At 46.7% G+C, this 70,828-nt stretch overlaps 2 protein-coding genes across 3 annotated transcripts in view; both read right to left on the reverse strand.

The window, feature by feature from the left end:
* Positions 1-18,813: 18,813 nt before the first annotated feature.
* LOC121026857 (RNA-binding protein 5) lies at positions 18,814-45,086 on the reverse strand. Of its 2 annotated transcripts, XM_040469664.1 has the most exons (25): positions 44,965-45,086; positions 43,528-43,598; positions 41,716-41,881; positions 40,783-40,938; positions 36,511-36,580; positions 35,947-36,020; positions 33,397-33,480; positions 31,951-32,011; positions 31,249-31,314; positions 30,828-30,988; positions 30,134-30,231; positions 29,443-29,530; positions 29,205-29,282; positions 29,051-29,123; positions 27,658-27,743; positions 27,174-27,258; positions 26,867-26,958; positions 24,090-24,251; positions 23,477-23,626; positions 23,322-23,393; positions 22,518-22,697; positions 22,158-22,232; positions 20,603-20,700; positions 20,395-20,524; positions 18,814-19,460 (listed from the first exon to the last, which is right to left on the reverse strand). In XM_040469664.1, exons 2-25 carry the CDS (start codon positions 43,542-43,544, stop codon positions 19,335-19,337), a joined length of 2,448 nt encoding a protein of 815 aa, XP_040325598.1. In that variant the 5' UTR covers positions 43,545-43,598; positions 44,965-45,086; the 3' UTR covers positions 18,814-19,334. The 2 variants fall into 2 exon arrangements, with proteins under 2 accessions (XP_040325598.1, XP_040325599.1); XM_040469665.1 differs by lacking the exons at positions 41,716-41,881; positions 44,965-45,086.
* Positions 45,087-50,630: 5,544 nt separating this feature from the next.
* Positions 50,631-70,828, reverse strand: part of LOC121026859 (RNA-binding protein 6) — a 24,344-nt gene continuing 4,146 nt past the window's right edge. The window contains exons 3-16 of the mRNA XM_040469666.1: positions 67,477-67,537; positions 65,400-65,675; positions 64,415-64,575; positions 63,277-63,374; positions 62,561-62,603; positions 62,404-62,485; positions 62,071-62,156; positions 61,379-61,525; positions 59,978-60,073; positions 58,333-58,593; positions 56,541-56,615; positions 54,729-54,826; positions 51,619-51,748; positions 50,631-50,880 (exon numbers count right to left, since the gene is read on the reverse strand). Coding sequence (XP_040325600.1) covers positions 50,755-50,880; positions 51,619-51,748; positions 54,729-54,826; positions 56,541-56,615; positions 58,333-58,593; positions 59,978-60,073; positions 61,379-61,525; positions 62,071-62,156; positions 62,404-62,485; positions 62,561-62,603; positions 63,277-63,374; positions 64,415-64,575; positions 65,400-65,675; positions 67,477-67,537 — 1,740 coding nt within the window. The 3' untranslated portion in view covers positions 50,631-50,754. The remainder of the gene's footprint in view (positions 50,881-51,618; positions 51,749-54,728; positions 54,827-56,540; positions 56,616-58,332; positions 58,594-59,977; positions 60,074-61,378; positions 61,526-62,070; positions 62,157-62,403; positions 62,486-62,560; positions 62,604-63,276; positions 63,375-64,414; positions 64,576-65,399; positions 65,676-67,476; positions 67,538-70,828) is intronic.

Consider the following 70,828-nt stretch of genomic DNA (forward strand, 5'->3'; position numbering starts at 1 on the left):
GATCTCGCGGTCCGTGAGTTCGAGCCCCGCGTCAGGCTCTGGGCTGATGGCTCGGAGCCTGGAGCCTGTTTCCGATTCTGTGTCTCCCTCTCTCTCTGCCCCTCCCCCGTTCATGCTCTGTCTCTCTCTGTCCCCCAAAAAATAAATAAACGTTGAAAGCTGGTCCCAGGGAACCGGCAGGCTAGTCAGAAGGGGAAGCAGGGGAGCAAGGAGCTAAGGCAACCCTACACAAGGGGCTGGGGCAGGGGGCTCCTGGAGACGCCCAGCCTGTGGGGCCTTCACTGGCTCTGAGCACAGTCTATTGGCAGATTATGAGTTATCTTCCCCAAAGGGACAGGACACCTCCTCTGGAGAACATACTGCTGTCATGAGGGTTGGGGGGTTGGGAGGGCCTCGAGGCTTCCAGAAGGGCACAAGACCACAGGATGTGTCCCTCACACGCCTCTACCCTCCCCAGCATCCTGGTGTCCTCTCCACCACCGGGCTGCCATTCAAGCACACCTGCAATGGAGGCTGGGGTGAGGCCCATCTGCTTCCAAGGAGCCATGGGCTACTCCTCAGAGACCCTATCCCAGCGCCCTTGTTCACAAATGGTGAAAATGAGGCCCAGAAGAGGAGGGCCTTGCCCAGCTTCAGCCCTCTGTTGTCTCTATGGGCCTTCCTCCCAGGCCCCCATAAATAAGAATCCCAGCACAAACTGCAGGGTGGCTTAGAGGTGCCTCTGGCAGTCTTTAGCCCTGCCTTCCAGAGGCCTGAAACCTGCTCCATACTCCCTCTTTGGCTCCCCAAAGGCCCTTAGAGCTTCCCCATGTGGGGCACTGCACCTGGAGGATGCCAGCTGCCTGCTTTTCCCTGAAAGACCCTCTACCCATCCCCTTGCCTGCTTCCTGTGGGCTGAGGAAGGGTCCTGTGCTACCCACCCCCCACCCCCGCCCCCAGCCCTGCCTGGGGACTCCCTGTCTGATGGCTTGTGGCTCCTCCAAGGGCTTCTCCAGGAGGCAGATCTGCTGAACCAGGTCAGGGGAAATGGAGAGGATGGGGAGAAAAGACCAAATGGGGTTGCAGGGCAGGGGTGCTCAGAAGATGCCCAGCTTGGGTCTCTCCGGGGCGTTGTCTTTCTGGGTGTCAGGCAGGCCTCTTGGCTGCCCTGCCCCCACCAGGTGTGGGGCTTCCGGCTGCTGAGAGGCCCCTTTGTGCCTTATCTTCTCTGCCTTGGTGGTAGCTGTATCCAGATAAGCATCCTATTGGGGACTGAAATTCCAGACTGGCTGCCCACTCCCCCACCTGGGGGTCTGGGACCTGCCAGCTGCACTTTCCACAGGACACAACCAGAGTGTACAATCCACTTAGAATTCCTCCCAGCTGCACATTTTCCCCGGGACACCCCTCCCATCTGCACACTTGGACCTGCACCCCCACCACCGCGTTGGCCAAGCAGATAGGTGCCTCATGAACAGAGTGCGCGCGCGCGCGCGCGCGCGCGCGCGCACACACACACACACACACACACACACACACCCGACCCTCCCCATTTTGATGAGGGCAGGCCACTTTGAGGCCCCTCCCCTCCCCCCATTTCCACCCCACCTAGCTGGGGGTGGGGTGGTTTACAAAAAGGCCTCTGGCCTATCAGTGGGAGCCTGAAGCTGAAGAGCTGACCTCTGTGTGATCCCAAAGACCCCCCAGGCAACCCCCAGACACACACATCCCCAGGCTTCCTGGACCACCCCTCTTAGGGACTCTGTCTCCATCTCCTAGCCCGGCTCAGCCTCCTTCTTCCCCGTCTCCCCCCTCCCCCCTCATTAAGCCTCCTAAACCCGCCAGCTCCCTGAAGCAGGAAATTGCATTCTGCCAAGATTAAATGGACTTGAACGCCCTGCCTCTGCCCGCGAGGGAGGGGAGCTGAAAGGAGCCAAGTTTGCTGAGGGTGGGGGCCTGGGACACCGAATCCCAGGTTGGGGAGGAGGGAACAGAAGGGCGGGGTATTTCAGGATGGGGTGGGGGCTTCCTGAAGGGTGGAGGGGAGAGAGGACAGAGACTGTGGGGAGGCAGGGGGCAGGGGTGATGGCCTCCCCTTCTCGCTGCTGCGGTGGAAATGAGACGCAGTGAGGGAAGCCAATCTGTGGGGGTAGGGGCATTCTGATTAGGTAGGGGGGAGGGGGAAGGAATAGAAAGTGGGGAGAGGGGAGGGGAAGGGGCGGGAGGAGCGGTGATTGGGAGGTGAGAGGGGACGCCTGTCAGGTTGAGAGCCAACCTACAGGAAATGGGAAATGAACTTTGGGGGGATGCACTTACTGCTTTTTTAGAGTCCCCAGAGGAAGGGGCTGGCACACCTCATACTCCCCATTGGCTCAAGGTCTCATCACAAGGGTACAGTATGGCCATTGGGAATGCCTGTGGGCCCTTGGGTCCTTGCAGAGCCCAGGACCCACAGCCCCACCCCTGCACTATCTGGAAGTCCCCATCAGGAGACAGAGAGCACGACAGTCCCTCTGGGGAGAAAGATGCATTAAGGGTCGATACAAACCACCCCCCCACCCCCACCCTTACCCCGCCCCCAGCCCCAGCCCCAGGCAGCAGGCAAAGTGGAGGCTGAAGCCTTCTGAGGTGTGCCTGACAGGGTTCGCCCAGATCCTGTGTCCATAGCAGCCCCACACCCCACAATTGGGGGGATTATCATCTGCTGAGCTCTGCGACCCAGAGAGTCTGCTCTTTCTCCACAGGCCAGTGCCAGATGTGAGGGGGATGGGGAGTGGTCATAGCAGTTCCTCCTTTCCCCAGGTGAGCAGGGACAGGGACAGCTAGGCTGAGTGTGGACCTCAGAGGGACAGTTCCTGCCCAGGGGCCCAGCTCTGAGTCCAGGTCAATCCTCCAGGGCCTGGTAAAGCCACATGGACTGGAGGAACAGGAAGAACAGTTAGTCCAAATTGGTCAGGGATCATCCCTGGAAGCACCCACCCCAGAGTCATGACTATGGGGCAACAATGCTTCCCAAGCACCCACTATGTGTCAGCTTGTCCTTGGCCTTGGGGCAGTGGCAGGGGCTGGGAAGGACAGCCCAGCTCTACTGGCCCAGTGGCCAGGAGTGGAGGGTTATGGGAGGAGTTCTCCAGGAGGGAAGCAGAGGCCACTCCTTTGCCAGGAAGAGAAGACAGGTTGTCTGGGGAGGGTCTGGGAGAGCTCAGCCTGGCAGGATATGGGCAAGCAGTGGGCAGCCATGGGGCTGAGGAGTTGGAGGTCCATGTGGCCATGGTCAGGCAAGCTTGGGGCAATGGACAGTGGTGGGAATTCATGTGAGCTCCAGAGCTGGGCTGGGTGGGCTGCCTGCCTCCCACCACCACCCCGCAACCTGCTTCCAGCGCTGTTTGTTCAGATGTTGATGCCCATTTCAGGTGACTTGAGCTGGACAGATGGTTTCCCAGGAAGAAGGCTAGCTCTGTTTTGGAGGCTGATGAAAATCAGCTTCACCCGTCCAGATGTGGTAAACCGGACCCCTGTGTCTGTGGGAGGGGGGCAGATATATGCCTGGCTAGTGCATCAGGGGTCATCCTGGCAGGCCCTGGGGGAGGCAAACCCATCCCTGGGGAATGAGGTGCCGGCTACAATAGCTGTGCTGTGCCTCCTGGGAAGGAACACAGCTGATTCCAGACAAAGCCAAGGTTGCAAGTATCCCCACAGTGTGCTCCCCAGTGTTCCAGGCCTGAATGTTCCCTGGTCACTTCCGGGTTGGGTTATCAGTCTCCAGTCTGATCGATCAGTGGAGCTGGCTGCCAGGAGATCCGAGTTGGCCTGTCCTTCAGGTAACTGACAGGTAGTGACTTGTCCTAGCTCCATGTCTCCCAGGCTCTCCATGTGGACAAGAGGTGCTCTCTGCACTCCTTTCTGACCTCCCCTCCCATATCCCTCCCCTGAGACCTATCTGAGGGAAGGCCTGTCAAGACAGCTCCAGCCATGAAGGGTTCTGCCTGGGTCCTGACATACCTCCCGCCTTGGGCTGTAGACTGGAGAGAGACGCTGGGCCTGGCCAGCTCAGTTCAGATACTTCTCTTCCAAGAAGATACCCTAGTCCCTCTTCCTTGGCAACCCATGTCTCCTGTGGCCCTCATCACAGGCTGAACCACTCTGCTTTGTCCTCCTTACCCATGAGACTTTGAACTCTGGGAGGATGGAGACCACATTTGTCTCAGTCACACAGGGTCCCCAGTTCCTGGCAGCATTGGGTAACAGCTCAGTCAACTGACTGACTGACCACAGGGTACAGTATATTTCTAAGACTTTAAGGCAAAATCATTTACTGCCTCGGGTCACCTGGCTGGCTCAGTCAGTTATGGGTCCAACTCTTGGTTTTGGCTCAGGTCATGATCTCAGGCTGATAGCACAGAGCCTGCCTGGGATTCTCTTTCTCCCTCTCTCTCTACCCCTCCTGTGCTCTCAAAATAAATAAACTTAAAAAAAATTTTTTTAAACCATTCATTGCCTTGAATATGGAATAGCCTGTGTGCCCCTCTCTTTCTCAGCCCTAGTGGTGGGCGGACATTAGCCAGATATGGTTTCTGCCTGCCCAGAGCTCAGAATCTTCCTAAAAGAAGTCAGGCCTGGGATTAAGGAAGTAAGTGCCATGCCCCTGGGCCCCAGAGAAGCCAAGGATGGGTTGTCACAGCATCAGGAGAGGATGGTCTGTTGGGGTCAGGGGTCAAGGGTGCTTCCTGAAGGGACTCCATGGAGAGTACTGTCATCAGGTAGGTGGGTGGGAGGGCTTCTTTTTTTTTCTAAATAATTTTTTTCTTATGTTTATTTTTGTGAGAGAGAGAGAGACAGAGTGCAAACAGGTGGTGGAGCAGAGAGGGAGACACAATCTGAAGCAGGCTCCAGGCTCTGAGCTGTCAGCACAGAGCCCGATGTGGGGCTTGAACTCTCAAACCGCAAGATCATGACCTGAGTTGAAGTTGGACACTCAACCAACTGAGTCACCCAGGCGCCCCGGGCGGGAGGGCTTCTTAAGCTTCCAATCTCCAGTCTGCTTAACCAGCTGTGGGGATGAGCCTCAATGATACCCAGTGCCCCCCCGTACTCCAGGCTCTAATCTGCTCCCTGCCCTGTGGCTGAGTCGCCTACACAGCTGACAAGTCAATTTGTTTCCTCTACTCCTTAGCAACCACCCTTACACCCACCCCTACAGACCGTCAGACACCTTAGCTCCATGCAGGGGAACTGGACTCTTCATTGCCCTACCAGGAGGCCTGTTTAACCACCCTTTCCTGTTGACCAGGCCTGTCCACCCTTGTCCTGGGCTGAGAGCCCTGCTCTGGCGATCAAGTGTTCCCATCCCAGTGGCCCTGCCCCACGACGTTGTGCCCTGGGTTAGGAGGTATTGTCCCTTCCCCCACCATCTAGCTTCCAGGTCAATGCGACTCATGAGCTGTGGGACTTCAGACAAGTCTCCTGCTCTCTCTGGACCTTTGGAGTCTCCCAGCTCTAGAGCAGGATGCCTACCCTTTGGCTGGCAGGTGGCTGGCAAGAGAATGAGGGCATGCCTTCTGGGTTCGGGCTGGCATATCACACAGGCTATAAACAGTCGCTGGCATTCCCCCAACTTCTCTTTTAAATGCCCTCTGGGGAGGCAGGCTTCTGGGCCCTGATTCCTGGTCCTGGACCCCCAGGGATCCCCTCTCCACTGAGGCAGAACAACTTGGTGTTTCTTGATGTTCATGTATCAGGCTGGTCCAGGGATACCAGCAGCGCAATAGGAGGCCTGTTCACTGCATGACGTGTGCACACAGGGTGTGAGAGACAGGGTGCTGGCTCTGGACCTAGAGGAGAGAAGGTGCCAGGAGTCTCCTGGTGCCCAGAATCTAGGCTCTCAGGTGTCCCAGAATGAGGTGGTCTATGTTCCCATCCTGCTGACACTAGTCCTGCCCCTGCAGAAGGCTTGCATCAGCTTTGCATTGCCCTGCTGGTCCACCTCTATCCTGCACCCTCCTCTGACTCCAGATGGGACCCCAGTGATATACAAGCCCACCAGAGCCAGCAGACCCTCCTGGAGGGTCTACCCAGCTGGAAAGTGCCCAGATGCCAAGCCCCCATCAGTGAGGCCTGCCAGCCAGCCACCTGCTGCCCACATGAGAAACCTCTGGCAGGCCTGCTCCCCAGTAGTTCAGCCTCGGGGTCTTAAGTGTGGAGGCCCTGACAGAGCTGAAGTATGGTTCAGAGCCACAGATTGCTAGGGGGAGAGAAGAGGTCTGTCCTTCCCTGGGTTTCATAACCCTGGGAAGGGTCGTGCCAGTAGAGAAGAGGTGACTGGGAGATAAACAGGGATACTCACAGGTGCCTAGCAACTGAGCATGGGGAAGGCTCAGGGGACAGGGTGTTCCCACCTAGGACATCCCCGGTCTCACCTAGGGCTTGGTCTGGTCTCCCTCTTTCCCAGACTGGCCTGGGGCTTCCCTGGTCTGGGAGCCTAGGAGTAGTAGGGATTAAAGAAACTTTGGGCAGATGGGTGGGGGGTGGCCATAACCCCTTCCCAGAAGTCTCTGGTTTAACCTTTCCTCCCCCAGTCCTCCCACCAGCTGGCAGAACAGAAAAGAGATAACCATACCTGCCATGGAGAACTCTGTGACTTTGTCTGGGCCAATGGAGCCTACAGGGCTGGTGGGAATAATAACTCATGAAAAGTTTCAAATACAGACTTTATTATCCTGCACATGAGGGGCCACAGACCCAGGTGTTCAGTACTTGAGGACTCTGTGAACATCTTATGGGTCCTTGGTGGGAAGGGCATCAGGAGCCCCTCCCTCAAGTGGAGTGGACTCAGGCTGGGACGGCTATTTTTTTTTTTTTTTTTTTAAATAATCTCTATGTTCAACGTGGGGCTCAAACTCACAACCCTGAGAACAAGAATCACAAGCTCTACAGACTGAGCCAGCCAGGCGCCCCTGGAACTGCTATTTAATAAAGGAAATTGCTGAGTGGGGCGCCTGGGTGGCTCAGTTAAGCGTCCGACTCTTGGTTTTGATCAAGTCATGATCTCACGGTTCATGAGTTCAAGTGCCACATCGAGCTCAGTGCTGACAGCATGGGGCCTGCTTGGGATTCTCTCTTTCCCTCTCTCTTTGCCCATCCCCTGCTCGGTTGCTCTCTCTCAAAATAAATAAATAAACTTAAAAAAACTGAAAAAAAAAAAAAAAGGAGTTTGGTGAGGGCAATCCTTACCCAAACAAACCTTCTTGTCTCTGGGAGTTTCCTGCCTTGAGTGAGGGAGAAGCAGGAGTGGGCAGGGCCTCAGACAGCCTGGGCCTCAATCTGGGGGTTCTTTTTAGCCCCCTAAGGTCAGTTTGCCCATTTGTGCCCCCAGGAGGGCTGCTGCTATGGGATCTTGGCCCTTGAGCCCTAGGGACTGGGAAACCAGAAGTGACTTCCCTTCTGCCTTAGCACCAACCTGATGGCCCTGGAAGTCCCTGGCTTTGAGAACCAAGCCCCAGGCTGATGGAGTTATGGTGTCACTTTGCATCAATCCTCGGGGGGGGGGGTCTCCCCCAAACTGACTGATGGGGTGGAAGAACAGGCTTACGGAGAGAACAGGGGAGGTGGGGGTACCCCTGTTGCAGGGCTCTCCCCAACTTCTTCCTCCTTGAAAACTCTTCTTTTGGGGGGCCCACCTGTGGGAGCACAAGCCTGCTGCAGACACAAGTCAAGGTGTGAAAGAGTTACATGAAGATGAGGCAAGGTCACACAGTGCATGGGACTTGGAGCCCCATTATCCCTTAGACCCAGTCTACTCTGCTCAGTCCATCCTGGAGCCCAGTAGGGCTTCTCTTCTCCCAGCCAGTAGGCAGGTGGAGATAGGAAGCGGATGTTGGGCCTCATGGATTTACAGTGACCAGACTAATGAAGCAGGTGCCTAGAGAGAGAGGACCCTAGTAGGGAGGGGGAGAGGCAGGTACTGGACAATATCTGCATCCCCTTTGCTCCATCCTTCTCAGATGCCCTCTGCCCAAATCCGGCCCAGGGTTCCACTAAGCTAAGCTCCTTAGCACCAGGATACAGTATAAACAACATCTGCCCCTATTGTCCTGGGGTCTGGGCCCTGGTGCCTTGAGATTCTCAGATGAGCCTTAGGGACACAGGTCCAGGAGGGTCTCTGCTGACTCTCCCTGCTCCTGCATAGGCACATGGCCACACAGGCTGCATCCTCACCCAGGTTTTCCAGGTGAGCTGGCCTTTGCCCGTCCAATCATGCAAAACCCTGTTCTTCTCACCACAGACCTGGGCCTGGAGAGGGAAGGCGGAAGAGGCTGCCCTGTTCTTCGGGGCCCAGTCTGGGTGGGGTAGTCAGGGAGGAATGGGGCCTGAGTCTTCCTACCAGCCCCTCTAACCCTCCACCTCTGGCTGGTGGCTGTGTCCCCGCCCCCCCCCCGCGCCCCACACGCGCGGCCTGCAACCTTCTAAGATTCAGAGAAGAAAAAAGAAGAATGAGGTGTCTGAGGATGAGGATTGAGGGGTGGAAATTACCTCAACTGAATTTTAAAAACCCCTGGCTGGTTGCCATGGTAACAGAAAGGTGCATCCCATTGTCATGGCAACAGGCAAACACCAAGGTCTGCTGCTGGGATTGGGGATTTGGGATGTGGCCGGAGGGGGTAGGCAAAGGAGGCTGGGCCTGAGTTAGAGCAGTTGGGGGTGATATCCAGCCTGGGATCACCCCCACCCCCACCCCATTCCAGGGGCCAGAAAGCTAGTCATGGGATCAGAGAACAGATTGTTGGGAGAAATCTCCTAGCCCCCACCACCCACCCCCTATCTCACATGGCTCCAGCCTAGGAGCCCCCAGTGGGACCCTGAGACTGCTTAACTGGGCACCAAACTGGGCAGGGCCTGGGGCTTGGAGATCATCCAAGTCAGCCCCTAACCTCAGGAAATGGAAGTCTGAGAGTCACCATTATAGTTACTGGTCCTGAGAAAGAGAAGCAGACAGACAGGAATCAGCTCTGTGAGGCCTGAAGGACAACTGTGTGATACCCGGAGGACAGTTACACACACCTGGAATATGACCGCACATAGCTGGATGATGGCTCCTCAAGGTGGTAGTCCTGTCCTCCAGGAGCCTACAGCCTCTGGGCCTCTAGACTTATCACTGGGACCCTGGTTGAGTGTGAAGATCCAGGGAGGGACAGAAAGACTCCTGTTCAGTCACCACAGAGGACACTGTCAGGAGGCCCAGGAGAGCCTGGCAGCCAGAAGCCCAGTCGGTCATATGCAACAGGTCCTGGTAAAGACTCAGGACTGACTTGTGCAGCCACTGGGCCCCCTAACTGACCCTCTCACGCTCACAGGCTCCATGCAAGGGGCTGGACATTCAGGCTCACGGGCCCCATGGCCTGATATCCTACCATCAGAGTCAGTCTCTGGGGATCCCAGTGACGCCATAAGATGCATGTTAGACACACCTGGGAGCATCTCGGCTTTTCCATTAATGCATTAGTGTAGCCAAGAGATTATGTGAGCCGCCTGTGGCCTTGGAGATGTGGCTCTGTGAGCAGGTGTGTCTGTGTGTGTGTGTGTGTGTGTGTGTGCACATGTGAGGGACAGTCAGCAAAGGAGGTGGGGGGTATCTACCTTTCCAGCCTGCTAGCCTCAAGCAGGCTTGTCACAATCTAGATTTCCAGACCCTTCCTCAAGAGCATGGCCTGGGCACAAGAGTTCAGAGTCATTGGAGCACCAGGGAGGCTGTGGTGCCCCTGGGACTCCCTGGGGTGGGTGGAGAATGGAGGAGAAAGCAGCCCTCAGGCAGGTAAGAGATGCCTCCTGACTCTGGCGAAGTAGGAAAGAACCCAGGGCACTCTGAGGCCTGCTGCCCTCCCTCAAGGCTGCCTTGGCCTGCTCTTCTGGGTGGCTGCTCAGCACTGGTGAAAGGGAAGCATTCTTTCACCAGCTCTGCCAGGGCAAGGGCAAGTTAGTGCTTCAGACAGGGGCCCCAATCCAATTGCCCCTCTCACAGGTAGGAGGGCTGAGCCAGAGGGGCCTCCATGGAGCCCTGGGAGGGGAGATCCAGCCCAGGGCAGCGCCCACAGGATCCTGCCTTCCCACTAGCGCAAGTTACTCTAGGTTAACAAATTTCGAGGTATGGCAATAGCAATCCCGCTAAACACAAAAAACCATCCTGGTGAAGGCCCCGTGCACCCCAACTTGGCCAGGCTGTGGGGAGGAAGCTCATTCATCACAAGGGGCAAAGGTAGCTCTGACGCTTAGCTGGAGTGATGGCTGGGAGGGTGGGGGCACCGACCCTGATGGGGGGGGGGGTGCCCCCAGGCCACACCTCTCACTCACACACATGGGCACACACAGGGACTGATGGCACAGTGGAGCTGGCCCAGGGAGACTCAGGACCTCTGACTTCCTGGCACTTGCCCCAAAGTGGCTGAGCCCTCTTCAGAGCAGGGACCCTCAACTGCCTCCAGGCCAAGAATGCATCAGTCTCCATCCCCACCCTCACCCTGGGCCATGCGAAATAGGGCACAGTTGCCACTGCCCCAGGCATCTCAGGCCATGTGCAAGAGGCCAGTCCAGGATCTGAGGACCCCAGCCTGGGCCAGTCCACCTCAGCCTCTGCCTCACAGCAAAAGAAGCCTGGCCTTTCTCCCAGAGGGCTCGGCCCATGGCAGCTAGGCTCTCAGCATCAGTGAGCCAGAAGGACAAAGATCTAGGGCCCACTAGGCAGCACCTAGAGACTGAGAAGTGTGGGGACTGCTATCTCAGGTCCCCCACCCCTTCATCACCAGGGCTTAGCTCAGCTTGGCAGAACTGAGTGGGTGGCCTTGTGGAACTGCACCCTGTGGGCACATTTAGAATCTATGGGTGACCCCGCTCCCTGGGTCAGAGTCTCACTGGATTCACCATTACTGACGTTCCCTTATTATTATTATTATTATTATTTATTTTTTGAGAGAGAGAGAGAGAGAGAACCAGCTGAGGAGGGCCAGAGAGAGAGACGGAGGATCCAAGAACCCAATGTGGGGCTCAAACTCATGAACAGTGAGATAATGACCTGAACCAAAGTTGGATGCTTAACTGACTGAGCCACCCAGGTGCCCCTGAAGTTTCCTTTTTTTTTTTTTTTTTTTTTTAAGGGGTGCCTGGTTGGCTCAGTCGGTTGAGCATCTGACTTCAGTTCAGGTCATGATCTTAAGGTTTGTGAGTTTGAGCCCTGTGCTGACAGCTCAGAGCCTGGAGCCTGCTTGGATTCTGTGTCACCCTCCCTCTGTGCCCCTCTGCCACTCACTCTCTGTCTCTCTCTCAAAAATAAATAAACATTAAAAAAATTATTTAGAGAGAGAGTGCACACGCGAAGGAAGGGCAGAGAGGGACGAAGAGAGAATTCCAAGCAGGTTCCGCACTGTGGATGTGGGGCTCCGACCCATGAAACGTGAGATCATGACCTGAGTTGAAATCAAGAATCAGACGCCCAACCGAGCCTCCCAGGTGTCCCTGATGTTTCTTTTTTAATTTCAGGGCTGCTGAATTTCAGGCTGAGCTAAGGACTGACCCTAAATGTGGGTTCAACCCAGCCCTGGGTACAGTGCTGGACAGGGAACCATCCTGTCCACTCCAGATCAGGAATTCAATGTGTCTCAAGTATGTACCCATGCCCTCATACAAGACCTGCCAGGGCTGGGGGGACTGTCCTTGGCCAGTATGGCACCTTGGAAGAAACTTCCTCACTCACCTCTGAATTCTGAGCAAGGTCTTATCCCAGCCCCCTCACTGGTATAGAGTCTGGGAGCCTATCCTTCAGACCTGCCCCTACCCAGAACCTGGAGACCCAGCTCTGCCCCGAGAAACTCAAGTTTTGACCCTGCCTCCCCTCTCTGGTTCCCAGGACAATGGTTTGGGCTGGGACCTGGCAGATCCTGCTTATCTTGTCATAAATATTTATCAGGCTCTAGGGGCCAGAGCCTGCAGCTGGCTTGGAGGGGGAGGTGGGGGGGCAGATGCTTCAGAAGGATCTCAAAGCCCTTTCCTAATGAGGGTGCCATGAGGGGAGTGTGCCACCTGGGCCTTGGAATCCTTGGGGAGGGGAGGACAGATGGACAGCGGGACAGAGTCAGGAGGAGTCTGGGGGGACTTGGGCATGCTCCAGCAACCAGACCTCCTCATGCACCCCAGGAATGTGGGGGAGGAGTCAGAAGAGGCCAAGACCAGGGGAGACCTGGCAGCCTCCTCCCTAGACTGTAGTCTGAGTGTTCTTGAGAACTGTACTCCCCGCCCCCCACCCCGCCACATCAGCCCCCTGACTGTGCTCTTGCTCTCTGAATTCTCCCCACAATCCTCCAGATCCGTGCTTCTGAACCACATCCTTTGAAGTGATGCTCCCACCATCATCCTCCCAGATTCATGCTCCTACACATTCTCACACCTGCAGAACTGTGCTCCCTGAATACTGTCCATCCGCATGGAGCTGTGCCCCATACAGACCTCTCCCCCACCATCTCTCCTGACCCCACACTTGCCTCCTGGAACTGAGTTTTTCCGGAAGTGTGACCCCAAAAGGCTACTCCCGCCTCTCCATCCTCCAGAGCTGTGTTCTCCACACATTTGGGAGCCCCCCATGCCCCCATTATGTGCCCCTCTCCTTGCCAAGTGGGACTCTGGCCACAGGGGCTCTGGTGAGCAGAGCGGACTCCCCATCCTAGGGGTGGAGCCCGCACTCAGTCCCCGATAGCCTGATAGCCTGTGTGCTGCGCAGCCACCCCCCTGCCTCCCTCATTGGCATGCTAGTGGGACCCACAGGTGGAATCAAAGCCCTCTGCTCGGAGCTGGAGCCGAGCTGCACAGCAGGGAGCTGGGAGCCTTTGTCTCCCCAGCCCTGGGGGTGTAGGGAGCCAGGGGCAGAGAGGGCATATTTTGGGGCCCGGAGTCTTCTCCTCGCTGCTGCAGGCAGACACAGCTGCAGATAAGGGGGGGCAGACTGAACCAGTGAGCACCCCCAGTAGATAATGAGGGGCTGTGGGGGAAGGGACAGCCTCAGGCACAGCCTGGGGGGGAAGGCTGCCTCCCAAAGCCCAGAGCGCTCATTAGTGGAAGCCTGGGAGGGGAGGCAGCTAAGTGGGTCAGTCTCCCTCCCCCAGCCTGCCTGACAGGTGTGGGTGGGAGGGAGGATTGCCAGCCTATTGTCCCCCGTTGAAGCCGGTCCCACTCTGAATTGCCCCCCTTCCTGAGTCCCCACCCTTCCAATCCGCTCCCCCTTGGAGCCCCCATTCCCTCTCTGAGACCCCCTCTGTGGCCTCCTCCCCTTCCAGAAACTCCTCCTGAGCCCCTACCCCCCCCCCCCCCCAACTACCACCCCCTCCCCCAGGTGCTGGCCCCTCAGCCAGCCTCCCCAAGGCATCCTCCAGACTGAGCCACACCTGGGAGAAATTGAAATCTTAGACTCTTCCCCTACCCCCGCCAATGAAACAGACATCCCTGTCCTGGCCACGAAAGGCAGTAAAACACAGCTCCACTGGGGACGGCTGAGGGCTGTGCCAGAACAAGCATCCAGATTTGGGGGCGGGAGCCGGGCAGGGCGCGTTGTGGGCTCCAGGCCAGGGCTTCTCTGTGCCCCCAACCTCACAAGCAACCGTTCCTGGGTGCCCACTCTGAGTTCTCCAACTCCCCTTTGCCCCCCACCCCCAGTTGGGAAGATATCTAGCTCAGGACCAAGAAGCGGAGAAGGGATGGGGGGCAACAAAGAGGTGAAGTCTCCCTGCAGGGTGGGAAGGTTCAAAGAGAAGGGGTCTTGTTGCATGGGTCCAGGCTCCCAACTCAGGAAGAGAGCCAGATGAGGGCAGGATGGGCTTTGGAAATGTCAGCCGCCCACCTTCTCAGCCTCCTTGTCCCTCCAGTCTCTTTGGCTGGACCCCTCCCTGATCAAAGACGCCCGTTTCCTGTCAAGGCCACCTTCCTCGGGATCTGAGAAACCTCTGGACCTGCCCAGCTGTCCCAGGGCCAAGGGTAGAATACATAAGGTGCTCTGCCACCCTTGATGTTGTGGGGATGCATTTCTGGGAGGAACTGAGTGACTATCCCAGTTCCCCCAAGCCCCACCCCAGCCCGAGGCCAGAGGGTCACTGCAGCCTCATGCGTCTCCGTCTGGCTGCACAAGAGTTAATCTCAGGGTGCACCCCCCCCCCTCCACCACGTGTGCACAAATTCCAGGAACGCTTTCCATTAAGGACGCTTGCTCGGAGCAGATTTCATTTACATTAATAAGAACCAGAAAAATCTGGGTTGGGGGGGCGACAGCGGCGTGTGGTAGCTGCTCACGTTTTGCATCGGAGTCTGGTAGAGCCTGAGGGGCTCTAGCTGGGGGCTCCTAGATTTAGAGGAGAGGCCTCACCATGCTAGTGCTGGGGTGCCTAGTCCAAGGGGAGAAGGCAGTCTATCCAGTCCTTCGAGATCCTTGTCTGAGGGAGGAGGCAGGGCCCAGTGGATTCTGGGGACCCAAAGCCTGAAGGGGTGCTGGTGGGGAGTAGCAGAGCCAACCTGGTTCTAGGGTCTCCCTGTCTGAGAGGATAGCAGAGCCCAGTCTTCGGTGGGATAGGACACCAAATCATGGGAATGACTAGGGGCATGACTAGGGACAGGAGCCCTGGGTTTCCACGAGCTGTTAATGAACTCTATTAGCCAGGGTTTGCTGCTGCCCATCTCTGAGCCCCAGTTAACCAGTTTGTTTGAGAAGGCTGCTTCCTCCCCTTCCCACTAGGTGTGGCTGCAGGTATTAGGAGGGAAGGTTCTGAGCTTTGAGCCACCTTCATCAGCCTCTCCTTCCACTTCAGCTCTACCTCTCAACCTTAGAGCTGAGCAGTGGACTCTGCTAAGTGAACTCAAGAGCCTGTTCAGGGTGAAAACCCCCAAATCCTCCCACCTGGGGAGGAGGGAGCCAGAGTGAGTGCATTCATGCACAAGGGTGTGCCTGTGCTCTGACAGCCTGCTCCCACCTGGCTGCCACCCCAGGCATCCTTCCTTCAGGGGTAGGCAGTTTGATTTCCACCCCCTTGGACCAGAACAGGCTGTAAGGGTGTGCAGGGATGAGTTTCCCGACTGGACCTGGCCTGCCCACGTACGGGTGGTCAGGGAGAGAGGTATGTGTGAGCTTGTATGAAGGTACGCTTCATACACGTGTGTGTGGGGTGTTGGGGTCTGCAGGCATCTGAGTGTCCTACCCCACACGCATCATAGAGGCTGCTGCTGAACGCCTGCTGCTGCTGCTGGATGACTGTCTGGGCCTGTGCGAGCATGTGCATGCGCACTCTTGCTGAATGCTTGTGAGTACAGAGGCTGACTCTTGGCCCAAGGAGTCAAGCAGAAAGAAAAAGAGGAAGCCCCCCACCCTGGTGCCCCCAGGATTTGGGCCCAGCCCTGCCTTGCTCTAGGCTCCACAGATGGGCATCCTGGGGCGCTCTGCACTGAACACAACCCTTGCACAGCAGGCTGGGCTCCCACATCTGCACCACCCCCATCAGGGCCTGAGCTGAGGGATTATGGGGGGGACACTTAATTACATCCATGAATCATTCTCAAATAGCTCCTGTCCAGCCGGACTCAGGTGTGGTGCTGCCTGCTTGGAGCTGGGAGCCAGCCTGGGTGCGCCAGGCTCTTGGGGGCCTTTCAGTCTGGCAAGAAAGTGGGGGTCTGGGCCAGGCCTCCAGGCCCCTCCTCTCTGCCTGCTGTGGCCTCACCTCCCCCATGCAGCATGTAGAATTCACCACTGCTGCTCAGCTGTCTTATCTGGGCGGCTGAGACCAGGGCGTGGAGCGGAACTGACTCCCCCAGACCCAGCCACCCCTACCCCACGTTATCTTGCCCCTGCAGGCTCCTCCCGCCCTTTGCAACAGCACAGACCTTTCCTGCTCCTCTTCCCAGCATCCTCTAGGCCTCGCTTTGTCTGCAGTTGTCTTTTTTTCTCTGTGTCTCCGTCTTCTCTCTCCCCGGGGTGTTGTGGTGGTGGTGGGGGAGTCCCAAGGCCCAGCTCCTTCGATAATCCTGCCCAAACCTGAGCCTGACCCTGTGTCTGCAGCCAAGGACCCATCTTTGCTAAGTTCCTTCTGCCCTGGGGCTGGGGCACCTAGCTTGTAACCCAGGCTCAGCACTTGCCAGTTTGGTAACCTCCAGCAGCTGTTCTGCTTTGAGCCTGTTTTTTCTTTAAACCAGATGAAAGCAGTGCAGGGGACTAAGCGAGACGGGAGAGCCCTACCCTTGATTTGTGCCTCCTGCTGGAAAGCTCCCCCCTCCCATTCATCTTTGGGAGGCTGGGTGAGGGTGCGTGGGTACGATCCCTGGGCAAGCTTGCCCCAATTTCCCCTGGCTGTGGATCTGTTTTGGGCTCTGCCAAGAGAGTATTTCTGAGTCAATAATCAGGCTGATGGGTAAAGGGAGCATGAGAGGCAGAAATGCATTTTATCGACCGCAGAAATTATTTACCTGGGTTGGAAAGAATTGCTGAGACTGAAGCACTCATTGTGCATGGGACCAGCCTGGCCCATTTCCCACGTCTGGGCAACAATTCTAACTGGTGGGAACAGGGGGGTAGGGGGACCTTCAAGAACCTGCAGGGTCTGAAAACTTGTTGCCTGCCTAGCTCCACACAGTTTCAAGGCCAGAGTTCTAGTCAGGTCTTCCCTGAATCTCAAAGACCTGGAAGAGGCCCTGGATCCTCTGACACCTCAGAACTTGGGGAGAACCCCCCCCCCAAACCAGCCTGGAACGATAGATGATGGAGTGCTGCCACCTGGTGGCCGCCAGCAGCAAAGTGCCCTTCTCCAGGGCCTTCTCCCCCTCACACCCCACCTGTCCCTGAGAACTCATCCCTCGGCATCAGGTTGGTAAGTGGCTGGGCTCTGGGTGCCCTTGAGACGCCCTGGGCAGACTGTGCATGCCTGGGGAGCTTAGCTCAGGCCTGGCTGCTCATCTGGGCTTTGAAACTTGTTTGATGCATGGCCATGACAGCTGCTCCTGGATGGCCCTCAAAGCCTGAATATTGTAGCAGTTGTCCCAGCCAAGGGCAGGCTAGACTTGGGATCCCTGGAGGATCCCTCCAGTTCAGTAAGAGACCCTGCAAATTTGGAATTTGGGTTTCCCTGATTAGGATGTTTGCACTGCCCTCACAGCACCCCATCAGGAACGGGGAGGGGCAGCAACTCTGTGAGCAGGGCAGCGCAGCACAAACATCTCTTGGCTTGGGGTTGGAGCAGACCATGATGGGCTGATGCGGGTGTGTGTGTGGGGCGGGGGGGAGATACCTAGGCCCTTGGGGTTTCAGTCTCAGGTCCTTGGGGATGAGAGCCATTCAGTCCCCAGGAGCTCTCAAATTTGGCCTTGCATGAGACCAGAGCCAAAGGTATGTACGGCCTGTCAAACTTCCAGAAATGGGCTCATGGGTTCAGAAGCAAGGTGAAGGCTGTCATCACATGGATGGGTATGCTGGTGACAGGTATGCCTGTATGGCAGGCTAGAAGTGGGAGAGGGGGCCTCCACCTTCTTTGAGGGGCTGCCTCCAGCTGTTAAGGACACAGACTTCACTTTTGTGGGAAAGTCCACACAAAGCTGAAAGATGCCATGGTCCAGAGCAGTCTTTGTGGGAACCCAGAGCAGCTGAAAATGGTACCTGCACCAAGTAGTATGCAGTAGTATGGGACAGTGCCCTTCTTGATGTGCGGCAGCCAAGATGGGCTCAAGATGGCTTACCCAGGAAAGAGGCTTCCATTCAAACTTTGAGGAGTTGGTGTGTGTAATTAAGAGCTTCCCAATCTCAGGATGTGTGTGTTCACCTGGAAGAACCTTCCAGGCTGGCTGTCAGGATGTGCCTAACTAGGTTGCTTGTGACTGCTTCCCAGGTGCAAAGAGCAGCAGCAGCAGCACGTCCATGATGCATGAGGGCTCTGGAGGTGGGGCTGGTCTCCGCTCCCCAAGGCTGACCCTGGAAGGCAGGAATCTGTAGGCTGGACCCATTTTTGTAAGGTTCCCAAGCGCTACCCTGAAGCCAAGTGTGCGGCTTCTGTATTTGCCTCAATTTCTTCCAAAGCATCCCTGGGGAGGCTAGGCTGAGGGCCCATATACCTTCAAGTGCCACCTGAGCACTTTTCGTCCTTTTACAAGGGCCAGACCTGCCTGAAGAGAAAACGTGACCACCCACAAAAGCAATGGTACTCTAGCTTTGAGAAGTCCTCCCCCAACAACATGCAAAACATGGAGCCCGTGTGCTCAGTTCAGCCAGCCTGGCAGCGTGGATCCCCATCACCACATCGGGTCCTGGAGCAGCCTCTCAGACACAGGCATGCTTCCTGCCCTCATCAGGCGCGGTCTTTGCTGGGCAAGATGACAAGGATGGGATGACCCATTCAGATAATGGTAAACCCTGCAACACACTGAACACAGGTCCCCAGCACCTGACGTGAGGACAGAAGGCAAGTGGAGTGCAGTGGGGGGCGGGGGACAGGGCCTCCTCCTCAGCCCCTGTACCCCAGTAGAGCAGTAGCAGCCCAATGCTGCATGCTGGAATACAATCTGTGGCAACTGGGAAACACAAGTGCTCATACTCACTTTGGTCTTTAGAAACTGCAAGTGGAAAAGCTGACTCAGATATGACTGAGTTTCCATGAAGAATTTTAAAGCATGTTAGCAAACTCTTGAACTTAAGAATCTGAGCAAGGTTGGGGAAAGGAAAACAGCATAAAATACTACTTATAAATAACTTTTAACACACTTACCTCACCAACAGGCTTGACTGGCTTAGACACGCTCTGCACACCTGGTCACCCAAGAATAAAGAGACGCAGACACTCATTTTTCAAGGTATTTCTTTTGTAAAGGAGCCAGATTTGGCAACTAGACTGAAAATCTTCCAAAATTCTGTACAAATGTGTAATATACAAATATACACAAGGCTTTTGCCAAGAAAAGACAGCACAACAAATGACAGAGGTGGCTTTGGTGTCACATACCACCTAGGGCATCTCAACACCCCCTAGCAATGAGAGGGGCTGACGGACCACGACATGGGCTACACATGTAAAACACACTACATTACACTATGTACACTGAAGTATAAAAGACTCACTGTCCCCTTGGCCAGCTCACAAGCCCTCTGGCAGGAAGGAAGGCCATTCACCAGACAGCCCATATAAGGGGAACTCCTTTAAGTGGGAGAACCTTGTAGAATGGAGTGGTTCGCCCTAAAAACTATTAACAGCACAAGGCATGCCCTTAAAGAGACAGGCGCTAAGAGTGAATTCAGGAGATGGACCACTCCTTGTGCTCCGAGGAGCTCATCATCTTTCCTGCCCTCCCTCTCTCTCTGAACCTCACTCCATCTCCGTGAACCGAGCAAACATGGCCTTCCGGACAGCATCTTTGTAGGAATCCGCACCCGACAGTCCGTATGCACTGCCTTTGGCTCCTAGGCCAGCTCCTTTTAGCCGGACTTGAGCCTAGGGGAACAGAATTTCTGTCAGCAGAGGGCAGGTAGGGTGTGGACCGCTTCAACCCCTGCTCATCCAGCAGACTCCCAACTGAAAAGGACCACCCACCAGGGGACAGAAGAGAGGAAGTTTTGGAGACCTGGAGTAGGGTTAAGGACTGAAGGAATAAAATGTGCTAAGGAACACAGGCAGATGGAGACACATCCCCCAACCCTGTCCCCCAGTGCCTGCTCAGCAGGCTTCTGTACCTATTAAGGGCCCCAAAATACTCCACTGAAGCCTAGGAAGGTCTGGTAATCATGGGCAGATTGTAGCAGGACACCCCGATGGCAGAACTGGCTTGCACAAGATAAACATGGCTTGTAGGAGTCTGACCTAACCTGGGCTGCCAGGTTAGAGAAGGAACAGTCCCTGGTGGCGCTCTTGTCTAGAAGGCCAGTGGGTGGGGGACTCCTGACCCTGAGATTACATCTCAATCTGAGCTTTGAGCAACTAAAAAAATTTCTTATCATGGATAAAAATCCTACTAAATTGTAACTTGTTTTATACATAACCAAGATCACCTACATGGTGATTAAGAAATTAAAGCACAGTGTACCTTGAAAAAAACCTAATCTAAGTTATCTGGATGAATTAGTGTTCAGTAAGGGGCTGTTTCTAACAGGACATAGGAATATACAGTTCTCAAGACAGCTTTTACCCAAGAAAACCAAAGACCAGAAAAATCAAGTAGGGTACCACACCCATTCCTCTCAAATGACAAAAGAAGAGTGACATAAAGGAGGGCGGCCAGGAACCATACTCCATTGGGCTTGCCAGAGGAGATGGCCTTTTATGGTAAAGGTAAAGCTGGCCCCTGGGTCCTAGGCTGTCTGGGTGCTTTGACCTCATCTCATCACCAAAATAAACCTGCAAACCACAGAAGCCCAATCTCACTGCTTACCTCGATGGGAGCTGTGATGCCTTGACACTTTCTTCCCAAACCTGAACCTTCCCGCCAACCCATGGCTTGCAGCATCTTGTTGCCAATGTTACTGTGGTCAATGCCATCTTTGGTGGGCTGCTCGTAATTCCTGCCAGTGGCAAACACACAGTTACTTAACACAGCCACAGCCCCTGCTAATGAAGTGGAAAAGGTACACAACACATACACAGTGCCAGCATCAAATTGCTTCTTGCGCTTGGGCTCTGGAGGTTCTGGAATGCCGTATTTCTCCCGTCTTTCTGCGGCTCGATCTCGGTATTTCATCTACGTGCGAGAAAAAAACGCCGTTAAAGACATTCAGACTTGAAGCTGCAACAACCTAATGCACCTAGACTTTATGATTACCACCCTCAGACACTTCCTTAGTCTGGAGTTTGGCCTTTTTGAGTGGTCTGAAACACCTAACACCTTTGTTTTTTCCCCCTTACTGCACTCAATACCGAAAATGGTACATTTGGGGACCCCTGGGTGGCTCAGTTGGTTGAGCGTCTGATTCTTCATTTTGGCTCATGTCATGATCTCACGGGTTCACGGGATCAAGCCTGGCGTCGTGCTCTGTGCTGACGGCGTGGAGCCATGGAGACTGCTTGGGATTCTCTCTCTCTCTGCTCGTGTACGCACACCCTCTCTCAAAAAAATGAATAAACTTAAAAAAAACGTATTGAGAAAATGGTCGGTTTGTAGGGATTAACTGTGTGGAACCTGGGGCCCACCTACATCTCCCACAAGGAATTTTATTTAATTAGCCGTCACCTGTCAAGCTCTTCAACAGACCTGCTAGGCCGTGGGTACAGGCTCCCAGGGTCCTAGAGGAAGAGCAGGGCAGAGATGCCATTCCCCTTACCACTTGGGACAGGCCCATCTCCAGGGACAGATGGCACCACAAACAGTGGAAAATAACAAAAGCAAAACCCCTAATTACAGATAGTCAAACTACAAAATTATCACGTGGTGAAAAATTTCAAGTAACTTGCCCACTGGTTGATTTCTAACCAACGGCCCTCAATTTCTTTTTTTTTTTTTAATTTTTTTTTTTTAACTATTATTTATTTTTGAGACGGAGAGAGACAGAGCATGAACAGGGGAGGCGCAGAGAGAGAGGGAGACACAGAATCTGAAACAGGCTCCAGGCTCTGAGCTGTCAGCACAGAACCTGACGCGGGGCTCGAACTCACAGACTGTGAGATCATGACCTGAGCTGAAGTCGGACGCTTAACTGACCAAGCCACCCAGGCGCCCCCCTCAATTTCTTTTTAAAGCCTGGCTGGCCCTCAACTTGCCTCATGAACCATCAAATGCCTGTCCATTATTGGCCTCACCTGCTTTTGCTGCCTTCACCCCAAACCCAGTCCTGCCCACTACTTCCTTCTGTATCACTGCGTCTGTCTTATGCCCTGATATCCTCTGGGCCTAATTGAAGCCTCCCTCGTTGCAGGCCAGAAGAGATCACCTTCTCTTTACTAAAATCCAGTATACTTCACCAGTAAGTATTTGGCATTCACAAGTTGTGAGCAACCTTGAGGATGTGCTTCTGTCCATCCTCATAAAGAGAGGGTGCAGAGTGCTCACAAAGCACCTATAACCTGACATGAGCCACAATGGCCGGGTGACATGTGGTATGACAAATCCTACCTTGCCCCTGGGACCTGGAATTAAGTGCTACAAATAAATTCTAAAAGCAAATACAAGATACTCCTAGTGGCACAGTGACCCTCAATCACCTCTCTCTCCCTTAGCTCCAAGGCTTCCAGCTCCTGCTCACTCAGTCTGGATCGTCGGTAGATATCCATGTTTTGCTGTACAAGAGATTTGACAGACGTAGTAAGAACTCGGACCATCCTCATTTGAAATAACATTATCAACACCTATTTAGTCTAAGAGTCAAAGCCCAATCGACGCACTACAGCATGAAAACCAGAGCCTGGTGTATATGGAGCTGCCATGCTCTTTGCCACTCTATGATGTAGAACAGACTACCATCAGAACAGTCTTCTGAAAGGCATTCACTCAACATCAGGGCACCCATATTGCCTCATTGCCTCCCCTCCCTGCCTCTTATCAGCTCAGAGAATCATGGCCACCTTGTGAAGGTCTGAGAGCTGCTGGTGCCTGACCAGGGCATCTCTGTTAGGGAACTGGCGCCGGCAAAGCAGGCAGGCCATCTTCTTCCAGTCGGCCAGCTTTTCTTCCTCACTCTCAAGTCTCTCTACGAGCTCCTCTTCATTGTCACTGTCACCACTGTAGGCAGCAACCAGACCCCTCTGGGGACAAAAGGGTGGGTCATTGGAAATGTACAGCAGGAAGCAGTGATGACTATGTATCTGGATAAAGCAACGTGTAATCCAAGATGTGTGAGAACTCCCAATGTCCCATGCCATACTTCAACAGTGAAATTGCATTTATCCGGCTGTACAGAACAGTCAGGTCCTCAAGTGCTGGGCCTGACAGCCTGCTGGCACTAAACTCCTGGGGCCCAGGAAAAGTTCCTGGATGGTTGTTTTCAAACTACTCATTATAGATGAAAACCCCAAATACGACAGATCAGGGTAATGGCCCACCCAGACCAGTATCTATCAAGTAAAACACTTTTTATTGTCTTAATTTTCTCTTTCCAAACTGTTAAAACCCTCTATTTACAAATGCAATAAAACTCAACTGAGCTTAGGAATTCAAATTCAGGCTTCATTCAATGCTCCATCTCACTGGCTTTCACCCAGAAAATAAAGCCCTAGACATGGATTCTATGTGCAGAAGCTTTTCAATACCCACCAACAGTGACCACATCCAGTTTTAAGTAGGAATCACATAAGCCAAGATGAAGCTGAGAATCACAGGAAGACACAAACCACAAAAATGGCCTTAAAACACCGGTGGTCCTTCCTTACTTTGAGGGGATTCTCCTCGTCTCCATTTCGCACCAATTCTGGAATGAGCTGCTGCCTTTCAGCTAAGGCTCCCTGGGAAACAGAGAAACAAGTCATAAGCCTCAAGTTTTACTTAAGTTCCCATGAAGAAGTATGGTCATTCCTGCTACTGTTACCTTTTTCTCAAAAAGAGCAAAGCCAGCATCTGCTGCAGCAGACTCTCTCCTCTCTTCTTCCCTCAAGGAATTAACAGGTTGAAAACTGTTTTTAAAATTTTCTTTCTGCTTGTTTAAACTCTTAGCCCAGCGTTCCATGTCTTTAGCGATCTAATGACAAATAACCATGAAAAAAACCATTTAGATATGTGAGTTTAGACAATAGTCAGCCCCTGTGCCACAGTAAGAAGCCATTAAGGATCTCACCTCAATCACGTGCTCTGGAACAAAACCCCCTTTGCCCTTACTTCTACCTACAAATCTCTTCATGACACACTATTGCATACAATCAAAATCATTAACGAATACTGCTTGAAAGCCTGTGCAGTGCTCCAAAATATACTTCCTTCTAAGTATGTATATGGACAACTGACAAACAACTAAAAAATTAAAAATGCTTTATGAACTTAATGTAAATTAAACGTGTGGCCCAGCTTTTGAGAATCCAAATAAAGCTGACAGAGAGGCCACAACTCAAAAAAAAAAAAAAAAGAAAAGAAAAGAAAAGAAAAAAAAAACTAAGCCCAATACCCCAGAAAGACCTCGAAGTCCCCTGGCTGGGTCATTATTTCACCTGCTGGGCTGTTTTGCTCTTGGGTTTCTCCTTCTTCTCCTTCCCTTCTTTTGCAGGAGGTAGGCCCGTCTGCTGGTGGGAGGTGGACTCCGCAGCTGGCACATACGTCTCTTTCTCTCCATCCCAGTAAAGGTACTGCTGGGTCAAGGAATTGTAGTAGTACTAGAAACAAAGCACAATTAATGCAGACTTTCTGCTTTGTCAAACCATTAAAGGATCATTTTGTCAAAAAGGCACACAAAATTGTTTTGTCAAAAAAAATTCAACATATAAACATAAAACATGTTGCAGAGCAGTAGTATCTCCTGCTCAGAGAGAAGCTGCTGTATGTGTTGGTGTGGTGAGGATCATGAACTGGCCAGTGAAGAGGTACGGAACTTCTTAGACAAAAGTAGAATATGGTTTCTCAACAGTGTAATACCATTAATCTAATCCATGGGCCTGGAGGGCACCCGAAGAGCAATGTGTCTCACTCCTTTCCATAGACTGTTTACACAAACCAGAAGGCCAGAACAAGTGGTTCAGCAGGAGGCTTTTTTTTTTTTTTCAAGATTTTATTTTTTAAGTAATCTCTATACCCAACGTGAGGCTCAAACTCACAACCCTGAGATCAAGAGTCGCATGCTCTGGCAAATGAGCCAGCCAGACTCCCCTTGTTCAGAAGGAGTTTTTAAATCACACATCCTCTGTGACAACCAGTTAACAGCTCATTACTGGGTCCAACCATCAAAACCCTTTGGAAACCCAGGTAACCAAACACAGGGTTGTAAAAAGCCAGTTTGGGAGCCTGGAAGACCAGATCTGATGTATGTCGAATGAACTGCAATGGGAGATAGGTAGCACCTATCTCTCCACTTCTTTCTTCCTTAGTCATTCGCTCTACTCACTCAGCAGGGACCCAGGAGAGACATCTGTCATGTCTCTTCTAGGGAAGGTGGTATGTGTCAGACGCAGAAGTCACAACAAAAACATGGCCACTAAGAACTGCTTGGATAATGGTCAGACTTCACCTCTTCACCAAGCAAGAGGAGCGGAAGAACCACGCAAGGCTTGGCTTGCTCAGGTGGGTCCCTCATTGCTTCACACCTCTTTCTCAGAAACCACAAGCTCTCAATACCAAGTACCTGTTAAAAGCACTTATTTTCCTATTCTATATATACAGCTCCTGGTCATAAGTAATTGTTTATTTATGGAGTGTTAGTGTTGCCTTCCCTCTTCAAAATAATCTACCACTACTAAAAATAAAACATCACCCCACAGATCTGCTAATTTCTACCCTCAAGAAAACATCAGGATGTTAAGTAAAAGAGGCTGGACACCAACAGGTCACATGTCATCTGACTTCATTTATATGAAATGCTTGGAAGAGACAAATTTGTAGAGACAGAAAGAAAATAGTGGTCACTGGGGTAAGGAGGGACAAAGGAGTGATTGTTAATGGGTACACAGTTTCTTTTTGGGGCAATGAAAGTATTTTGGATTACCAAAATAAATACACAAACACACAAACAAACAAATAAACTTTAAGGGGTGCCTGGCTCAGTCAGTAGCAGCATGCAACTCTCAAGGTCATGAGTTTGAGCCCTATGTTGGGTACAGAGATTACTAAAAATAAATTTAAAAAATGTTTTGTAGTGGTGATGGTAGCACAACATTGCCAGTATATTCAAATTATACATTCTAAATGGTTAAAATGGGTAAATTTTAAGGGTATTTGGCTAGCTCAGTCAGTAGGGCATGAGACTCTTGATTTCATGGGTTGTGAATTCGAGCCCCACGCTGGATTTATGCAAAAATAAATTTTTTTGAAAAAAATTATTTTTTAATGCTTATTTATTTTTGGGAGACAGAGCACAAGCGGGGGAGGGGCAGAGAGGGAGGGAGACACAGAATCCCAAGCAGGCTCCAGGCTCCAAGCTGTCAGCACAGAGCCTTACGTGGGGCTCAAACTCACAAACTGAGAGATCATGACCTGAGCCAAAGTCGGATGCTTACCGACTGAGCCACCCAGGCGCCCCTATGCAAAAATAAAATCTTAAAAAAAAAAAAAAGTGAATTTTATGTCATGTGAATTTCATCTCAGTTTTAAAAAATACATAGGAAGAGAAACCACAATTTGAAACTTCAATCAAGGTCTTTACATAATGACTAACAACCACCTATAATAACTTGACAACCTAATCCACGGTAGTACTAGAAGTCTGACTAGTGGTTACTGAAGGGGATGGGTACTGACAAGGGGCATAAGGGAACCTTCAGCATGCCAGGAATGTTTTCTCCTCTCAGTGCTGATATATATGAATGTGTATACATATGAACATTCAAAAAAAAATACACTTCAGCTCTGTATATTTTTCTTCTATTGTTTGAAGTTTATTTATTTTTGAGAGAGAGGGAGGGAGAGAGAGAGGGACAGAGAGAGTGAGTGCACATGAATGGGGGAGGGGCAGAGAGAGGGAGAGGATCCCAAGAAGGCTGGGGCTCGAACTCACGAACTGTGAAATCATGAGCTGAAATCAAGAATTGGATGCTTAACTGAGCCACCCAGGCGCCCCTCGTGTATTTTTCTGTATGTACGTTGTACCTGAAAACATCTTTTTTTAACCTTTAAAAATTAAAATCCTAAAATAGAAATTACATCTTGGTGGTTCTGAAGAACTTAAAACTAATCTGGGTCACTTGCTCCTTTGCAGAAGGTATTTCATTTCATGCCTCATAGACAGACTAAGTAAAACAAAGATATTTCTAGTGACGCTGGGGAGGAAAACTGCATTTACCTGTGAGTTGGGGTCATAGTACAGCCCTGTTGTCGGATCATAATAATATCCTGAAGACTCATCATACTGGTAAGTGGATGTGTCAGGCACTGCTGCAAAAACAAAATCCAGCACACGGTCATTCCAGATAAAGAAACTGGCTTTACTTCAAATTCTAAGCCACGGAGATGCAGCAGGCCTTAATGGTCGTCTTCTCTCATATCCCCAAGTGTCCCTCTGACACCCACAAAGGGAGAGGAACTCTTACTAGACACAGACAACAACTAGGACCTTCCAACTGTTAACAGCCCCATGAGGTTTGGCTTACCATATTTGGTACCAGGAACTACACCAGTGGGGGAAGCGGCTGGGGCCTGTGTACTTGTGCTAGTGCTAGGCTGTGCTTCCTCAGTCTGGAAAGAACAGCAGCTTCAATATAATTTCAACTGTAAAGCCTCTTAAGAGAACTAAATCACTGCAATCATCCATCCAGGAGGAAGGGCTCCCCTGACAGACACATTGTAGCAATGATCTAAGGCAATCCTTGAGCAAAACACATGCTGACAACTTTCTTCCTAAAGGTCAAGTCGAAGCATGCAGAATGTATAAATACCCCTTGTTTGGAATCTTATGTTTTAAATACACACTCCAAATTATTTCATTATCTAATACTACCAAACAGAGAGAAGTAAGGTCGGAATGTCTGTGTATTATTCAATCCTGGCTCATACAGCAGGAAAGGATAATACGTGTACAACAAAATAAAGTTTCCCCAACAGTCACCAGTTCTGTATTTAGGATAACAGGATTACCGGAGAGCCAGGCGGATTGGAGGTCTGATTATACAGCTGGGGACTCTGGGACACTACAGCCGCTGAGGTGGTGGTCACTGCTGTGCCTGATGATAAATGATGCATGCAGGGTTAGAAAGGGCCAAGGCAATGAACTCAAAGCCAAATATCTTTATCTGTAATACCCAAACTAGCCTTCTGTCATGAGGTCAGTTACTTATTTATCATCATTATTATTATATACCTTTTTGGAGAGATAAAGACAGAGAGTGAGTGGGGGAGGGGCAAAGAGCGAGGGAGACACAGAATCCAAAGCAGTCTCCTGGCTCTGAGCTGTCAGCACACAGCCCAATGTGGGGCTTGAACCCATGAACCACAAGATTATGCCCTGAGCCATAGTCGGATGCTTAAGTGACCGAGACACCCAGGTGCCCCTATTTTGTAATTTTTAGAGAGAACAAGTGAGAATGTATGTGCACATATGAGCGGGGGTGGGGACAAAGGCAGAAAGAATCTTAAGCAGATTCCACGCTCAGTGCAGAGCCTGATGTAGAGCTTTATCTCATGACTGTGGGATCATGACCTGAACCAAAATGAAGAGTCTGACGGTCAACCAACTGAGCCTCAGGTGCCCTGATGTATCAGTTCTTAATTCCTACTAAGCATCCTGGAACCTATGACATTTTCATTTTTATAATCCTACTAGAATGTCACAAAGTTAAATATTCTGTATGACAACTGAAAAAAAGGAAGAGGAATCCATATCTGGGGTTGAGAAAAGATTTACCCATAAGACTTTTAGAATTCTACAACAAAAAGTAAAGCAAGGCCTTCTTATAATGACCCTTGCGATTGATTTCTGGTCACCAGAATCTAGGGCCGTACCCTCCCTGCTCATTTGAACCTATGTGGGCACCCATGATTCCAAACAACACAGAGGGGGAGATACAAAGCTGAATTCCAAGAACAAATACTCATCACAACATGGGTTTCACACTCTCAGCGACTCAAATACTTCTAATCTTCCTCAGAACCTTACGCACATGGAGACAGCACTGAATGTGCACCACCCCCCACCCCCACCTTGCAGGGAAATGGACTCCTGGCTTGGGGTCTAGTTAAAACATCTAATTATTTTTTTTTTTACATTTATTTGTTTTGAGAGAGAGAGAGAGAGAGAGCGAGCGTGCGCGCACGTGGGTGAGCAAGTACACACAGGGGAGGGGCAAAGAGAGAGAATCCCAAGTAGGATCTGTGCTAACAGCACAGAGCCCATTGCAGGACTCAATCTAACGACCGGAAAATCAAGAGTCAGACGCTTAAGCAACTGAGCCCTCCAAGCGCCAAGGACATCTAGTTCTATTTCTCAACCACAGCTACTTAAACAAAAGGTAAAACAGATGAAGTTTACTACCTGATGCAGATGACGCATCAGATTCCAATCCTCCAGTTTGTTGTTGATAAAACTGTTGGTAATCCTGTGAGTACTGAAGAAAAGTGCACTGTTAAAAGCTGCTGTTCTCAGACATGCTCTGGAGAGAAGGTGGATGTTGGTCAAATCTACCTACCTGAGCGTATTGGGCATAGCCATCTTGGCCTGGCTGCAGGTAACTGTAGTCAACACTGCCTCCTTCACCACTCTGAGACTACAGCATGTCAAAAGAAGAGGACACACAGGTGAGTTTAGTAGACACCAAGGAAAGAAGCCAGGAAGTACTCCCTAAAACTGTCCTTAGAGAGCTTCTAAGACTACTTCTGTGAATTTGGGCACCAACACACTACTTTGACAAAAAATATCTATCTTACCTGGGTGGATGACCACTGAGCTGCAGCAATGGCTGTACTAGCCACAGAGAAGGCGCTGACCCGGTTACCATCTGGGAGGACCAAGTCTCTGAAACCACAAAAATCCAAGCATGTGATTCTATCTCAGTATGCTTCCTATCCATGCTCCCATACTGTCAAGGAAACATCAATTCACTCTAGCCTTTGTCGGGAACTCTCAAATGCTAGCAAGGCCTCATTTCAGAGCAGAAAGGGGTCTCCATGGGCCAATTCCTCAGTGGGCAAATGTCTCTGTAGTGTCACCATTTTACTCTGTATCTTGCCATCTAGTAAGGTATCTGCTGGATGAGTAATGACACTTCAAATGGGACATTTATATCTCTAGACTAAAGCTTTCTCTATACGAAGCTTCTGGAAGGAAAAGATTATTTCCAGATGGGTTTGCACCACCTTGAAGCTGTTTGCATAGCACATATTCTCAACCCAACTGCCATGTCTGCCTCTGTCCTGCTTTGTAGTTTTCCAGCAACTGGTTCCTCAGGACAGGAAAGAATATGCTTTAAGAAAGATAGCTGACTCCCTCCTGACCTTGGCGACCAGGGAGGATTGTGTCTCAGGGAGGAGAACATGGGCTTAGGGTACAGTCAGCAAAGCATCCCTGGGCAAGTGTGCAAGTACGGCAGTTTGAAATAAGGACAATGAAGTTACTCACTTTCTGGCACTTTTCGCAAAATCAACCCCAATAGTTTTGCCGTCAATTTTCAAAGGAGGATGGAGACTCTGTAATATCTGAAGAAGCTGAGAGGCATCCTGAAGGAGAAGGTCAAGAAAGACCATTTTGTCCTATAATTTAAAATCTCTCCCTGCCACCTACCCCATTCAAAGAAATACAGCTTTCTATTAAAAAAGAACAGTAATTCATAATTGTTTGTACACACGAAACCTCAAGGAAAAAATACAGCCCTCTTTCCTCCAGCACATGAAGGCATTCCATATTATTAAAGGAGTAAATGCTAAATCAATCTAAAACAAAGCAAGAAGGAAAAATTAAAGTGTGGCTCAAAACTTCAGTTCTGCCAATCATTCACAGGTATACGCATTATTTTTACCACTTATCAAAGTAACTGGTCCTCTAATTTAGCACTACAATAACTATATCATTACGTAGTCTTGAACTTTGGGTTCCAGGAGCCTTACAGAGAGTACTACTTTTAGATGAACCACATTTGTCTCTTAAAGCCCAGTTTATTTAATTTTATTCTAGAGAGAACATGAACAGAGGAGAAAGGCAGAGGGAGAGATAATCTTGAGCAGGCTCCATGCTCAGTGTCGGCTGCCTAACTGACTGAGCCACCCAGGTGCTCCAAGCCCAGTTTCTCTTAAAAGAAAAGATCCAGTGAGCTCACCATTGCAGAGGACAGCTGCACAAATGCGAAGCCTCTGTTCTGCTGGGTCTGTTTATCTTTTATGAGGCGAATGTTATTGACAGCTAAGGATGCATAGGGAGACAGCGCTGTCATGATGGAATCCACCACAGTGTGCGGGGCTATGTTTCGAAGTATGATTGCTGGAGGTGAAAAGAGACAAATAACATGTATGTGCATTACCACCACCAATGCTTTTGAAGGCAGGCTCAAGTACAAACACATAAATCCATTTGGGAGGTTCCTAGTATATCTTGTACTTTGACATGGAGAAGATTCTAAAAACCAATCTTTCATGGGATAAACTAAAGCTAATGTTGGTCATTAAAAAAGTGTAAGAGCACAAAAACTTCCAACTGAGGTCAAGTAATACCATAAAGGCCAAGAATATACTGGAACTTACTATCACAGTAGTAATCCACAGACTGAACAGATTCTGTGGTTCCAGGGGGCACTTCCTGTTCAGAGTCTACAAGAAGGGGAGGAGACAGGGGGAGTCAGTTACTGAAGACAAACAAATAATAAACCAGTATTTTTTTTTAGTAAAGAAATACATTCAAACCCCGAAGTTTTAATTGTAAGCAAATGTAGTAGCCATTTTTTTCTTTTTAAACCATCTGTGGCTATAATAAAACATCATTAATTTTGACATGATACATGTGGAATGCAGAAACTGGGCCGGAGAGGACTGACATTACCTCGGTACTACAGAAAAACAGATTCAAAATGCAAACCAGGTGAGCAGACTTAATTTTGGAAAATAAAGGAACTCTGCACACACAGTCATCAGAAGCATTTCCCTAACACAAGGTAAGCAAGTTTACAGAAGATACATGACTTCCTGAAATGCTTTACAATCTATACCACAGACAACCTAATTAGTCAGGTTTTTGGTTTGTTTTTTTAAGTTTATTTTTGAGAAATAGTGTGCATGCAGGGGTGCGCTATCATCATGGAGCCTAACTTGGGGCTCAAACCCATGAACTATGAGATCATGACCTGAGCCCAAACCAAGAGTTGGACACTCAATCAACTAAGCCACCCAGGTGCCCCCTAATTAGTCAGGTTTGCAATGCATATCCCAAATAGCTGAGTTTGGGCTTACCAAACTTGTCCGCTCCACACCGGAAGCATTTTAGTCTTTTCCTGAAATTGTTAAGGCAGCACTGGAAGAAAAAAAGTTTTCTCTGTAATTATTTCTCACAGTAGGCCAGGCTTACTAGTGATGAGGTGGGTTAGGGGCTACAGGGCCATGGACAAGTCCCAGTAAGCAAATAAAAAAGCAGAGAGTGATAACATGTAACCAAGACAAAAGGGCATTCACCTAAAAATTTTAAATGTAAAATGTTTCAGTATGTGAATTCTAACAAGAAAAACAAATCTTGAAATAGTTTGAAGTAGAATTCCCTTTTTATCAAGTTGAGGGAAAGTTTAAGTTCAACCAAAAACCCTACAGCAAAGAGTGGCAAAGTTTGTTCTTTAATCAGAAGAGCACTCACTATATGGACCACTCTATACACACAAGCAAGATGTGAATGGAATACTGTCAAGCCCCCTTCTGGAAACAGTAGACGTGAAGAACAATGAATCGGAATGCTCTCAGAATGGCAAGCTCAAATGGTGCAATGCTGACAGGACTACAATATTTCTGCTTTTAAATTTCTTTTTAGTATTATTATTTTTTCTTTAAGTAAGCTGTATGCCCAATGTGGGGCTTGAACTTACGACTCTGAGATCAGGAGGTGCATGCTCTATCGAATGAGCCAGCCAGGAGCCCTGACAGAACCATAACGGATCTTACATAACTTGAGCAGAGTCAGAAGGATTTTGTTAATGTAATTAAGGACTATGCCACAAGTTGAGAGCTCTAGAAATCAAGAAACAGTAAAGTGGAACAAACCTAAAATCCTAATTGAAACACTGAGCTTAGAACCTGGATCTCCCCCCAACCCCCCAAATATTTATTTACTTATTTTGAAGTCAGAGCAAGCGAGCATGAGTGAAGGAGAGGCAGAGAGAGAATCCCAACCAGGCTCCACGCTGTCAGCACAGAGGCTGATGCAGGGCTCGAACCCATGAACTGTGAGATCATGACCTGGGCTGAAATCAAGAGTCAGACGCTCAACCAACTGAACCACCCAGGCAACCCAAACCTGGATCTTTTTTTTTTTCAACGTTTATTTTTGAAAGAGAGAGACAGACAGTGTGAGCAGGGGAGGGGAAGACAGAGAGAAGACACAGAATCTGAGCTGTCAGTACGAGCCCAATTGGGGCTCAAACTTGTGAACCTTGAAATTATGATCTGAGCTGAAGCCGGAGGCTTAACTGACGGACCCACCCAGGTGTCCAAGAACCTGGATCTTAAAAAAATCTCTATTGTTCTAGGGATTCTAGTACCTGCACAGGAGGATGAAAAGAAAGTCATGAACCAGGAAAATCACCCTATGATAAAAGCTGGTGATTGTATACTTTCTAGCTTCCTTGTTCAGACAGACAAAGAGAAAACAAAACTTGAAGGAGTTTGGTCTATCTGGGAAGAACACATGCTTACCTTGTTACAAAGCCAATCTTCAAACTTAGGTCTGGGATTGCTATAATGCATCGCAATGTGCTTTCCTTGAATCACTAGCTTTTTCTGTAAAAAAAGAAGTAACTAGTTATTCCCATTGTGAGGAACATGTGTCCATTTTCCCAGGGCAGAGCACACTTCGGAAAAATCAGTGCTCTGGAATTAAATGGACAACATACGGGGAGGACCAACCACCGCCACCTATACTCTGCCCATCCAATCCTTCAGATAGGCAGTAAGAGAATGGGATGCGGAGTAAAGGTAAACGGAGTCAGGGAGTGCTGAGAAAGCTGCCAAACTCTAACCGCTGACATGCACCAGGCCGTGTCTCCAGCAGAGACAGAAGTCCTAACATTCAGCATTGCCAGGCTGCCCGAGAGTGACAGTCTATTTCAAAAAGCAGAAGACACAACTCTCCCAGTTCTGAGATTGCCTACTTTAGCCTCAGCATGGTGTCCTTGGGCTTCGCTTCACTTTTCCCCCAGTCCCCCGTCCTTATGTAAAGTAAAAGCCTTTCTAGTTTCCCTTTCCCCAAACTCCTGCTTCAGCATGTGTCTGTCCTCTGGGGGACGAGGGGAGGGGAGCTCATTTTTAAAGGGAATCTGGTTACAACTTTTTCTTAGGAGGGCCTATTCTGAATGCCATCCACTCTAAAGCAGCTAAATGAGATTTCTTCCTGCCAACTGAAACCATGTCACGTCCTAAGTGATGGATGTGTTTTTCACTGAAATACATGGTACTCTCTTCAGGATGAGTAACCAGGAGGCCAATGAAGTTTCTTCAGGGGGGTCGGAAGAGTTTATAAATGCATACACCACCTTACCCTTCAGGTCAACCATGTGACTAAAAGGGAATCAACTTTGAAGGTCAAAACTCCAAGCTCAATCAGTCTAGCCAAGAGTATGTATATCCAGCACCTGCCCCCAAAGAGCCTTCATTTAACAGGAGCATCTTTTCTTCTTCTTCTTTTTTTTTATTGGGGGGGGGCAGGAGGGGGGAGGGAATGGGATGTTCTGACAATATCAGAACAGAATTAGTAGGAGGTTAGATATCCAAATTTTTAAAAGGAGTCTAACCCCTCTAAATATACATACTGTTGAGCAATTTGGTTCTTGCAAATCCTGGAAGAGTTAAGACATGCTGTGAATGTTGTCTCTGCATTATCTAAAGGCAAGACTGCATGTCTGGCCAAGAAGGAAAAAGCTGAAGGGCCATCCACTCACTGTGTTGTACAGAAACAAAAATGAAGCTGGGAGATATGTCAACAGATCATCCCAGTAGGAGGGGTGTGTGCTGGGGGAGACTCCAAACTATCACTGAGTCCCTAATCCTATTAGCCTTTTATTTTTGGAGTGAATTTGAACTGTAATGAAATATTACACAGTAACTTAGCTTTGTATACATTAAAATTGTGGAGATCTTTTTAAATGTCTTGTGGGTTTTAATTTCTTTGGAGTTTTAAACTCCCAGGCAAGTCATTCTGATACCTCCACTGCATCAAAAGATGCTGTCACATCAAGAAAGCAGACTCACATGAAGCTTGTGTTTATATTCTATATTTACTAGTATGATGTCCATGGTATGAAATGAAGCTTCACTTTTGTTAAGATCAGGCTGTCACCTCTGGGTTAAGAAAATGAGAGGCTTAAAAATCTAACAAATCAATCAAAATGATACCCTCGTTAGTGAGTCTTGTTATATTACTAAAGAATGTAACTCTTATTTATGGGTGACAAATAAAATGCTGCAGAAAAGCAACATAATGAGTTAAGCAAACTTCTCAGAACGCATCTGGTTAAGGCATTCAACACTGTGCTATGGAGTTCTGGCAAAAAATGTTACTGAAGTGCCAAGTACTGAACGTTTTCTTGACAAACTGTAGAACACTTCAGTTAATGCTACATCAAAGAACCATCAATGATTTGCTTTCAACGGACTTTAAAAGGCATTCTCAGGGAGATTAGAACGTTAATGCCAGTTTAACTAGATTAGACAGCAGCAGGACACTAGCTCCCAGGCTAATCTCATCAGACTTATTGTTCATAAATTCCACAGAGGTCCTTAAATAGTCCTGAAGACCCAAACGAACAGTTATGCCTCCAGGAGGCTTATGGTCTCCAAGTAGAAATAAGGAATCACTTACAAAATGCCAGTAGTAGACTTCTACTATATTCTCTTTACTGTCGAATCGAGAGTGGGTATTTTAAGATTACTCTCAATGGACATAATGAATAGGAACATAATCAGTAGGGGAAAAGGGAACATTAAGATGTTTTGGTAATCACCAGACAGGTATTCAGTGATTAACAAAGTCCTGCCAGGCAGCCATGTTTAAAGGCAGAGCACATTCTGCAATGCAGTCCTTGCTGCTGTTATTTATTCTAATAATATCAATTTTAATATATACAAAGCTTTTCTTTAAAAAAAAAATCACTCCTTTGGAACAAACCACTCCTTCAACCTTTTTTTTTTTTTAAATTGTACAGACTTGTTCCATTTTCATGAATATCTAGACTTGGTGAGTGAAGCAACCTGATTGGCTTCCATCCAGCTGGTAGCATCTTGCAAGTGATAAAACTCCACGAAGGCGAAACCACGGCTTACACCTAGAGACAGCATTCAGATATAGACGGGATACTCGTGTTAGTCAGTTCCTTTATAACAGGTGAATCTCTCTCCCACTGCTTCAACACTGCGTGACAAAGCCAATTGGGAAGCAGCTTTACAAATGTGACTTGACTTGGGGATCTTCTTGATACTTTGCCATGGCAAGGAACCAAGCCGCCTGAACTAAGTGCCACTCGATTTGATTCCACGCTTAAAAAGTAACCATGCAACCGACTACAAACAGTCAAACAAGGAGTTTATAAATCACTACTTACCGAAGGAAAAAAAAAAGCCCCTAAAAACAAAGTTTTTAAAAAGGTCCTCAGGTGCTCTCTAATATCGTTTTCAAAGAGTCACATTCCTTAGCCATGGCAAACCTTTCATTCTGAATTCATGTGCTTGAAGACTGGGGGAATCAGGATGGTCTTTAGGGGCTGAGGTGGGAATGGGGAAGAGAGCCAGAACCGCCGGAACTAAGCAAGCTCTCACCTGTTTTCCTCTTCATCAGCCTCACATCCGCAGGCTGAGGGCCTTCAAAGGACTCCATCATTTCCCGAATCTGCAGAGTTTTACATGTTTATAGTTAAAGCTTCAGCCACAAACTATTCTACATCAAAGAAAATTCAAGGACCAAGAACTGCATCAACTGCTTTAATCAGCCAAGTTTTTAACTTCTATCACCAAAATGCAATTATTCTAAACATGGAAAAAAGGGAACGCTTCTCACAGAAATGAAATGCATTAGAACAGCCTCAAACGCACTTTTTTTTTTTTTCCCTCAAACGCATTCTTTATATGCTGCCTGGGGATTTCCCTGAGGTACAAGTATTTATGTTATAAACAGTCTTGCCCACGGCATGCTGTCCTGCAAGCTTCTCTCCTCTAGTCTCACTTTGCTGTCCTTTGTTTAAAGGACCAGAAAGAAAATGAAATTTAGAAGAGGCAAAGAATGTGCTATTGTCCTCTGAAGTATATGATCAAGAATCAATAGCCAAAAACACAAGGAACTCTCTCAAACATTTTTTGCACAATACGAAAGAAATAATTTTCTTATATTTACATTAGTGGTGAAAACTAACAAAGCTCATAACATTCCTAGGCTCCTAATAGGTCAAGCAATAACTGGGCCTAGAAAAATGAATTTGGGATAGAAGGTTTGTTACTGATGTCAGACCAAGCCCTTACTACAAAAGGCAATGAAATACCCTAATCTCTTTATCAACCATGCCAGGTAGCAATACTCCTAGGAAAAAAAACCAGGGCCAAATTTGTGAGACGAAGTCTCCAACTTTCCATAATTACGTGCAAAGGCTATGGGATTGATTATACACTATCGATCCTCATTATTTGTGCATTCTGTGTTTGCAAATTTGCCCATTCACTGAAATTTGTAACTCCAAATCAATACTTTTGGCACTTCCAAGTCATCTGTGGACATATGCAGGAGAAGGAAAGGTTTGAGTCACTTGATGCACCTGTCCCAGGCCAGGGTGATGTTTTGCCTGGTTTCAGCTTTCATAATGTAAGCAAGTATCTTTTTCACTATCTATTTAGTGCCAAGTTATCACATTTTTGTACCTTTGGTTGATTTCACTATCCATATATCTACCCAGTTGTTTTGTTTTGAAGTAATCTCTGTACCCAACATGAGGCGTGAACTCACAACCCCTGATATTAAGAGTCACATGTTCTACCAACTGAGCCAGCCAGGCGCCCTGGTGATTTCACTATCTAAAATGGCCCTCCAGGGGCACCTGGGTGACTCAGTCAGTTGAGCATCAACCCTTAATTTTGGGTCAGGTCATGATCTTAGGGTCATGGGATCAAGTGCTGTGTTGGGCTCTGAGCTGAGAGTGAAGCCTGCTTAAAATTCTCCCTCTCTCTCTCTGCCATCCCCCCACTTGTGCTTTAAAATAAAACAATAAAAAAATTTAAAATAAAGAATAAAATGGCTCTCCAAATGTAGTGCTGGAGTTTCTGTCTAGTGTTCCTGAATGCAAGAAGGCTATGATGTCCCTTACAGAAAAAATATGTATGTAAGACAAGCTTCATTCAGGCACAAGTTATAGTGTGGCTAGATGTGAGTTCAAGGTTTATGAATCAACAATATATGTTAAATAAGGTATCTCTAAACCAAAATGCACCTAAAACAAGGTTATGTATTGATCTGTTGATGAAAATGTTGTGACCAGAGGCTCACAGGAACCTAACTTTGTATCTTCTCTAGGAGTGATAGTTCAGTATTCTGTATTCTATTTGCAATGATTTTATAAACCGACGATAACCACCCCAAAGAAAGAGAATCGACTATGTCTATTTTTTCCACAGAGTAGAAGTTCTACACAGAGCCAGACCCCACCATGTGACTCAGGTCCATGCTTAGTAATAACTAACTGGTCATCAGAATAACTAAAGATAGTTACTACAAAAGCAGTGGTAACAGTAACATATAGTAACATAGTAACTAAAGATAGTTATTGTAAGAGTTCATGTCAGTCAGGGGGAGGGAGGACTAAACAAAAAAAGATAAACAATAATGAAAATGATAAACTGAAGTCCAGGAGATTAAATACTATAATTTTAAAATGTTTTAAAACCTCAACAAATGAATCTGCTAAGAATACTACATAATTTGGGGGCCTGAGAAATTCTACTTTGAAAACCAGCCTTCTTATGGTAGGCGATTCTATTTCCCTGAAGAAGCCTGAAATACAAAAGCATTACAATCTTGTTTCACTGCCAGCAGGGAGGTTCCCCAAGTCAGCTAGAGCACTGCTTCTCCATGCTACTCACTTCCTCTGCAGACTCCCAGGATCACAGGTCAGCAGACTACTCAAGGGAACAACCTGCTAAACAAGCAAACTTTCCTAAATGGACTCCTCCTGCATTTCCTGCATCTTATTCTACATGCCCACCGTTGCCCCTACCTGTGCTCATCTCTGCCTTCCCTGTCTACCCACTACCATTCTTTCCTCCAACATTCTAACTTGCATAGCTTTTGCTACTAGGAAAAGCCCTTAGTACCTTTTTTTTTTTTTTAAATTTCATTAGAGAGAGAGAGAGAGAGAGAGAGAGAGACTGTGCGTGCACAAGCGGGCAAGAGGAACAGAGGAAGAAAGAATCTCAAGCAGGCTCCATGCTGAGCATGAAATCATGACCTGAGCTGAAATCAAGAGTCAGAAGCTCTAGTGTTTACACCAACTGAGCTACCCAGGTGCCCCAGTAACTTTATACTTAGCTGGGCTTTTAAAGATTCCAGAGCCTGGCCTCAACAGCACCTTCCCACATCCCTCACCCCTGCCAAAAGCCTTTAACATCAGCCAAATCAACCTGGTTCAATGCCTTGACTAAATTCAGAATCTATTTCCAGGCGTGCTTATGTTACCCTACTGCCTAGAAGTGCAGTCTACACCTTTCCCCCAGTTCTCCACCAAACCCAAACATTTCTTTCTATCCCTCAAGAATCAGTTCAACTAAGATCTCCCTGGAACCCTTCTTTATCCTCCACTAATAAAACCTCCCTTAAACCTCCAGAGACATTAAGAAAAAGGGGGGGGGGGCACCTGGGTGGCTCAGATCTGGTGGCTCAGATCTGTCCGACTTCAGATCAGGTCATGATCTCACGGTTCATGGGTTCGAGCCCCACCTCGGGCTCAGTGCTGACAGATTGGAGCCTGGAGCCTGCTTCGGATTCTGTCTCCCTCTCTGTCCCTCCCTGGCTCGCACTCTGTCTCTCTTTGTCTCTTTCTCAAAAATTAACAAACATTAAAAAAAAAAAAAAATTTCTACTCCAGGGACACCTGGGTGGCTCAGTTGGTTAAGAGTCTGACTCTTGGTTTCAGCTCATGTCATGATCTCAGGATCAGGAGTTCCAGCCCCGAGTCAGGCTCCAAGCTGACAGTACAGAGTCTGCTTGGGATTCTCTCTCTCCTCTCTTTGCCCCTCCTCTGCTTATGCCTGCTCTCGCTCTCAAAATAAGTAAGTAAACTTTAAGTAATAATAACCTCTACTCCCAACATGGGGCTTGAACTCACAACCCCAAGTTCAGTAGTAGCATGCCCTACCAACTGAGCCAGCCAGGCAGCCCTTTTTCTTTCTTTCTTTTTCCCCCCACCAGGACATTCTGCAGAACCTCTTTCAACAGGACCTCTTCTAACACCAGTCTGCCTAGTAGATCAGGGAAGGCTTCACATAATGGAGACTTCAAGCAGAAAAAGGCACACTGGTAGAACAATGAACATATTTGAAGTGGCCTGCAGGGGAGGCAGGTGGTGGATGTGGCTAGAAGGAATGGGTGAGGGCCAGAGATGCCAGTGAAAGTCAGATAGCGCCCAGTATACCAAGGCCCTTGTTGGCCAGTTCTAGGAGTGGGGAGCCAAGTAATGGCCTTCCTTTTCAACAGCGTTCTTAGGTCTCAAATGGATAGTATAATTTTCATCAAATCAAAGGTGGCCAGATCATGAAGAAAATGTTTTTGCTGATACATCCTCACTGAGTAAGTAACCAATTCAATAAAAATAAAAATAAAAAACTACCTTCTAAGGGCTATTGAAGGAATAAGACCTCCTCTACGTTGAGCTTCAAAGTCTAAATATAAATGGTAATTAACTTCTGAACCAAGTTGAAAGAACTCCATCCTAAAGACAGAAATATACTTCACTAGCTGAGATGTCAGCTTGAGATAATAGCACAAAAAATGGCAGAAGTTCCAAATCGGTTGTGCCTACTGGACTGCTCATTATAACTGCTGTCTCCCCTTACATCGCTCTCTGTGATGGTGATGGGAAGCCCGCGCAGCATGATGGTCTTGCTCTCCCTCTCATCACTGATGTCATGCCTGTAGTCATGCTCGCCATAGTCACCATCTGAATGGTAGCCATCTTCGGATCGGTCACTGTTCCTTCTTTCGCGTTCTCTCTGATTTATAATAAATAAAATTACAATTAAAATCACACTGGGTTTATATTCTTTGATCCAGGCCCTAGGAATTTATCTTTAGGAACAAGAGAGAGGATACTGGAACTCTATGATGATGTTCACTGTAGTGTTTCTAAAACAAACACAAAAAACAAAACAAACAAAAACAACAACAACAAAAAAAGAAGGGCCATAACCATTAGTTCAGGAACAACGGTTTAACAACTCACTGTACAGTACACTAACACACACTGAAATACTACATGACCTGTCACAATATAAAGATTGTATGCATGAAAAAAAAAAGCCGTGCATAATTATATGGGCAACACAATTACTTCTAAACAAAGCTCTACTTACATATAGAAGAGAAATGAGAAAAAAACTACGGTGACTGAAACTACAACTTTCAGAAATAGCATCTGAGGCACAGTGTTGGTATATTATTACGCTCCAATTGCCTCATCTTTAAAATGGGAAGACATGTACCGTAAGTTGTAATGAGACCTACACGAGTTCATGTAAGTCAAGTGCTCAAAAGAGTGCCTGGTGCACAGTGAGCCCTATGTAAATCCTGGCCAGTAATTTCTATTACCAGAGGCTCAGCTGTCTTTGAGGGTTAGAGTTATCTCAACAGATTTCAGAATAATAGAATTTGAATATAATACTCAACAGAGAGTTCTACACTTGGTATACTTATTTCATTTCCAGAATCTTAAAGGCTTTGTGCATACAATTCATAATCTAACTATTTCACACCAATTGCTGACCACTCACCTCTGGGCTATCATAGTCTCGGTAGTCGTCGTATCTGTCGCCCCTCCGATCATCACTAGATCTTTTGTAATCTGAGTCCCTCCGCCTGCTTCTGGATTCACGCTCATCCCGGTCATCCCTGTCTATGATGGAACCGTACCTTCCACTACGCTCTGTTCTACTCACTCTGCCAGGGAAAATAATTTTCATTTACTCTAAAGTAAATCACATTTTATACCTTTAGAAAACATGGTAGAAAACACATACCCCTACAGCTCAGTTTATAAGATACCCAAATAGTTTAAAGTATCCCTCAAAATGTGATCACCAAATTCTAGTTTATAAAGACAACTCCTAGGAAAAACACCTAAATTCCTTAAAGGAAAAAATAACTTTTAGAAGATAATGCTAAATCTGAAAATATGGATATCAAATGTCTGGGTTTAATATTTTTTTACAAAGGTCAGGTTGTCCAAGTTTATCCTGCGTATTCCCAAGCCTGTAGTCTACACACGTATCACCCCTTCCATCCCTGATTCAGATCTTAGTGATCAAAAATAGGAAGAAAGCAATTTTTAGCATTTCACCCAATTTCAAAGGAGAGAGTGTTCTGACTCATCCACTCTCCAGGGTATCACACTACTGGGAAATGGACCAACAACCTGGATGAATTAAATTAGTTTTTGTTTTTTGTTTTTTTTTCCTTATCAGGCAGTTAACCAAGTTCATTTGTTACTAACTAGCACCAGCAGAGAACATCATTTCCTAGAACATCTGGTTTATTTTTGGTTACTCGGCAGCGTTAGGTCTCACAGGAAAATCTAATAACAAGAGGCTTAATCCCATTTGACCAAAGATCTAGTTTTTTCATAAACTGTTTATCAGGTTCATAAAACCGTGTAAGGATAAGACAAAGGAAAGGCTTAGAAGTGCCTCATTTAGAGAATACAAATTTACTAAAAAGAAACCAACAGAACAAGTAATCTAGGACTACTTCATGATGTGAACTACAGGGACTGGAAACCCTAAAAGGGTAAATGTTAGTTTAGTAAGTTATTTGGAATCACAGACTGCTAACACAGCATTAGAACAATGACATCACGTGACAAGAACTTTTCCTGAGTCTCTTTGGGCTGTTAATTTGATTTGATCTACCACTGGGACCAGCCTGAATACTGAGGAGGAATGAATAAGTAAAAGTCGAGTATTCAAATCAAATGGTCTGGGTGGGAGAATCCCCAGATGACAGAGCAGCCAAATGCTGTCATCTTAATTTTCTACTAATTCTTTAGCAATTTTTCAATTCATTTATTTTTCATGTAATCCATAGTCCAGAGATTCTATAAATCTGGATCATCTTGCTATGGAGTGGACAGTAACAAGAACTGGCATTCACTGATTGCTTGCTACAGCCGGGTACTATGTAAAGTGGCAGACTGTATGATCTCTCCTGGCTTTTGCACAGGCTGTTTTCCACACTGGGAACTCTCAGTGAACCACTCCACCCTGCCCTCCTTTATTCTTACTTATCCTCAGGCTTCACCTTAAAGATTACTTTCTCCAGGAAGCTTTCCTAGATGTCTCCAGGAAAACACATGCTTCCTATGTGTTCTAGCAGCACCCTCGACTTCTTTTATATAGCAGAGTTCACACAGTACTTCAATTCTTTCACTAAGCCACCTGCTTGTGAGAGCAAGGCTCATGAAGGGGCTAACAGCAATGCCTGGCACAAAATAGTCCCTTACATTTGTTTGATAAACAATCAATTTTTAACAAGTAGTTCAGTTTCCCAATGAAATGTTGTGAACAAAGACAGGTATGCTAGTAACTTACCGTTTGTCTGAACCCATTGTCCTACTGAAGATGTAGCACTCTGCTCCAAAAGGTTCAAATTTTGTTTTTTTCTAGGAAATAAGAGAGACTGATCACTGAAAATTTGAGAGATCACTTAAGGCCATCATTCCATAAGCTAGGACACTGCTGAGGTTGGAATTTCATCAAATTATTAACAGTGATTATACAAGGTGGCGGCGGGGAGGTAGGAGAGGAGGGAGGTGGGAATCAACTGTCAATACTAAAATCACACTAAGGTTTTACTGAAATGAGCACAGCAGGAAGATAAGGCATACTTTAAAATATTAGATTTTCTATTTGATAACAAACTCATAAAAGAATACAGGAAAAAAACTCCTTCCCTTCCCCTACTTTAGGATTACAAAGCAAAAAAGGCAGAGATGCAATCAGCTCCCTGTGTTCTAATCAAAGCAACTCCAACGGGGTAGTTGACCTTTTCAAAACATTAATCAAAGTGTCTTTATTAATACAAGCAGCAACATGAAATTCAGTATTTTCTGATGAAAAGTTGAAACATTTTAGAAGCCAGAATGCCGTGCTGATTGAAATCTACTCCATTTATAACGTAACGGCTGATCCAAAGCTATTTCATATTTCAGTAAGACAAGAGCAAACCTCGACACGACTTAATTCCTCAGCAACAATAACCACCACAAGCCCTTGAGGCGACCAACTAGGCCCCGCAGCGCCCTGGTGGTAATAAAACATCACACAGCTAGACCGCGTTCGATGCGTGCGAGGTCTGAGAAACTAGTTACAGCCGTCCCTGGCGCCTGTTCCGGAGCAGGCGCTCAACGAACATTTGCTGAATTAATAAATGGAAGAGAACCACCTGGGAGAAATAAGGTCCTGAGCAGAATCTCAGATGCCGCCCCTTGTGTCTCCGGCAGCGCCTGGACCCACCTCCGTGGGGTGTTGCAGCCGAGATGGCGGCGCCACTGCCTGCGCGACCCACTCCGGCGTCCGGCTTTCCCTTTCTGCCTGCACATGCCCCTCCCGAACCCCAAGAGGCTCCCAGCCCGCAGATCAGCCTTCACCGAACCCCCTCCTGGATAGGCGGATTCAACTGCAGCTGCGGGGCGATGGCGGCTAAAAACTGCCGGACACCCCCGAGAAGTACCCGAAGGATAGGCGATGGCTCCACATTCAGCTGGGTTGGGGAGTTGGAAATGCGTTCCGGCAGGGGTACAGTCAAGCGCCCGAAAAAAAGGGGGCCTCAGGTTGGGCGGGAGGACGCCCTCCGAGAGCTGACAGCGCAGGCGGCGAGCAGGGGCGCGGCCCTCCAATGCTTCGGGTAGCTACTCTAGAGATGCGGCTGGGACTGATCGGCCGCCGCCCGCGGCTGTCAGGGAAGCTGCACGAGGCTTGCCTCAAAAGCATGAACTGCCGGTCTTTACGGGTGGCTGCCGCACTTACCCCCAGGAGAGACCGAAGTGGCAGAAGTAGCGGTTTTGTGCCCCAGAATCTCCAACAGGGTACGGCTGCCTCACAAAATGGCGCCTCGGCCGACGGCCGTCTCCTACCCACAGTACCTCGCGCCTGTCCCCTCCCCCGCACCACCAGCCTCTTGAGGTGGCGTCCAATCCGCGACGGTGTCTGACTGCGCGTAGACTGCTGGGAAGTGTGGTCGCTAAGGCATCCTGTCACTCACGCCCTGTGTTAATTTCCTGCGCATTTCGTTGTTGTTGTTGTTGTTTTTCAAAACCAAGGGCGGAGTTGCCAATCTGCCATTTGCAGACCCAGATTAGAACTCTTACCTTTATTGGTAATTCTTTGCCTTTGTTACAAAGGCCTTAAAAGAGTACAGTTTGTGTTCACTGACACGATGTAAAACGTCACGTGTAACCCAGTTTTAAGAGAACTAAGGTTAGTTGACCGACTATTGCATTATTGGACTCTAGATTGTTTGGGCTAAGTGCTTTAGAAATACCTATTTTCATTTTTATAATCTATGAGATGGTTATTAAACCCAGTTTGCAGGTGAGGAAAATGAGGTTTGTGGAAGTTAAAAGAATTCTTTAAAACATTTTTTTTTCTTTAGAAGTAATCTCTATATCCAACATGGGGCTGAACTCACAGCCCTGAGGTCAAGAGTCATATGCTCTTCTGACTGAGCCAGCCAGGCACTCTGAAATTAAGAGAATTCTTGAAGGCAGATCTTCAGAGTGTCATTTGATTGATATTCTCCAATCCAAGGCACAGGCTCCTGAAAGTCATTTTCCAGGGTTAATTTAACAGTTAGTAGTTGGATGTCTAATAGCATCTCAAAATTATAGTCAAAACTCACCATCATCCCCTTCACAGCCCTTCTCAACTCATAAATGGCAACTCCTTACTTCCAGTTACTCAGGACAAAAACCCTGGAGTCAGTCATCTATGTCTTTTCTCCCTTGCACCCAATCTATTAGTAAATCCTGTTGACTATCTTCAAAATGTAAATTTAGCATCTGACCACTTCTAGACTGCTTCAACTGCTGTTCACCTAGTCAAAGCCATCATCAGTAACCTTGTCTGAGAGAGTAGGTCACACAGAGTTAATAGTAGTGGAACTGGGATTTGAATTAATAAACTTGACTTCAGAGTCCATGCCCTCAGCTACCAAAGCTCCAGAAGGGCAGGGACTTGTGTCTGTTTAGTTCATTCACTACTGTACCTATCCCCAGTGTCTCTACTGATACCTGGTACATGGTATGTACACAATAGATATTTGTTGAGTGAACAAATAAATCCACTACCAAAGCCAAATGTGTAATATTTGGGGTGGAATAAGGCAAGGGTTCTTGGGTAATTAAAAGAGGTATTTTGGCCTGGGACTGGTCAGAGAGACGGTGGTATTCCAGTGCCATTTAGTTAGCATAATTTGCCCTTTGGCATTATTTATAGAGATATTTTAGTGGAACTGTTTTTTTCAGGTCACATATACACACATGAAAAATTAGGGGCACCTGGCTGACTCAGTCAGTGGAGAATGTGATTCTTAATTTCTGCTTTGTAGGTTTGAGTTCCACATTGGGTGTGGAGATTACTTTTAAAAAAGTATTAAAAGTTATACCATGACAAGGCAGATATCGGTTATAGAAAACTGCACCCATGTTCTTTGGATAAGAGATCTTCAAAGAGTAAGTAAAAGGATGTTGGTGAGTAGATTCCAAGCCAGAAGCTTCAAATATACTGTAAAATCTTTTTCGTGGAAAAGCATCTAGGAAACATGTTCTTTTTTTTAATTTTTTTTTAAATTTTTTTAACGTTTATTTATTTTTGAGACAGAGAGAGACAGAGCATGAACGGGGGAGGGTCAGAGAGAGGGAGACACAGAATCTGAAACAGGCTCCATCCAGGCGCTGAGCTGTCAGCACAGAGCCCGACGTGGGGCTCGAACTCACGGACCGTGAGATCATGACCTGAGCTGAAATCAGCCGCTTAACCGACTGAGCCACCCAGGCGCCCCGGAAACACGTTCTTTAAACATGTTTTAACTATGGGTTATCTGGAAACTCTGGTTAATCAAAAAACCTAACAACAGATGGAAAGGTAGAAATTTCTGATTTTGGAACAATGGGTAACATAGCTTTCTTTCCTTCTTCCTCTCTCCTCTTTATCTATCTATCTATCTATCTGTCTGTCTGTCTGTCTGTCTGTCTTGGTTCAGGCTGCTATAAATACCACAGACTGGGTAGCTTATAAACAACAAAAAATTATTTTTCAACAGTTCTGGAGGCTGGGAAGTCCAAGCAGGGGCCAGCATGGTCAAATGAAGGTCCTTTTCTGGGTCGCAGACTTCTTGTTGTATCCTCACATGGTAGAAGGGACTAGGAAGCTCTGTGGGATCTCTTTTACAAGAGCACTAATCCCATATATAATGGCTCCATCTTCATGAACTTAATCATTTTGCAAAGTCCTCACCTACTAATACCATTACCTTTGGGGGTTAGGATTTCAATGTATGAATTTGGTGAGGGGAGGGGACACATGCAGATCATCGCAGTATCTACACACACACACACACCCCTTTTCACACGTATGTATATATTTATATATAGTGTCAAAGTCACAGGGGAAGAGTAGATGTATGTAAAACTTCCATCACCAGATAAAAGTAAAAGTATGTGACCACGGGACTCAAATACGTGTTCAATGAAATTTAAAAGTTAAACATAGGGGCACTTGGGTGGCTCAGGAGGTTAAGTGCCTGATTCTTGATCTCAGCTCAGGTCTCTATCTCAGGGTTGTGGGTTCAAGCCCCACATTAGGCTCCACGCTGGGTGTGGAGCCTACTTAAAAAAAGAAGATATAAAAGTTAAACATAGAGAAAGGTAAACCCCAAAATGGATGATGTAGATGCCAAGATTCCAGAACCTGCTAGACTTAATGGCCACTAGCACTTGACTGCCTCGTTCCCAAAGCAGTTCAACAAGCACTTCTGAGTATCCCTGAGGTGCTTGCTGGATTGGGCTCATTACCTGCCATAAAAGCTGTATGGCTGTTCATAAATGGCACATAATCATCCTTAAACTTGAAGAAGTTGCCTAGAAAAAAAAGATGGACTCCATCCAGAAGGAAGTGCCACCCTCCCAAATTCTCTGGTAGCTGATCTTTTTTGTGGACACTGCCCATTTGAGCTCCAGAGCAGTGCCCCCAATGGCCTGTCTGGCAGCTGATGTGGGTCTGGAAAAGTTTAACAAGTTCCCAGCTAATAAAGAAACAAAGTCAATAGTTATTGTTTAAGATTTTATTCTTAAATAATCTCCACACCCAACATGGGGCTCAAACCCACAACCTGAGATCAAGTTGCATGCTCCAAATGAGCCAGCCGGGCACCCGTTTCTTGTTTTAAATAAAGCCACATATGTTCAATATAGAGCAAAGTCCTTTAAGACTGCTTTTCCTAATGTTCTGAAGTAAACAAAACAAAACAAAACAAAACAACAGTTCTCAGGGTACTTGGGTGGCTCAGTCAGCTGAGAGTCTGACTCCTGGTTTCTGCTCAGGTCATGATCTTACAGTTTGTGGGATTGAGCCCTGCGTCAGGCTCTGTGCTGACAACATGGGGCCTGCTTGGGATTCTCTCTCTCTGCTCCTCCTCAGTTCAAACACATGCACACTCCCTCCCTCTCTCAAAATAAATTAAGTAAATATGAAAAACAAAGTTACCTTAATGAAATAATCTTATCTTTTTTTCCTTAATTCTCCACAACTTGGCAAAAGAAAAAAACTAGTTAACATATTTTGATCTCAGGCTACTCCAGAATAAGTAGACTTATGTGAGAACTCTTGCCTATACCAAGAAACTGATTTCTTTTGTCAAGAGATGGGCTTTGATAAACTGACAGAGATATGCAATCAAAACTGGATTCAACTAGTATTATTCATGAGGCATTATTCTCTCATCTATTGGGTGCCTACTGTTGTTAGACCCTAGGAATAGAGTGGTAAAGAAAATTACCCAAGATCTTGCCCTTATGTAGCTGGCATCCTGATCAAAGGCTCAGGGAACTGCCCAGAGACATCGTAGGGTGACAGACACACCTTTCACACCCATTACTACTTTTGATCAATACCCAAAGTACTGCCTTAAAAATATATGGAATACTTTACACCTTATTTCCAATAGCAGTATTTCCCTTAAAGTGGCAAAATAAAGCTAGAAAACAAAACCAGGCGAAGTCTGAGGTCTGAGCTTAAACACTTTCTTCATGGAAGATGCTATCAATAGCTTGCTGTACTCATTCTCTCATCATGTCAGTAATCGCTCAGTGTCAATCTTCCTCAGTACACTGATTCCCACGGGCACAAAGACCAACACTGACCTTGCTATAAGCCCCAGTGACAAGCAGAGTAGGCTCTTAAAACATTCTTAGGGGCACCTGGGTGGCTCAGTCAGGTGAGCGTCCTATTTTGGCTCAGGTCATGATCTCATGGTTTATGAGTTTGAATCCTGCATCGGGCTCTGTGCTGACGGCTCAGAGCCTGGAGCCTGCTTTGGATTCTGTCTCCCCCTCTCTCTGCCCCTCCCATGCTCATGCTCTGTCTCTTAATAATAAACGTTAAAAAAAAAAAAAAAAAAAAAAAAAGAGGTGTCCAAAGATACCTCTTTGGAGAGTTTTAGCCATGGAGGGAAAGAAAATCTGGGATAGCAGTTGGAGGGTAGTGACAATTCTTTTTCCTGGCTGTTATTTTCCAGCCTCCACATGCTTTTGTCTGTTCAAAAACCAGTCTGGGATCTTATACTGGTGTGGATTCTGCATAATGGTGATTACACATTTCACTGATCTTCAGTGAGCTCTCCAACCCTCTTGGTGAGATCGATGTCTGCTTTCCTCAACACCACATGAGAATATCATGAGCCCCACACCCTTAACTGCAGGGATGGCAAAGGCTATTTTCTGCCACCCATCGATATTGGTGTTGAGTACTCACAAAATGTGCTGGAACTTCTCAGGGATCACTAGAGATACGGTGGTGGCTCCAGCGGCACCATGTAGACCTCCCGTAGAAGTTTTGTTTTTTTTTTTTTTTTTTTTAAAGTTTATTTATTTATTTTCAGAGAGAGAGAGTGAGCAGGGGAGGGGTAGAGAGAAAGGGAGAGAATCTCCTAGCATACAGCCAGATGTAGGGCTTGATCTCAAGAACTATGAGATTGTTACCTGAACTGAAATCAAGAGACAGAGGTTTAATCGACTGAGCCACCCAGGCGTCCCAGTGATAATTCTTACTATGCCAACTCATTGTGGTCATTGTACCTGTGATGCACTGAGCACGCAGCAGGTCCCCAGAAAAAGAACTGTCACACTGCCCCATCCCAAAAATAGGGAAGTCAGAAGAGGACTTAATGAAGTGCTATTTCCACTAAATAGATACAGAAAGTAACTTTAAAAACCTGACAGTACTCACACAAGTTACAGTTCAAAGGTCACAGCAACGCCTCCACTCACACTGACAGCAGGCCATGTCCCAGGGCTCATGGTAGTACTTGCTGCCATTTAAATGTCACCTCAAATGGGCTGCACCAAGGCACACTCTCTCTCCTACCATAAGCCCCACCCCCACCCATCTATGGGAGAAAAATGTAACAACCAAAAAAATCACATTGAAAAAAAGTTTATTTAAAAAAGTTCTAGCAGCAAGAACAGTAACAAAACAAAAGGAGACGGACAAACAAAACAAGAAGGAGGTTGTGTCCTATGGGACTTGCCTCTCCTCCATTCTTTAATCTAGTTCTTTATACCGAGCAAACATGACTCTTCGCACAGCGTCTCGGTAAGTCTCGTTGGACTGTCTCTTGCTGGTTCTTCCTGGAGCCCCTACACTGGGCCCCCTCATCCGGCCTTCAGTCTGTAACACAAAGACAAACAATGAAGTGAGCTCTATGAATTAATTAGCCTCAGGGCTGGCCTTTGATCACAAGCATTTCTGGACCAGTAAAGAACAGGATATAGGAGAATTTTTTAGAATGTTTAATTAATTAAAAAAAAAAAAACACCCAAGATGAATAAGGAGGGCAGTGGAGCTATGGCCTCAGGATACAGGATTCAATACCAGACATAGGGGAAACCAGTCTCCTATCTTCTATAGCTGGTGTTTCAGAGGGGAACCAAACCAACACAAAATGGGCAATGTTCCCTCCTATCACCTTTTCTCTCTTCTCTTTCTGAAATGTGAGGGGCAAAGCCCTTCATGGGAACAGAACTAACTTCATGCTCCTTAAATTGTAGCCATTTTAACTCCTCTGATGACAATGCCTCTCAGAGATGCTTCTGTACTTTTTATTATGGGTTCCCTGGTTCTTTTCACCACACGATCTGTCAGTCTCAAACTGCCTGATTCCCATACTTTCCATCTTACTCCATGTAAGAGTAAGATGAGCCCCATTCCCACTCCCAACCAAACTACAAAGGGCCCAGAATGCCTAGTTAGAATCCAGTAATCAAGACTGATGGGCTCCTTCAGCTCTTGTGTCCTTCACCAGCAGTGGAGAAAGCCTAGCTAAAAGGCAAAGACAGCTCCAAGCCAAAGTGAGAGAAAGTATATTCCAGGTTCACGCCACCCCCAACAAGATGGAAACCATTTCACCTCCTCTGCTGAAGCCAATCCAGGATGGCCATATCCAAGGCCTGCCCCCTTCCTCCAGCCAGTGGTCTGTTGGACACAGCCTCCTTTGTTGCTACTGTCAATACCTTCTTTGCCAACAGGTTTACGATCACTGTAAAAGCAGCAGAAATACTTAGACACCAACACTTTCAAAGTGACCATTTGTGAGCCTAATAGAAACCTCTGTCCTCTTGATTCAGATTTGCTTCCTCTTAAGTATTTTAAACAATAGTTTTGTGTCTATTGTCTATGCAACAGGGTTTGTCCTGGGGATGTACAGAGATGACCAAGACCTGACCCTGTTCATGGGGAAGGATATAAGGAGGATAATATGTCCACAGATGCTTATAACACATTGAAGAGCTCAGCCATGGATGTGGCACCAGGAGATATCTCCTATGGAAACAGCAGAGAAAACACAAACTCTGAAGGTGTATCACCAAAAATGATGAATTTCAACAAGAAGGCACATCTGAACGGACCAAAAGCATGAGAGGAAAGGAGGCCACAAGTAAGAAGTAAAAGAATACAATTTGTCCAGGAGAGGAGAAGTAGCCTTGAACGTCATGCTCAATCATGACTCTGGACTGCATCCTTCAGGTAAAAACAAAAAACAAAACAAAACAAAACAAAACAAAACAACACAACACCTGAACTCTAGGCCTCCCTCTAAGCAAGGTATACCTTCACAAAAAAAGTGTGTTTTAGAGATTTCTGTTCATAAAGATGGTTTTGGTGGCAGGGTAGAGAGTACACTGAGGATTGAAGAACAGAGATTGAGAGTAAGGAGTCTAGTTTGGAGGTGAGCTAGAAAGGGGGACAAAGCTTAATTAGGGATGTGGCCAGTAACAACACAGGGGATAAAGGAGTAAGACTGGGTCAGACCAGGTAGACCAGGATGCAGTGACGTTACTACTCCGAAAAAGGAACACAGTAGGTTTAGCAGGGCTGGAGTATGATATATGATACAATACTGAGTGTTTAATGTGAAGACCCTAAGAGGTCTCTAAAAGAACATGCCCAGGAGTAAATACAAAGGGTAATTTTGCACCCAGAAACCTGAATGGCCTTGGGATGGAGTCACAGGACCTGTTAGCCTGTTAGTGATGGCTGAGGTTTTGGGTACCTCAGACAGTCCAGGTCAAGAGGGTGGAGCAGCAAGAATAAAAGTATTGAGGGCAGAGTCCTGGAGAAGATATGGAATTTCCTAGAAAACCAAGAGAAGCAGGAGAGAAGACTAAGAAGGAAGAGAACCTGTAGAATGTGGTATGATTGGTGCCAGAATACAAAAGGGTGTCCTCCTGCACCCAGCCCAACTAACTCAGAGCTAAGGTGCTCTTCCTTCTCCTAATGGACCCCTTTACCATTGCCTTAGTCCAGTATATTTCAAATTGTGGAGAATGACCTAATAGGGGGTTACATTGATTAAGTGGTCCTGCCTTAGCATTTCCTAAGAACGCAAACAGAAAAAACTAGAATAAAAATATCAGAGTTTTATTACATACAGTAAAGAAATATTTTAAAATAAAGTTTAAAATTTATTTTGAGAGAGAGAGAGAGAGAGAGGAGAGAGGAGAGAGGAGAGAGGAGAGAGGAGAGAGGAGAGAGGAGAGAGGGTCGGTCAGGGAGGGAGGGAAAAAGAGAATCCCAAGCAGGCTCCACAGTATCAGCATGGAGCCTGACACGGGGACTCGAATTCATGAACCACGAGACCATGACCTGAGCCAAAATCAAGAGTAGGCCACTTGAATGAGCCACTCAGGTGCCCCTAGGAAGTATTTTCCATGAAGATTTCTTTTTCAGGTACTTACACACACATGATTATTGGGCCATGATTAAATAAATCTCTTACTGTGGGTGGTCAGCAAATAAGTGGAATGCCAGAGCCCCAGACCACATCAACTCTTCTCTGGGGCCTTTCTCCATCAGTGATCTTCCCCATTCCCATGTTCATAACCTACCCTGGCTATTAGCTCTTTCACCTACCAACACATATACCTGTTCAAGTCTCACCAGAACAATGCCTTGCTTAAAATCATTTCATAACCTCCCACAGCCCTAAGGCAAAGTCTTAGCATGGTGTTCAAGGAGTATGAACTTCATGAACTGGCCTCTGTCTACTGAGCCAGCCTCATCTCCTGTCACTCAGCCATATAGCCCCAGTGTCCAGTTCCATCAAGCTACTTTCTTTTTTTTTTTTTTTTAATTTTTAAAATGTTTATTTACTTTTGAGAGGTGGAGAGACAGAGCAGGAGTGGAGGTGGGGAGCAGAGAGAGAGGGAGATAAAGAATCCGAAGAGGCTCCAGGCTCTGAGCTGTCAGCACAGAGCCCGATGCATGGCTCAAACCCACAAACTGCGAGATCATGACCTGAGCTGAAGTTGGCCACTTAACCAACTAAGGCACCCAGGCGTCCCTCCATCAAGCTACTTTCATCCACAGTGTATGCAGTTTCCTCCAACTGAAATGCCCGTTCCTTCTCCACTGGATTTCTATGTCTGCCGTACAAGACACAGCATCACCTAAACCTTCCTTGTCCTATGTTCAGTTGGTCAAGGATAATATATGTCTTGTCCACCTGAATATTCCTGGCGCTTAGTGCAGTACCTGTACACAATGGGTTATCAACAAATTGTACAAAACTCTGGGCTCACGACTCAGGACTATCTGACTAGAAACAAGCACATGAATCTAGAGATCATGTACATCTATCAGCAGCCGACTATCCATTCAGTGCCTATGTGTGAGAATGGAGGTTCCCTAGAGAAAAAGCCCGAGACAGTGACGTTCTTATCAGGTCCATAGGAGGCATAGCATTACTGATGAGGAGAGAAAGAGTTACCAGCCATGGCCACTCCAGCCCTGGCTTCAAGCAGCTAAGCAGCCAGGCATCTTCCATGCAAACATACATATTTCCCGAGTAAAGCCAGGTGGTCAGAGGCTGGAGTGAACCTTATGCTCAAGGAGTTCAGACAGAACCTGCTCCCACTAACCTCAGTTACCCCTAAAAGAAAAAGAGCAGCACAGCTGGAGAAAGATGGTTTCACCATTAGGCCTTGTGGCCTAGGCTGAGTGAAAAGTTCCCGGCTTACCTGTCAGTTTCCCTGGAGTATTTAATTCGCTTCCTTTCTGGAGAGTCAAAAGATTGGAGCTTTTCCCTGCGATCATTTCCTCTTTCTTTAAACCTTCCCTGTTGGTCAGCAGAATAAAAGATCTGAGATTTCCATCTAAGGGGGTTGGGTAGTGGGGAAGCTTCACTTTACTCCTGATATTCCTTCTTTTTTTTTTTTTTTTTTTTTAATTTTTTTAAAAATGTTTATTTATTTTTGAGACAGAGAGAGACAGAGCATGAACGGGGAGGGTCAGAGAGAGGGAGACACAGAATCTGAAACAGGATCTAGGCTCTGAGCTGTCAGCACAGAGCCCGCCGTGGGGCTCGAACCCACGGACCGTGAGATGATGACCTGAGCCGAAGTCGGCCGCTTAACCGACTGAGCCACCCAGGCGCCCCTCCTGATATTCCTTCTAATGTGAAGGGAGTTCAACTGGTAACTCCTGGAATCTCTTGCTACTTCAAATACTCTTCTTGAGAAGCAGTGGCTCCTCCAACTGGTAAATTTGAGAAGAATGAGCTACTGTGCTTGACTCACAGCTGTGTTTTCCTCTTCTGAGGAGGAGGTGCTCTCCAGTAGAACTCCAAAGGAGGATTCCTAATGGTCACATAAGACCTGGCCCGGTCAGTGAAGCCTGCGGCTGTGTAGGTGAGTCTGCCTAATTATGTGATCTAGGCAGCAAGTCCATTTAGCTCTAAACTAAACTACTTCCTCCAACCTAGCCTCTAATAGTAAAAGATGTCATTTCAGCAGCCCTATCCAACACTCCTTCATTGATTTTAAAAGCTGTGCAGGGGGGCGCCTGGGTGGCTTGGTTGGTTAAGCATCCGACTTCGGCTCAGGTCATGATCTCACGGTCCGTGAGTTCGAGCCCCGCGTCGGGCTCTGTGCTGACAGCTCAGAGCCTGGAGCCTGTTTCCGATTCTGTGTCTCCCTCTCTCTCTGCCCCTCCCGTGTTCATGCTCTGTCTCTCTCTGTCTCAAAAATAAATAAACGTTAAAATAAAAAAAAAAAATACTTAAAAAAAAAAAAAAGCTGTGCAGGAAAGAAATGCTATTTATTTGACCTATCTGGAGACCCTAAACTAACACCACTTTTAAAAAATAGATTAAGGGGCGCCTGGGTGGCGCAGTCGGTTAAGCGTCCGACTTCAGCCAGGTCACGATCTCGCGGTCCGTGAGTTCGAGCCCCGCGTCGGGCTCTGGGCTGATGGCTCGGAGCCTGGAGCCTGTTTCCAATTCTGTGTCTCCCTCTCTCTCTGCCCCTCCCCCGTTCATGCTCTGTCTCTCTCTGTCCCAAAAATAAATAAAAAAAAACGTTGAAAAAAAAAAATTAAAAAAAAATAAAAATAAAAAATAGATTAAGATATAATTTATAAACAATGAACTGCACCCATTTTAATGTAGTTTGAGGAGGTTTTTTTTTTTTAGTATTTATTTTTGAGGGGGGGAGAGAGACAGAGAGAAAGAAAGAGAGAGAGAGAGACAGAGCGTGAGTGGGGGAGGGGCAGAGAGAGAGGGAGACAGAATCTGAAACAGGCTCCAGGCTCAGAGCTGTTAGCACAGAGCCTGATGCAGGGCTCAAGCCCACAGATCACGAGATCATGACCTGAGCCAAAACGAAGAGTCGACATTCAAGCGACTGAGCCACTCCCAGTTTGAGGAGTTCTGATAAATGTATATACCATCTTTTAGGGCCTCTTCATTCTGTGTCTTCAGCACAGCCTACAAATTCCACACCAGAAAGTATAAAGGGTTGGGGTCAAGGGAGTAACAGGTCACCAAAGCTTACCTCCTGTTCCCTCCTTTCTAGATAGGCTAGTTCCTGCTCAGACTGTTTTATCTTCCGATGGATTTCCAGGTTTTGCTGAGAAGAGAAAAAGTTCTAGGAGTACAGGTCTAGAAAAAGTGGCCCTAGAAAGTGTTTCTAGGCCTTTCCCAATAGCTGCTTTAGGACTGTGGCTCCTTTCACTGACCAACTCTCCTGAATGATCAGTCTACCCTGCAAGCAACAATTCTTAGCTAGACTGGCTTTAGGCTCACCAATGAGACCCCAAGTTCAACTGCTGGCTTGTCACACAGATTAGTTATGTGGTGTGGCACGAGAGACCTTACTCTACTACTCTCCAAAACATAGAAAACACAAATCTGGGTTATATGGTAAAAATTATGACAGAGGGGAATCTGAGCACACCAGTAAAGAAAATGAAATGTCAACAAATGCTCTGCCTAATACCACCTGCCCCCCACCACCATTCTCAGGCACTATTCACTTTTTCAAACCCTCAGAGAAATATGAAAAGGAGAACCCAAGCTCCTAAAAGAACAAACAGACTGCTCTGAGAGTCCTGTATTCCTTGAGGGTCCCCCACGTCTTAAGCATGGCTCTACTACACAATATCCTCGGGCACATATAAGAAACTTGAGGTGTCCAGAGCATCTCTTGTATGGACAGGGGATTCTTTGCACTGGATCACTGCAAGGAAAGGAGAAAGTACTACAGTCCACTTTCCACGGTCCCAGGGTCAGTTCACCAGACTTCTGGCTCCTCTTTCCTGACATTAGACATTTAATATCATTTTCATTAGACAGCTTAAATTTATTTTTATTTTTTAAAAAATTATTTATCCTTTTATTTTTTTAAAAAATTATGCCCAATATGGCTTGGACTCACGACCCCAAGATCAAAAGTCACATGCTCTACCCAACTGAGCCAGCCAAGAACCCCCAGAGAGCTGGAATTTAAATGTGTCAGTCTCATGACTCAGAATTCTAGAAGGGCAAAGGGACTTGGGAAGTAATCTGTTGCAGGGAGTGTCAGGAGCCTCTCACCCCCATAGAAACTCTGCAGAGCCTCCACTGAGGCAGCTGGGAGAAGAGGTGTGCCTATTACCAAAAGCAAAGTTTCTCAGCTTTTAGCTACATAAGACTTTGGGTTTTATACTAAGGGAAAGTTGAAATCCAATCTCCTCACTGGCTCTAGCAAATCTGCTAGAGAAGGAGTGTGAAATAAATCACCCTATACTGAAAACACGGATCTGTCTATGGGCTTTCTTTGTCCAGAATTTGGCTCCTTGGTCAGTACATCTAAATGGGAAGACTGCAGGGGAGGGCCAGTGTATGTCAGTTTAGCACCCCAACAAAAGATGTCGTGCCATGATTTATAGGTGTTTTACCACATGAAGAGGTGGCAGAATGTGACCCACCTTTGGGGAAAATTGCACAGTATCAGAGCTAGACAGAACCAGGTGAAGGCACCAAGTATCACAGAAGAGAAGGGGCTTATCTGAGGTCCAATTGTTAGCTTAATGGAAGAGCTAAGATGAGAAACTCAGCCAGTTAAGTTTCCTACTCCATGACCCCCTCTCCTCCTGTCTTCAGTGCAGCCTCCGTGTTTGGTGTCCCAGTCCCAGCCATGCTGCTTGCCTTGGGTCTACAAAGTGAGGTTTTGGAAGGTGAGCACAGCCTTAATGCAGAGCAACTCGTAACAAAAGGTGGAGGAACAATTCATTTTGAAATTGGGCTGTGATGCTCATTGATAGTAAGAGTCCAAAGTCTGAAAGGTCAGAGTCCCTTCCCCATACCTTGTGCAGGTCTGAGAGCTGCTGGTGTTTGATCAGAACTTCTTTGTTGGGAAACTGCCTTCTGCAGAGCAGACAAGCCAGTTTATTCCAGTCAGTGAGTTTGTCTTCTTCGTTCTCCTTCTTGGTCAGTTCCTCCCTTTGTGGGGGCTGTGCTGTGCGGGGCTGTGGAGGAGGGGTCTGTTCCTCCTCTTCTTCCTCCTCGTAGTCACTGTCTCCTCCATATTCACCCAGGAGGCCAATGAGTGGGTTTATCACCTTAGGCTGGAAAGAGAAGGCCAGAGATTAAGACTAACTTCAATCTATATTGTGGGGCCTGTTTTCTGAATATTCCAATATGGGTATATCTCATTTCTTCTTTTAGTTTGAATAATAAACAGTGGGCTCAAAATAGGCCCACTGACCGCACTGCTCCTTCCCAGATGGAAGGCAACATGGTTTAAGCTTGATTTTTCTCCTTGATCACTGAGATAAAACCAGAAAGGTTCCGTTAGAGGTGACTCTAGCAACAAACAGTGAAGAGAAAGAAGGGAAAGGGGAACTGACATAAACATGGAAGTTACGAGTTACAAAGAGGAAGAAATAGCAACAACCCCCAAGTCACTGTAACCCATGCAGAAAAGGAAAGATAAACTTTATTAAGGCTATAGTAAGGCTATAGCAAAAGGGATTTAGGAGGAGGATTAAAAAAGCACATGGGGGCGCCTGGGTGGCACAGTCGGTTAAGCGTCCGACTTCGGCCAGGTCACGATCTCGTGGTCCGTGAGTTCGAGCCCCGCGTCAGGCTCTGGGCTGATGGCTCAGAGCCTGGAGCCTGTTTCCGATTCTGTGTCTCCCTCTCTCTCTGCCCCTCCCCCGTTCATGCTCTGTCTCTCTCTGTCCCCAAAATAAATAAACGTTGAAAAAAAAAAAAAAGCAAATGAAGGATAAGCTCTCAGGTAGACAGCTCCTGAGTGACGCAAAGGCAAAGGCAAAGGCAAAGGCATGGATAGGACTGATGCTACAATGAACTGTACTAGTAATACGGTGCAGGCAAAGAATATTTACCAGTAGTTTATAGGAACTATGAAATAATGACGCATGGTCAGTGGCCTATGATCAATCAAAATAAAAATAAAGCATGGCCACTATTGTTATATATTTACATTTAACCAGAATCATCTGCAATTGGAGGAGACCATCATTTTAATGCATCTAAAAAATGGGTACCAAGTTTAGAACTGTTCACTTTGGCCAGGCAGGCAAACTGTCAAAATGACCATGCATGCATTCCCCATCTGTGATTCTTATGCAGCACCAAAAAGGCAGGGAAAAATGGAGCCAGGGAAATGGGTTTCCTGGGTCATTTAGAAAAGAAGAATTAACAAGACCAAGATTATAACTTAAAAAGGGCCAGGTCCTCCCTTGGTCTGGTGGGATTGGCACAGGGTACAAAGAAAGAGGACAGATAACTGCCTCTGATTCTCCAGTTATATCCCTATTAGCAGATAGGAACATTTATCTCATGTTCATATTCAAGAAAAGTCCTTGTTTGTGAGACAGAGAGAACAAAAGGACCAACACCAAAGTGAGGCATCAGCCTCTGAACTTCCTTTCTCATATGGAACCAGCCCCAGCCTCTCAGCCCAGGGCCTTGGCTTAGTCTTACTGGTGGAGGACTCTCTTCTTTCTTCACAGTGGGAGGCAGGGGCTTCTTAAAGACGTCCTCTGGGGGGGCTGTCCCCTCACTGGCATTTTCCTGAAACTGACCAAACCCATGATGATTCTTATGATACTCATAAAAGCTGGTTAACAGTTAACCCTGTTGAAATTAGTCAGATTTTCCAAACCTCCTAATTTGTGAAGTATCTGTAATGTTGCTATAATGCTTTCAAAATAAAAAAGCCTTTAAAAACATAACATTCAGTGTATATGGAGTGGTCACTATATGTCAGGAACCAGATGAGGCATTTTTATGCACTGTCATCCTTAGTCTTTACTACAACCCTCCAGGATAGGCATTAATATCCTCATTTTACAAATGACTGGGAATACTGTTAGAAAGAATAAGTGGCAAAGCAGAAGTCTAGGTTCTCAGAAACACATACATACTTTCTCTCTCTGCCTGTATCTCTAGATAAACAACCAGCAGTATTAGAAGGGGGAAAAAAAGGTAAGTTATGAATTGAACCACAAGCAAATTCATCATTTTCACTAATGCTTAACTGGTGCCAGGGCAAATCAATAGAATTCTTTTGAAACTAATCTGGCTCTATGTCAGGAGACACAAAAATGTTCAACATCTTCCATTTTGAAAATTTATCCTAAGGAAGTAATTTAGAAGGAGAAATAAAATACTAACTAAATGATGCATATTACAACAGAATAAGACTAAAAAGAAGAGACAAATTATACAGGAACGATGAAGAAAATGATGGTACAGTTTTACTGTGAGTTTTTTTACCATACAGGCATTAACATAATAAAGAGTATTATAGAACCAGGGAAAAGCTACTTACGATCAAATATAAACTGAGCAGAGAACAAACTGGTAGCCTTACCACAATTACACCTACAGAAACATCAAGCACTGAAGAGGGGGAACAGGAGAGTGAAACTGTGCGGAGCCCAGGTGTTAGGATTTGAACTCAGCCACTTTGTTCTACCAGCCATGATTTTTATGATTGTGAAAGAGTTACCCACTGCCTATAAAAAGACAAGTGGGGGGCGCCTGGGTGGCGCAGTCGGTTAAGCGTCCGACTTCAGCCAGGTCACGATCTCGCGGTCCGTGAGTTCGAGCCCCGCGTCAGGCTCTGGGCTGATGGCTCAGAGCCTGGAGCCTGTTTCCGATTCTGTGTCTCCCTCTCTCTCTGCCCCTCGCCCGTTCATGCTCTGTCTCTCTCTGTCCCAAAAATAAATAAAGGTTTAAAAAAAAAAAAAAAAAAAAAAAGACAAGTGGATTACTGGCATTTTTTTGGTCACTTGTCTCTTCAACCCCAGATTTCCTCTAGGACTCCTTTATTTGAATCTGTAATTATCTGGTAAAGAGCAGATTCAAAAGCCCTCTTACCCTTGTCACTCCTCGGTCTTTTTTCTCCTTGCCATCTCTTTTAGATGCCTCCTTCTTGCTACTTGACTTTCCTTGAATGGTGGATTTCTTTTCCTTGATCTCCTCTTCTTCAGGTGACCCAGGGTCCTGGGGCACATAGACTTCTTGCTGCGATACGGTTACAAACTGTTAAGTCTGCAGAATGTCTCACTTTCTCAGTTAATTCTAGGTCTAAGGAGCAAGTTTCCTTCTAGGGGAAAGAATGGCTCTCTTCCTCACAAGCCTAAGAAGAGACCACATCAAACAATCTAGAAACTCTCTCCAGGGGCCAGGAAACATCCAGACCACTCACTGTCCATTTTTCCAAGAGCAGCACTGTTCTTACCTATAATGCCACAAAGCATTGCTTTTCCATATAGGCAACAGTTAACAGAAAGGTCACCATCTTTAAATCCTGAATGAACACAACTCAATAAACACAACATGATATAACATGTGGACTCTAAAAGACACCCGACTAGACATGAGGTACAGACAATATAACAGAGCAGCTGCCAGGAATGGAGAAATAGTGAAACTTCTATAAATTTCAACATTGTCACTTTTCATGTAATGAGCAACCAGAAAATCAGGGAATAAAATCTTCACAGTAACAAATTACAGGTACTTTTCTCCAAAGAATCAGTGACCAAGTAAACCAACCAAAAACTCACCTGAGTGTTGGGGTCATAATAAGTGCCTGCCAAAGGGTCATAATAGTAGCCAGTAGCAGAATCATATATGTAGCAGTCAGATGATGCTAGTGGGAACAAAACCAAGCCAATGTTAGTTAGTCCTTGCCCAGTGAAGCCCTTGCTGGGAACTTACCAAGAACAACCCAAGAATGGGGTTGGCCAACCCAAACAGGTGCAGAACCCATAGATGGTGCTCTCTCTGAAGGAGCACCCCAGTCAACAGTATCTCTTGCTAACTTTGTGACTACAAAGATTTCAGTTAATGAGTAGTCAAGACCAAAAAGACCAAAAGAAATAAAACAAGTCACTTACACTGTTGTCCTTGTCGATTTGTATCTGAAGACCAGTCTGAATTTCTGCTTCCTCCTCTCCTATCTCGGAAATACTTTTTACCCTATCACAGAAAGGCAAGTTAAAATTATGGAACTTCTGATAGCTCTCAGAGTACTCCCCAACTGCTGACACCTACCTGATAGTAGTGCATGTGGTCAGAATGGTCCCCAGAATCATTTCTGTAACAAATAATGCAACAGGTCTTGAGTCTGCTACCAAAAAAATCCGTGAGGACTGCCTACAGATTTGCCAAGAAACGTTCTTTCCCCCATTTTGCAGGGAAAGCTACCAACCCAGACAGCAAGCAGGCCTGGCAGTATGGAGGCTCCTACAAAGCCACTGCTGAAGCAAAAGAGCAAAGGAAGTGAGGGTGCTAGAGCAAGATCTGCTCCATCCCTGTAAGCCTGCCTCTCCAACGCAGCCACTTCCCAGTTACCGCTCCTGGGGCAAGATAAATATAGGAGTAAAGAGGAATTACGTTTCCTAGTACTGTGGGAGTATATGAACAGGGCCAGGGAAGTGGGGCGTCAGGACATCATTTTCTTAGGATTCCAAGGGGCAAGGATAAATCAAGATTTTTCTGCACATCCAAGACAGTATCATCATTTGAGACCCAAAGATACCAGGAAGTGAAGAGGAAAGGGACTAAAGTATCTAGTAGTGCTATTTAAGGGGGAGAAAAAAAAAATCTAGAGTCAGAATAAGGCAAGTTTCAGAAAAAGAAAACACGCATACGTATCTGAAGCAACCCATATCAGAAGATACCATGTCTTACTATCTCTGCCTTTTATCAGTTTCCTCCCAAAAACCTGAGTAGGGGAATCACAAAGGAGGCCCACTCCTCTGCCTTACCTTCGTTTTCCAGTGGCCAAGTTTACAGCTACCATCTTCCCATCGATACTAAATGGCGGATCAAGGTTCTGTAAGATCTTCACTACACGAAGAGCTTCCTGGGGAACCAAAGATACATTTCAGCACAGGGAGAGAGAAAAGGCCATGTCCTTTGAAAGAGAACTGAACATGGATTTTCCTTCTCAAAAGAAAAATGTACTGAACATTATGTTCTGGTCATAACTGTAATAGTAAGAGCACACTGGCAAAAACAGGCAAGTCTTGATGAAGTGTTGATCAGAATAGTGGTCACAGTAGACACCAGTTTCTCTGGTATTGATATCAGAAATTCAAATTCAAATTCTCTTCTGCAATTGTCATTGCATCAGATCCAGTTTACAAAGTCCCTTATGATTTCTGAGCATGAAATCTAAGAAATACCAATGATTTTCATTACTACCTTCACAATATTAGATAGAAAGCCCAACAACTAAAAATTCAAGCCACAAGAATCTATTAAAGCAACATTTTGAGGAAAAGAGCGAACTGTCCTATTACCATCAAATATAAGACCATCTATGGCTAAGCAAAACAAATTTCAGAAACAAGAAAATTCACTAAATCTTGAAAGGTTCAGCACATAGGTAACATAAGAACGTAGTTACTTGTGAGGAATCAATCTATCTATCCATCCATCCATCCATCCATCCATCCATCCATCCATCCATCCATCCATCCAGAGTGTGCCAGTGGGCGCACGTGAACAGGGAAGGGGCAGAGAGTGAGAGAGAGACTCCCAAGCAGGCTTTGTGCTGATGCAGGGTTTGAACTTACGATCTGGGAGATCATGACCTGAGCCAAAATCAAGAGTCAGACGCTTAACTGACTGAGCCACCCAGGCACCCCAGTTCTCATGTTATTTTAATTGGACATTGTAAATGCCATAAAACAAAACCAGATTTGGAAAAACACTCAAGAATTCTAACTTTAAAAGGATAGTCCCTTCATCTGAGTGAGCATTAAACCCAAAGGAAAGAACAAGGGGGGTTGTGATGCCAGATAGCACATGAGTATTCCAACGATAAGGAAGCCCCTCAAATATCCTTAAGGATTCTATAGCCAGCTGTCCCTTGGCTATTCCAAAGCAGAGGAAACTTACCGCATGGGAGTCAAGGTCAATAAAGCCGTAAGTGTGGCCCATGGGGCCGGTTCTGTTCTTGATGATACGGACATTGGCAGTAGTAAGGCGGACGTAGGGCTCTAGCACTTCCACTATGACCTCAGGTGGAGTAGACCGATAGATGCGTTTTAGCATGATTGCTGAACGAACCATGCACAAATGGGAAAGGAGCAAAGAAAGAGAAAGGTTAATTTTCAAAGCCCTCAAAGCCTGATTGTCTTTTTAAAAAAATGTTTGTTTCATTTCATTTTTTGAGAGAGAGAGAGCATGAGCAGAAGAGGGACAGAGAGAGAGAGAGAGAGAGACACCCACACACAGAATCCGAAGCAGGTTCCAGGTTCTGAGCTGTCAGCACAGAGCCTGATGCGGGGCTCAAACCCATGAACTTGATCACGACTGAGCCGAAGTTGGACACTTAACTGATTGAGCCATCCAGGTGCCCCTAAAAATGTTTGTTTTTGAGAGACAGAGCGCGCATGTGCACGCATGCACACACACGTGAGCAGGGGAGGGGCAGAGAGAAAGGGGGACAAAGGATCTGAAGTGGGCTCTGTCCTGACAGCAGAAAGCCAGATGCGAGGCTCTGACTCCTGAACTGTGAGATCACGACCTGAGCTGAGGTCGAAAGCTTTAATTGACTGAGCCACCCAGGTGCCCTTGATTGTTCTTTTTATACTACAGATGCCATTCTGCTCTAGCAAGGCTGATTCTATAAAACAACATTGGTCATATACGTCAAACGTTTCTTCACCAATACTCAGAAGTTTGAATAGCAACTTGCTATTTGGAGGATATAGATTCCTTTGACTAGTATGGCAAGGCCTGCAGAAAGCAAGAGCCTCCACCATAAGGTGAGCAGTTTTAATAGGGTGTGGGAAAGAGCTGGTCCCCAACCACAAAACAGACCATCTAAATTCCAACTGAGGTAGTCAAAATCTAGTACACCCCCTGACAAACCACTTACTTTTGCTCTCCCCATCCTGGCGTGTCTCCCCAGACCATGGCTCCTTCTCTCGGTCTCTTCGGAAGGTAAGCCCTTCCCTTCGAGAAGGAGGCAGGTATCTTTCTGCTTCTCTCTTTTGATGTCCCAAGCGTGGTTCTTGTCCTTCTTCCCGCTTTTTAGGTTCAGATTCTTTATCACCTGACCTTGGAGACTGGTTGGGTTGTTTTTCTGATGCTGCTGGTATGGATGTTTTCTGAGGCTGAGGATAGGTTACCAATTCTTGTTTGGCCTCTGTCACTAGAGGAACAGAAACAGAAAGAGAATCTCCAGCAGGTTTCATCCAAAAAACACTACTGCTGTGATTCCTCCTTACCTGCCACCAAATACTCATATTGGAATGCTTTTAACAGTCTTAGAAATACCTATAAAAAAACCCTCTAACAGATTTTAAACAAGGCTAATGAGTCCGCATATGTTATACTTCAAAGAAACCACTCAATTATTGAAAAAATTTCATCTTATGAGTTCTCTATTACTTTCCAAACATTTAAATATAAGAAATCCTTCATGAGACTCCAGGCCTGAATACTAAAACCAATGATAAGAATATATTTGGCAACAAAATTACCAAAGATATGATTATTGCCAGAAGTTTGGTAGAAACATATTTTCCAAATGTTTATGTCTAGGAGCCTTGCTTCTTCCAGTGTTATGATACTATGAAAGCTGCTTCAAATTCTCCAAGACCATGGGTGGGCCCCCTCTTCTCTAGGAAGTTAACAGACCTACCTGAATATGGCTCATTCACATGCAAATAATTATAATGAGCAAATGTCCTTCAAAATATAGCTGATTCACTTCAAATCTCTTTCTATAGCAGGACAATTAGTCCAATTAACTAGGAGCATAGTTTTGCAATTAATTCAGTCTTGGAGGGTTCACAGAAAGTCATGTGGCTCAAAAAAAGACATTCTATAGGAGCAATATAGACTGCTTAATAGCAGTGACAGGCAATTAGCGAATACCTGCTTTACATGTTTCCAGGTTAAAGTCGTCTCAGCCCTCTTGGTGGTATGGTACCCAAGGATTTTTATAAACCATCCTTTCATTTGTTAGAATATATGGAGAAAGAAATCTTTCTTGAGGGAAAAAACACAATTTTGCCTAATCTGAAGTAATACAAGTTTAAAAATCTCATTTACTCACCTTCTCAGAGGTTGGTTTGGTCTCTACAGCATGTAGGGCCTTCCTTAAAAGATTTTCAGAACAGCTGATTCACAGTCCTCACTAGGGAGCAAACTCTCCACTACAGCTCAAAATCCCAGCTAAGAAACTCTTTGAGGCATTTAAGTTCTAAACTTGGAACCAACAGGTCCTTCAGAAGGCTACCTGGATCCATACACTGAACTGTATTTTATGGTCACGCCTTAGCTCTCCTGAAGGGGTAATATCAGAAAAAGGCACATAACAGTCACCACTCTAGGACTGTTGTTACAGATGCCCTTGACAGACTCCTGGAGGTTGTCTAACTAAAGGTTCTCTGCAGAGATTTACTTTAAAGTTCAGGGACTGAGAAGCTATTAGGTTTATCCTTCTATAAAAACAACATATACTCTCAATCCTATTTTCTCTTGTTCATATTTTTACTGTTATCTTAACAAATATTTTTCTGTTGAAGATTCTGAAATGTTTAGGTAGAGTGTAAATAAGAACAGCATTTCGATAAAAATGATTCGCAGTAACTTCAAAGCAGTGGGGGTAAGGGTCACATGGACTAATGCTGCGTGGACTCTTTCTCAACTTAACATCCTTAACTGTACTCTAAACAGCACTACTACTGACCTCTAATCAGCTGCTCACTTAGCCCCCTCAGTGTGAGGATCCTGCAAACCCAGCTCTTTCCCCTGGCGGAACTCTGACATCCAGTACCATTCAGAAACAGGTCACATGAGGGCAGAGATCACAATGCACTTTGAAGAGCTTTACAGATCAACTTGTATTTAGGGATGACCACTCTTTAAAGTCAAAGAGAACATGAAGTTTGTTTTGCTCAGTACACAAAAGAGAAGCCACCACCACCACCTCTGCCACCACTCACCTTCCCTTGGGCACTTGCAGAGTGAACATGAAGATCGGTACCCAGCTACGCTGGCCTTACACTGCATGGGAAAGGGAAAGACTTTAAATTTGACCCAAGGCATTTTTAAAAATCTTATGTATATTGAACACAACAGTACCTGCCAAACATGAAAGAAATAAACCATATCCCAGGTCACCATAAAGCCTAACAAATCTGACGTCCCCCCCATTCACCAGAGCAGGCAGACAGAATCTGGTGAGCTGCTGTTTGAGAGCTGCGTTCCAACAGGGCACCTAGCTCTGGAGCAGCCCCAAATGCTTTTGCCCAGAACAAAGACTTCTATAGGAAATAAATTTAACTAAGAAAATTGGACTTTTAGGGACGCCTGGGTGGCTCAGTCGGTTAAGCATCCGACTCTTGGTTTCGGCTCAGGTCCTGATCTCACACAGTTCATGAGTTCGAGCACCGCATCAGGCTCTGTGCTGACAGCACGGAACCTGCTTGGGATTTCTCTATCCCTCTCTGTCTCTGCCCATCCTCAGCTTCCTCTCTGTCAAAAAACTAAATAAACATTAAGACAATTTTTAAAAATTAAAAAAAAAAAAACAAAAGAAAAGAAAACTGGTTGTCAAATGGTTTATAGGATACTACTGCCTCAAAGCCATTGCCATTCACAGTCTGCATCCAACATTTCATTCTGAACTGCTTATGACAGACCCAACCAGGCTTGGCTGGAACTGAGAATTCATTTATCAATTCCCCTTAGTCAAACACTGATTTTAAAAAAGGGCAACAAAACAGGAGGAACGTACTGAAGCAATGTGAATGTAGTTCTTCTTGTCTGAACCTATGAATAAAAAGTTAAGCACATCACCCAACCCCAAAGACCCTGAACTTTTGCCAATGAGCTTCTAAGTAGTATGAGGACAGAGAGTTGACTGGCAGGAAACCAAAGAGCAGGAACCATGAAGAAAATGCTGCTATTTGAGCAGGGCCTTGTAGGGCAAGTAAGGAATGCCAGATGGAGGAGAGAACAATAATCACAGAAGCAGAAACTAGTGAGTAAACAGCACACACCAGGTACCAGGCCTGTTTCAAACATCGTCACTTAAATGATTTGGACAACTATTATCTCCTCATTTTGTAGAAGATGAAACAGGCTTGGAGAGGGTAAGTAACTCGAGTAAAGTCATTATAATTGATTACTTTGTTGTTCCCGTCTCTGTGTCAGAGCCCCTGTCTATGTCAAGTGACTGTGGTACCTCTCTGCAACATGACTGCCCTCCCCTCTCTATTGTCACCTTTGGCCAACAGTGTGAGTGGGCCTGGCAGAAGCTCTAAGAGTCATCGCTTTGTGAGAACGAGCCTCTCATTCTCTCCCTCAGCCACAGGGAGAGCAATACCACATTGGGACTGTTCCATCCACCTGCATCCCAGAAAGAGAGGCTGTGGAGAACTGAAATAATGACCCATAGCTCCAAACATGTAATTCAAAGTAAGAATATGTGGGGCGCCTGGGTGGCTCAGTCAGTTAAGTGTCTGACTTCAGCTCAGATCATGATCTCGCAGTTGATGAGTTCGAGCCCCACATTGGGCTCTGTGCTGACAGCTCAGAGCCTGGAGCCTGTTTCAGATTCTGTGTCTCTGTCTCTACCTCTCTCCTGTTCACGCTCGGTCTCTTTCAAAAATAAAACAAACATTAAAAAAATTTAAAAAAGAATATGTATATCAATTTAAGTCACTAGGATTTGGAGGCTGCTTGTTATTACAGAAGAGATGTCAGTGGTAGGTCAGAAGCCTAACCTCCCACCCACCCCCCCCAGTCACCTTGGTTTTTTTAAGTACCATAACCTTCACCTGTTTCACATGTCCCGTAATTTCCAGTATATGTGGGAGTGCAACCATCACTACAGTCTAACTTTAGAATGTCTTCATTGGCCCCATTCTCACCAGTCCCATGGAAGAGTACAATATAATGTCTTTTGTGTCTGGCATAGTGTTTCCAAAGTTCATCCATGTTGTAACATGTTTCAGTACTTCATTCAATTGCCAAATAGCATTCCACTATATGGCTGTACCACATGTTGTCTGTCTATCCATTCATCAGTTATGGACATTCAGTTGTTTCCACTCCTGGGCCATTATAAATCATACTGCTATAAATATTGTTTTTATTTAAAAAAAATTTTTTTTAACGTTTTATTTTTGAGACAGAGAGAGACAGAGCATGAACGGGGGAGGGGCAGAGAGAGAGGGAGACACAGAATCGGAAGCAGGCTCCAGGCTCTGAGCCATCAGCCCAGAGCCCGACACGGGGCTCAAATTCACAAACTGTGAGATCATGTCCTGAGCTGAAATTAAGAGTTGGCTGCTTAACTGAGCCACCCAGGTGCCCCTAGCCAAAACAATTTTAAGAAAGAACAAAGATCGGGTGCCTGGGTGGCTCAACTGGTTAAGCGTCCAGCTTTGGCCCAGGTCATGATCTCATGGCTCATGAGTTCAAGTGCTACATCGGGCTCTCTGTCAGAGTAGGGTCTGCTTCAGATCCTCTGTCCACCCCGCCTGCTCCGCCCCTTCCCTGCTCATGTGCTTTCTCTAACTCTAAAAAAAAAAAGAAAAAAAGGAACAAAGCTGAAGGACATACTTATCAATTCCAAAATTTACTACAGAGCTACAATAATCAAAACAGCATGGTACTAGCATAAGGAAAAAAATATAGATCAAAAGAATAAAATTGAGTGTCGATAGAAATCAACCTATAGACCCCTGTCGATTGATTTCCAACAAGAGTGCAAGACCACTCAATAGGAAAAGAATTGTGATTAAATAAATGCTGCTGGGACGACTGGATACCCACATGCCAAAGAATGAAGCTGCACAGCATGAACAAAAATTAACTCAAAACAGATGAAACATCTAAATATAAAAGCCAAAACTATAAAATTCTCAGAAGAAAACAGGGGTAAATCTTCATCACCTTGGATTTGACAATGGTTTCATGATACCAAAAGACAAACAACAAAAGAAAAAACAGCTGAACTAGACTTTATCACAATTTTTATGCAAAAAACACTATAAGAAAGGGAAAGACGGGGCGCCTGGGTGGCGCAGTCGGTTAAGCGTCCGACTTCAGCCAGGTCACGATCTCGCGGTCCGTGAGTTCGAGCCCCGCGTCGGGCTCTGGGCTGATGGCTCAGAGCCTGGAGCCTGCTTCCGGTTCTGTATCTCCCTCTCTCTCTGCCCCTCCCCCGTTCATGCTCTGTCTCGCTCTGTCCCAAAAATAAAATAAAAAACGTTAAAAAAAAAAAAAAGAAAAGAAAGGGAAAGACAGGGGCGTCTGGGTGGCTCAGTCAGTTGAGCATCCAACTCT

Source organism: Herpailurus yagouaroundi, unplaced genomic scaffold (genome assembly GCF_014898765.1).
Source record: "Herpailurus yagouaroundi ecotype Mexico unplaced genomic scaffold, PumYag 162572, whole genome shotgun sequence".
Taxonomy (NCBI): domain Eukaryota; kingdom Metazoa; phylum Chordata; class Mammalia; order Carnivora; family Felidae; genus Herpailurus; species Herpailurus yagouaroundi.

Excerpts from the sequence above, each read along its gene's own strand:
- LOC121026857 (XM_040469664.1), bottom strand. Across the intron at positions 29,124-29,204 it reads GCTATGCCCAATACGCTCAG|TACTCACAGGATTACCAACA; the intron begins GTAGGTAGATTT and ends ACTTTTCTTCAG. Across the intron at positions 22,233-22,517 it reads AGCTCTCAGACCTTCACAAG|CAAAACATGGATATCTACCG; the intron begins GTGGCCATGATT and ends TCTCTTGTACAG.